Consider the following 72,089-nt stretch of genomic DNA (forward strand, 5'->3'; position numbering starts at 1 on the left):
TAAACTTTCATAAATAGCATTTAAATTGTTTTTTTTGTTATAAATATTAATAATTATGTGGATGTCCAAATTTTTTATTTATTACTATTAATTGTAATCAACATTCATTTTTTCTTAGTTTTCCTTTTTCTTAGTTTCTTAATATTTGACTCTTGTATTTGTATAAATAGGGGTCACCCCATTGGAATAAACAACTGAGAAATTCTCATTCACTTTCTCTTTCTCTCTTCATCTTCTTCTTCTTTCTTCTCATCTATTCTATATTATTTTATAACACGTTATCAGCACGAGTCTCTGCCCAAGCTTCAAGCACGAGTCTCTGCCCAAACCCCAATGTAAGTATTTTGTTAAAGTTCTTGAATTGTTTCAAAGTCATGATACACTAAATATATATTTATATATATCAGGGCTGGCCCTGAAATTTAGTTGGCCATAAGGAAAAAAAATATTTTTGGGCCCTCATTTAGAAAAAAATATGGTATTTTTCAAAATTGATAAAAAAAAAGTGTAATTTTAAAAGGGAACAAATTTTTTTTGGGCCCCTGAGCTAGGTGGGCCCTAGGTACAAGCCTAGCCTGCCTATGCTCGGGGTTGCTCCTGATATATATACTCATCTGACTGAAACAATTTCAAGAATCCTTTGTTTTCCTTTTTCTTTTTATCTATATATTATATATGTATGTATATGTTTTTATATGTTTATTATTGATTTCATATATATATATATATTATGTTCTTATCATTTAAAATATTTACAATATATGTGTGTCTATGATATAGTAGAGAAAATCTATATGAATTATACATATATCCTGAAGATTATGTATCCTCGATAAAATATTGCATATATCCTGATGATTATACATCCTCGGTAAAATCTTGCATATATCCTGAAGATTATGCGTCCTCAATAAAATCTTGCATATATCCTGAAGATTATGCAAACGTAATATTCATCATATAGTTGACGGATATATAATGAAAGAGATGAATACATATTTATGTATACGTTCTTGTATCATTTGAGGACAATGAAAAGTAATCTAATATCGATATAGATTTTGACAAACATTTTCTGAAGTAAATGTGTTATATTTGTCAAAAGAACTATATTGTATTTATGTGAATACAACTAAAGAATCATTAAAAAAAGATTATTGTTGATGCAATTTTATAGTGGGTTTTGAATATCCAAAAAGAATGTTAAGAAAATTGCATAAACATTAAAGTATAAGAATAACAATGAGTATGACTAATGTTATTTAAATACATGAGGCATGTATTTATTGTTCATCATTCCCTGCAGAGAATGATACGAATTGAAGTCAATTACTTTCAAAGATTGTTCGTATTTGTCATATTATTATACATTGTTATTATTTACAATATTTATATTGAAAATTATTGCATGTGACATATATTAAAGATCAAATTTTACATATATCTTGGAGACTATGCAAAAAAATGTATTCATATATTCTTTGAAATATCGCAAAAGAAATTGCTGAATAATTTCTTATATTTTTATGGATGAACAAGTAATAAATTTTTAAGAAATTTATAATAATGTTCTACTTGTTAATGTCATTCTCTGAACTGAATGCAATAATTTTAAATAATCGATGGCATTATTTACTACTCAAATATTTCAAGAAGAAAGTGGAAACAACCAAAAGATGAGATATCACACACAATCAAAGTGTATGAAATCTATATATCATGTGTGGGATTGAATAATAGTAGTCTAGTACCTGTAGTACGGACACACTTATAATCAAGATAAAAGTATATTTGATTATTGAATAGAATGTGAATTGTACAAATTTATTGTACATTTAGAATATTTAAATATCATTCCCTGAAGAGAATGAATAGACATGAAATTCTATTTCAAAGAATATAGATTTCACATATATTGGTAATGCCAGAAGCAAATTAATATATACATATTTTATTATTTCTTGTAATTAATAGTTTCAAACTATTGTTGGTACAAGATATGTATATATATACAGTTACTATTTAATTCAGTTTGCATATTCCCAAAAGTGGATATATAATTTACTAATATTTGTTAGTAGGGCTGTACAAAAAAATTTGTAAACCGCCCAAACCGAATAACCCGCCCAAACCGAACCGAAAAAACTGATAAAAATTACAAACCGAAATAACCCAAAAAAATTACAAACCGCCCAATCTGTTAACTGGGCGGGTTGAAAATAGGTCCAACCCGCCCAATTAACCCGACCAACCCGATTTTGCACCTTTAATTTTTTTTTTTAACTTTTTAGTTTTTATTATATATAACATAAATGATTAAATATATAATAATATAAAGTTATATACTTAATTATTAGTTTTAAAGTCATATATATGGTATTGTACTTTGGTGGAATGTGATATTTTTAATTTATCTTTTTAATTTTTATTGATTTTGACTTTAAAACTAAAATAAAATGTTTGGCCGGTTTGGGCGGGTTAACCCGACCAAACCGCCCAAACCGTTGGTCGGTTTATAGATTTTTTTTTAAATTGGGCGGGTTGCACTTAAATTTTAGCAACCCGAACTTTAGATTGGGTTAGAAAATATATAGGATAAACTGCCCAAACCGATCGATGTACAACCCTATTTGTTAGGGATCCAATATAATCAAAGTGATAAAAAATCACAAAATGATTATTTGAAAAGCTTCCTGAAGAAGTCTTACATACAATTATTACTTGGAGTAGTAAAATATCTTTGTATGTACCTAGATGTATAACTTTTATCTAGTTATGAAAGTGATAAGAAATAACTCATTATATGTACTGGTTGTACATTTAAATATACAATATATCAAGTCATAATAATAAGACTGATGAATAGTCTATTAATAAATTAGACGACTTGTTAAAAAGATACCAGGAAAAATGAATATTATATTATGGTTATATCTATTTGACCATTACAACAACATGATGAAGTTGTCATGTACATTTTATATTATACACATCATTGAATTGATGTTAGTGATTCCTGAAGAAATATAAAGTTTGATAAACATAATAGTGACTCCTAAAGAGTGTATATGTTTTGGAGAATAATATAATTATATTATTCGTGTATATAAAAATGAAACTTGTAATGATTACTTATATGTTGTAGTAATTTTACATTACCTTATGAAAGTTTCATTGAAATACAAATTATAGTGAACCTGAAGTTCATGAATTGAATTATTTTGACATGATCAATCATATGCAATAAATTGTCAAAACATTTGACTAAATTTTGTTGAAGAACCAGAAAATTCTTCTCATTGTTAATTTATAAGGCTCAAAAGAAGAATGTGTGTATATTTGCACATAGAAAATATTTAAATTATATTTCTTTAACAATCTTAAGCCATTGTTGGATTTTTATTGCATAGTTTCTTATCGATGTGATAAGATTATATGATCATGCATTTACAAAATTTGTAAATTTATGTATTTCTAATTATACACGTATGACTCATTCTTAGAAATGAATTAAGTTCATAAGTATTGAACTTGAACCTGAAGTTTATTGAACCTGAAGTTCAATGTCATATAGTATGCATGGGTTTAAATAAATATTGATTCATTGTGATATATTGAAATCTCTACAGGTGTACTAATATTATTAAATATCACAATTTTTAAAAATTCTCTCGATTAGGGGGAGAGAAGCAGTTGGGATCGATGATAATTTTTGAAAAATGATCCTTGCACAAAGTATATAAGAACGATATAGTTCACAATGATATATACCAACTGCAAATTAATATTATTCAAAGTTGAGATAGAATGAGTTGAAAATGCCTGAAGCGTAAATGAACAATGTATAAATTATTAGTAAATGTTCATTTGATTTGTCCTGAAGTTGTTAAATCTAGAGGTACTCGTGGAGATACCTTAATGTTATAAAGTATTGATGATTTAAAAATAATAACCATGATTAAAACGGTACTCTAGAAGAGACTCCCAAGAGAAGTTAGACATAACACATTTGATCATAATTGAATCCCTGAAGTGATTTTATATAGGTACCTATAAATGGTAAACATATTTGAAAAATATGTAATTTAAAGAGATATCTATAAGTTATGTCAATATGGGAGGAAATTATCATATAATGAAATTTTTCTCGACAATAGATGTTAAATGTTTGCATATGCAATAAACTAACATGAGATAGCAAGGATCATGGTATTAGATTTGTCGAGAATTATCGACATACATTTTATTTTTGGCCAAAATATTATGACGCAGTCCAGGCAAGTTTACTCGCATAAAGTGAAGTAAGACCTGTAGGGTGTGCAAATAATAATATCTAATGAGAAATTTGGATATATGTACTTGTACATAATGAATTGTTGTACAAAGTATGCATAGACATGAGATTGATTAAAGTAAGGCTTAAATATTGAGAAAATATAATCATGATTTGATTATAGCCTGGAATATATTTTATGAGAGTTTATAAGCGTCACATAAATGTTGCAACAAAAGGTTATTTATTTGAAGTTCCTAATATAGTGAGAATTTAAAATAAGCCTTATCTAAAAATTCTAGAAGAATTTAATAAATGTCTTAAGTGATATAGATTCAAAGTCGCACGCACTATATGACAAAGATCTTTGTATGAAATAAAGACATGTAAGTAAATTATTGTTTGAAAAATACGTATGGTTGTCTATGCAGTATAAATTCGTAAATTATACGTTGCGATAGACTCTTGAAGAGTTTTTGATTAATTGAAGAACAAACTTTTATTTCTTTTGTATATCGAGAAATATTAAATGTATAAAGTTTGTTCATTAGTATTGAAGTCCTGAAGTACTTCATATGCATCAAGAATTATAGATATGTGATCATTTGGTATGGAAATTAAGATCATACAACAAGATGGAACAAATATATGGTCTTAGAGTACCATCATTGTCGCAAATGAAAATTTATATTATCATTAATGTGTTATGTTCATATCTACTTGAAATTTTAAATTTTAGTATGAACAAAGTTGTATACACACATGAATGATACAATTAGTTGGATAAAGATTAATGTTCCACGAACCCCTCATCTATAATTTAGAAGTCCAACATACTCTGGAAGAGTTATAGAAAATATATGATCATAGATAGTATATGGTGATATTTTAAAAGTGATAACAATAATCTTATGAGATATATTATCACCAAAAGAATTATGGATCATATTCATGTTGCACTCTTTTTCCCTTAGTTCAGGTTTTGTCCCACTGGGTTTTTCTGACAAAGTTTTTAACGAGGCAACTTACAAATAGTTATGAATATGAAATATATATTGTACTTTTTTTTTCCTTAGCTCAGATTTTGTCCCACTGGATTTTTCTGACAAGGTTTTTAACGAGACAACTATAAATCATGTTAACATACTTGCATTTTATGAAGCAAGTAGAGAATGTGTGGGAGTGAGATCATTGACATAGCATATTCGGAAAACATATGGATTACACTCAATAAAGAAGTATCAACCCAAGCAATTCTCTATGGATAATACTGCTTGCATCGCTCAACTAAAAGGAGGGTACATTGAAGGAAATAGAATTAGAACACATTTCACCAAATTCTTCTTTATACGTTTCAAGAAAATACATATTGGTGTTCAACAAATTCAATCAAGTGTCAATCTTGCAAACTTATTCACAAAGTTATTACCAATATCAACATTTGAGAAGACGGCAGACAAGATCGAAATTCGTCGATTAGAATATTTCCACGAATGCCTAAATGAGGGGGAGTTAGTTTACAATATACTCTTTTTCTTTTGATTAAGTTTTTCAGCAAATTTTTTAATGAGACAGTTATTATGGACATCCAAGGGGAAGTGTTATAAATATTAATAATTATGTGGATGTCCAAAACTTTTATTTATTACTATTAATTGTAATCAACATTCCTTTTTTCTTAGTTTCTTAATATTTGACTCTTGTATTTGTATAAATAGGGGTTCACCCCATTGAAATAAAAAACTGAGAAATTCTCATTCACTTTCTCTTTCTCTCTTCATCTTCTTCTTCTTTCTTCTCGTCTATTCTATATTATTTTATAACATTTTTGTATTTTTTTTTTTAATTTTGGTTGAGTAGTTCTCCTTTTCATCAATTTTATTTTTTAAAAAAAATTCTAAAACTCTAAACTATTGTTTTTTTTTTTCATAATTCAAATATCATAATACTATATTTTATAGGGGCTTTTTCATTTTTATACTTCAAAATAGTTTTTTTTTTTTTTTATTTTTACGAAATTTTACATAGAAACTTTTATTGCAACTAGAGCTGCAACTTAAATTGCAATAAAAAAAATCGTATTGAAACCCCTATTGCAACCACTTTAGAAACCCCAACTGCAAATTTAAAAAAAAAAAACAAGTTAAAAAAATAATATATTGAGTAATTTCCCTATTTTACATTATATTCCTCTATCAATAAACTAAAAAAAAAATTATAAATATTGAGAAACACCGCACAAATCTTAGGGGGTGTTTGGAATGGCTTAATGCTAACAAGGGAATGGTAATGTGAAACATTACCTTGTTTGTTTTGAGTCTTTAGCCTTGGAATGTTATTCCCTTAGTATTATAACTACCCTTGAGGAGGGTAATGTTGATACTTTAAAAAAGGGTAGGATTGAATCATTACCTTTTATTATATTAATTTGAATAGAATTTTTGAATTAATAAATAAATTTAAATACCAATAATATTATCATTTATTACAAATAAAATATAACGGTATATATTTAGTTTGTGAGATCGGTTTTTTTTAACTAAATTATTTTTATATTATCAGCAATAATAAATGTATATTCATTATCCATAAATTTTATGCGGATGGTGTACACATAAATGACATAGCAAACAAAAATAAATAATATAGTGATAAAATATATAGAAATATTCATTTTAATTAATAAAAAATACAATAAAATTTAATAGGGGTTTTTTTTTTATTTTTACACTTCAAAATAGTTTTTTTTTTACATTTTTACGAAATTCTACATAAAAACCTCTATTGCAACTAACGCTGCAACCTAAATTGCAACAAAAAATCGTATAAAACCCATATTGCAACTAGCGCTGCAACCACTTTAAAAACCCAAACCGTAAATTTGAAAAAAAAAAAGGTTAAAAAAAAAGTATATGGAGTAAATCCCTAATTTAATATTTACTAATTAATAAATAAATTTCCTTAATAAATAATTATTTTATTTTTATATATAATTAACATTCAATAAATATATATATAAAAAATATTTTTATTTTTATTTTTTAAAATAATATATAAGATTCCTGTACTCAACCAAACAGTTTAATTAAATTAACAAGAATATGATTACATATTACCCTACACAACCAAACACAGTTTACACATTTCCCTATAATCATATTCTCCTTCATAATATTTCCTATAATCAAATTATTTTGAACACCTCCTACCAAACGGCCCCTTAGTTCTTTAGTTTGTAATAAAGTGATGCGCAACGGTAGCGTATCCGTATCGGAGCCAAATCACCTGTCCCTAGTTCCTGTCACACTCTCTGTCCCAACCAGTAATATTTTGCCACCTCAATTAAAATTTCACCCATACATTTAACCGTCCTCTCTAAAAGCTAACTCCGTTTGTTTGGTTTTTTTATATAATATTATTTTTAGTTTAAAAAAAATATCATCACTACTCCGTCTCTCTTATGATCATCTAACTTTCATTGCCATTATTCTTACCATGCTCTGTATTGGGCTCTCTTCCTAGAAGATATAGAGAATTGTCAAATTGCTCTTATTCTAACGTCAACAACTCCCTCGGCCCTATGGATCCCACCGGAATCAGTGGTATCTTTGAAGACACTATTCAGTTATCCTCGGAGGATATAACGTTCAGCCTGAATCCAGGAGAAGTAGATGAACCACAAGAATCAAATAAAGTCCTCCTAGGCAAGATTATTAGCAGGTACAAACTGGGCAAAGCTGCCATTCAAGGTTCCCTTAAATTGTCATGGAATGCCATTAAGGGATGGAGATAGAAGGAAATAGATGGTGGCATTATACAATTCACGTTTGCCAGGCGGGAAGATGCATTGAACGTACTTGCACGGCGACCTTGGTTCGTTTGTGGCGCGCTGATGGTCTTAATGCCATGGCCTGCATGGCTTACCCCATCAGAGATACGATTCGACAAAACTCCTATTTGGGTCTCTGTTGACAGTATTCCTCCATTCTATTGGAACTTATCCAATCTGAAGGAGATTGCTGCTAAGGCATCACCCGTTTATGAACTTCCGAATGGAGTGGAAGACGCTGTTGGAATGAGCACTCTAAGATTTAGAGCAACCATTGATCTAAACAAGCCATTATTTTCTGGTTTCTTTCTCAGAAGACAAAAACTAAAGGATTTGTGGTTGCAATACCGATACGACAAACTTCCCAAGCTCTGTTTCAAGTGTGGCATTCTTACCCATGATCAAAGCACATGTTTTAAACCACCTACTGTGGTCAAGGATAGTGTGGGGAATTTCTACCCTCTATACGGGACTTGGCTAAAGAATGATTCTCAGCATAAGTCCACGTTCTCTACCCCCCTTGCCAAATGGTTTCAAGACTGGGTGCTCCAAAAACAAATAGGAAAAGACCCAAAGCTACGCAATCAACTACGGGTCGAGAAAGCTATTAGAAATGGTGAAAACGATGAGATGAGGGAAAGCAGAATTCAGCTTCCTACTAAACGCAGAATCGTCTCCGACGAAGAAGAGGAAGCTCACGACGGAGGGGAACCGGCGCAGGTTATTACCCAACTACCACTGGTTTATCTACCGGGTATTGGAGAATTTGCCCCTTATGGTAATAACAACAAAAAGGTAGTCATACAGGACTTAATTGATGCAGCCCAACCGTCCAATTCCAAGGACACCAGCACACGGAGCAACTCCACAGTCTGTAACGCCCAAGGTTCACAGCATAACGGCCACAAGATTCAAAATGAAGCAAAAAAAGTTACCTCTTCAGGAGAAACCACGAAATACAAAGGGAAAAAGCCTCTGCATAACCCCCCTCAAGAAGACCTGCCTGCGCCTGGGGAGGTTTCAAACCATAACACTCCAGAAACGAAGAGTCACTATCGCACCAGCAAGGATAAGTCCCAGGTTGACTCATATGAAGGAAGTTATTCAAGTCCTTCATATAGGGCCTCTCCTTTGGGCTCCCAAACACAATATATCAATTGGCCTTCTAAAGAGTGCTGGGCCCAACCAAAGGCCCGTGAATTGTTTATGGGCTCTCTTACTGTGGACAAGTTCCATAGGGAACCAACTCTTTTTAACCCACTACATACCATTGAGGATTTTAGAGTGGATGAACATTTAAATGGCCCACGTAAGAGAAAGGCTTCTGATGGTTTCATGTTCAGCCCAACTCCAAAATCCAAAATGCAAATGAATTATGAGTTTGCAAAGATAGAACCCAATTCAGGTGGGCCTCCTTGTTCTATCCAAGGTATTGAAACTCCAAATTCTGTAACTGATGTGCCACCATATGCGAATGAAACACGGCATGCTCCTCCTCCTGTCCCGTTTGTTACTGGGCACGACATTGAAGGAGCCACTCCCAAACGCAGAGGAAGACCGAAAAAGAATATTCAGGCTAGCACTGATAATGCACAACCTTTGAAACGAAGAGGAAGACCACCCAAAAATCACTCAGGTTTATCGGCAAATTCGAAGCAGTTCAAATGGACAAACCCGTCTAAAACGAAAAATAGCTACACTTCTACAATCAAACACCACTGGGAGGGCAAAACCATTGATCTGAAAATTGACCTTGACAACCACTTTGTGGTAGTTGAGAAAACCCATTCAGTACCAACCGCCTGCCGAATACAAGAACTAGAGGAAGATGACGATCGAACGAATGCACTACCAACTCAGAACTATGGTGTGGATTTTTGCTTTGGGGCCTCGGAGACTTGCCCAAAAATGTCTCCACAGTCGCCATGAAAGTCTTAGCTTGGAACTGTCGTGGTCTCGGGAGCGCCACGACAGTTCGACAGTTGGCGGCTTTAATCCGTCGCCATAAACCCGAGATGCTACTGTTATCTGAAGCAAGAATACCATTACAAAAGTTTGAAGCAATCTGCAGAAGACTTCATTTCGAGGAAGTCATCTACGTCCCTCATGTTGGTTTGTCGGGTGGGTTGGGACTCTGTTGGATGAAAGGCGTCAAATGCAACATCAATTTTAATAATAAGTATGGAATCATGGGTAGTATATCTTCGGACCCCCCAGGAGTGAGTTGGCATTTAATTGGGATATATGGCCCTCTGCATGAGAAGGATAAGGAGAATTTTTGGAAAGAAATTGGCGACTTGGCCTTATCCTCCTCCAACCCACTACTCCTCATTGGGGATATGAATGGCACACTCCTTGATTCAGAATGCATAAACTACACCAAACAAGGTAATTCAGCAAGATATGCCTTCGATTTCCGGCGTATGGTGGACAGAGCTGGACTTATTGATCTGGGTTTCATAGGCCCTCCGTTCACTTGGTCAGAGAGCAACAAACAAGCCAGTGTAGGTCTGAGACAGAAAAGGGCCAGACTAGATCGTAGCTTGGCTTCTATGGAGTGGAGAATTTTATTTCCTGATGCGATTCTTAATCATCTGTCGGCATCCACATCAGATCGCCGTCCTATTCTCCTCGATACCAGTGGAGGATACAAAGGTAAGCACCATCCATTTCGATATGAGAATATGTGGGCAAGAGACCAAAGGTGCTACTGGGTGGTTAAGGAAGCTTGGGCTAAGAGACTCCACAACAACCCAATGATTAACTTCCACCAAAAAGTGAAGAATACTCGTCAAAAACTCAGCCATTGGAACAAGAACCGATTTCGGAAGATTAATGTTCAAATTCAGGAGGCAACTTCTTATTTGCAAGACGTTGAGCAATCTAATCCGGACGATCTGAATACAATTGAAGGGGCACAACAACAATTAAGTGAAGCTCTGCTTCGAGAAGAAATCCACTGGAGGCAGAAGTCGAGGATTCAATGGCTGAAGGAGGGAGATAGATGTTCAAAATTTTTCATGACTTCTACAATAATCAGACGCAGGAAAAACTTCATACAATGCATCAAGGATGCTGAAAAAGGAAATTGGATTCGAGATCAGAAGGAAATTGCTGAATGTTTTTTAAAAAACTTTCAGGATCTTTTTAAGAAAGATCCAAACTGTTGTACCCCACACCTTATCGATCTTTTCCCCACTGCCATTACCCCTGAGGAGAATTTGATGCTAAATGCTATTCGAAACCCAGAGGAAGTGATGGTGGCGATAGCTGAAATGGGGAAGGACAAAGCGCCAGGCCCGGATGGACTCCCGGCAAGCTTTTATGCTCATCATTGGGATACAATCAGCAGTGACCTCCACGAAATGGTAATTCACTTCTTCACCCACTCTGAGCTTCCTCATTTCATAAACGATACCGCAATTGTCCTCATTCCGAAGAACGACACCCCTGTTTATACAAAAGACTACCGGCCGATCGCTCTATGCAATGTGGCCTATAAAATAATATCAAAGATCATTGCTACAAGGATGAGGGGAATTCTTCCAAAACTGATATCGCCAACACAAACTGCTTTTGTCAAAGGAAGATGCATAACCGAGAACACTTTGATCGCTAGAGAGGTGGTTCACTCAATGAAGAGGAAAAAAGGAAAGAGGGGCTTCATGATGATTAAGATAGATATGGAGAAGGCTTATGACAATCTTGATTGGGATTTCATTATTGTCGTTCTTTATCAAATGGGGTTCTCCAATTGCTTTACAAGTTGGATAAGGGCTTGTATATCCACCAAGGAAATCAAGTTACTTCTCAATGGCTCAATTGAAGGGAAAGTCAAACCTGAATGGGGTTTACGGCAAGGCGACCCTTTATCCCCCACGTTATTCATCATAGCTGCGGAGACGCTTTCAAGACTCATATTCAGCAAGGAAAAATCGGGTGCACTCAAAGGTTTCAAGATGGGAAGAAATGGAACTGCAGTGAACCATTTAATGTTCGCAGATGACATTATTTTATTCGGCCAAGCTACACTCAAGGAGGCAAGAGTGTTTAAGGAGTGTCTTACCAAATACTGTCTATGGTCCGGCCAATCCATAAATGCTCAGAAGTCTTCCATCCACTTCTCGAAAGGGGTTTGCCGAGGAAAAATTCAAGCGATAACCCAGCTCTTAGGCATGAAAAGAATGTCTCCTGATGCAAACTATTTGGGACTCCCCTTATTCAAGAACGCAAGAAGATCAGAAGAGTATTCTCCACTTGTTGAGAAAGTTCTGGGACGAGTCAAAGGTTGGAAGACAAAACTTCTTTCCAATGCGGACAGAGCATGCTTAATCAAATCCGTTGGATCCTCCTTGGCAAACTACCTAGCTTCATCTGATGCTATCCCCGTCTCTACTGCTAACAAAATAGACAAAACCTTAAGGGACTTCTGGTGGGGAGATACAGAAGACAAGAGGGTGATGCATACAATTACTTGGGAAAGACTATGCAAGCCAAAGATCCATGGAGGCTTGGGCTTTAGGACTACCAAAGACACCAATATGGCGTTTTTAATGAAGTGGGCTTGGAAGCTGATGGTGGAGGACAACAGTCTCTGGGTTAAGATTGTGAATGCCAAATATTTGAGAAACAAAGATTTCTTGGATATTGAAGCACAACCTGCAGACTCAAGAATGTGGGAAGAAATTCTCAATGCAAGACAGTTTATCCACAAAGGAATCTGTAGAAGGATCGGAAATGGGGAGGAAACTTCAATTTGGTTCCACCCTTGGGTTCCAGGAGGAGATTTACAATCTGAACCTATGAAAGATGCAACGGAAGGAATTAGCATGGTCAGAAACTTCATTAGAGATAATGGTTGGAATGAAGATTTGATAAGACAATGGTTTAAGCAGGAAGACGCCATTAGAATCCTTAACATCACTTTGCCAAATATCCCTGAGAAGGATTCGTGGCTTTGGCTGCCTGAAGCGAATGGGCAATTCAGCGTCAAGTCTGCCTATAGGATTACCAAGAATATCGAGGCAAATTCAATCGACAATGAGAAGTGGCTTCTGATCTGGGGTGCCAAAATGCATAACAGAGCAAAAATGATGTGGTGGAGAGTGCTTGCTGACTGTCTTCTCACAAGAAACAAAATTCTCAAAGCCTTTGGTATCTCGGATCCATTCTGCCCCCTTTGCTCAACGGCAATAGAAGACTCCTTTCACCTGCTTTGGGAGTGTTCAGTGACCAGAGCCGTTTGGTTTGGAAGCAACTGGAATATCAGAACTAATCTGATCCATGTCACGGACTGGGACCAATGGATTAGATGGTTCAAGAAGAAGGATAATAGACCTCAGGCTATCAATTTTGACACTATCCTGGAAGGGGCGGCTATAATCATGGAAAGATTATGGAATTTAAGAAATTCTGTTGTGCATATGAATACCACAATACCGCTCAACATCGTTGTACACAACATCAATCGCAGACTAGCTGAGTTGGATGGAAAACAGGATGCTCAACATTCTCTGCAAACGGAATGGTTGCCCCCACCTTCCAATTGGAGAATGCGCAACACTGATGTGGCTATCGGCATCCGAGTCTCAGCAGGGGCTGCTGTGTTCCGTGATGATCAGGGTACTATAACTAATGTTTTTACGACGAAACTCTTTTATAGGGATTCATTGGCCAGAGAAATATCCTCTCTATGTTCGGGTGCAGAAGCTGCGGTTCAACTTGGGCTCAAAATGGTGATCTTCCAGAGTGATTCTGTTGGGGCGATAGAGGCAGTTAAGAGCAACAGTCAAAGCATATCAACACTGAACCATAATGTTCAGCAGCTCGTTGCCAAATTCCAAGGTCTAACTTCTAAGCTTGATTTATGGGAGATCAATTGGATTCCTAGAAAACTAAATGGTGTGGCCCATGATGTGGCGCAATGAGTAATCCGAACTTCAATCTGTGGTAGAGTTGGATTGCCCAATTTTGACAGTTTCCTGTCGAATGTGAGGACGGATGGCTGTTTGTAGTTTTTTTTTTCAGTTTGTTTTAGCTTCGGTTGTTTGTTTTTTTTAGTCTTTTGTAGTGTTCTGTTTAGTTCTTTTGAACTCTGTTTGTTTTCTTTGTGCTGGTTTGGGCACGTTTAATAAAAAAAAAAACTTTCATTGCCATTTTTTCTGAAATATATATTGATAAATGGAATACATTTTCTAACTTAATTAATACGATTAGGAATATGAAGTGAGGTTTAAAGTAATTTATCTACTACTCAAAGTTTAATAAATCAAAAAAAATCAATTGGAAGAATATCTTTCTAGAGAAAAATTTAAACTTATCTAAAAAATTTGAACACAAACTAAACCCACAAAAAACTAGGGCTGAACATCGGGCGGGTTTACCGGGTTTCGGGTTGGCGGGTTTCGGGTTCACGGGTTTCGGATTCAAAAAATTGAAACTGAACCCGGACCCGAATAGGGCACGGGTTGGCGGGTTGGCGGGTTTCGGTTGGTCGGATTTAGCGGGTTGACCCGGTCAACTCAGCCAACTCGGTCAATTCTTTAAAAAAATTAATTTTTTATTCAAATAATTATTTTTTTTTATTTTTTTATTTATTAAATTAAGCATATATAATATAACAACTTGTTCATAGTATCTACTATTGAAGAAAAAATACATTAATCAATCCAACCAACAAACAAACAACCTATTTATCAAAGATTCAAATCAAACTTCATATTCATGTTCATGAATCATGATAAAAGTGAAAACTAAAATATTTCAAAATACATCCATATCCAATATCCATAGTCCATAAAAATCTAAAGTCCATATTATATGTATAAAAACCGTAATAAAAAAAAATATGTATATAATATATTTATAAACCGGGTTGGCGGGCGGGTTCGCGGGTTCAACCCGAAATCCGGTACCCCTAAAATCTCAACCCGCCAACCCACCCGAAGGGTACCAGGTTGAACCCAACCTGTCCGAAACTTTTTTTAAAAAAAAATTTTGCAGGTTAACCAGTTCGGGTTCGGGCAGGTTGTTCGGGTTCGGGTCAAACCCGCTCAAAATGTTCAGCCCTACAAAAAAACATACTTTCTCATAATAATTAAAGGGTACATATAATAGAACTTTTCATGGGCTGCCTTTCCAAAGAACTGGTCATACAGAAGGTGGATTGTTTGATCGATAATCACCGAGTCACCATCGGTCCTCAAATCCTTGTAAAACTTTCACTGTCGAAGAAGCTTTCTGAGACGGCTCCATTTCTCTGTTCGATATATCCTCAGAGAAAATGTAGATGAATAGATTTTCATTGATCGTTCATGCCTTTTGCAAACCATTTTTGTATGTTTTTTGTTTTTTTTTTCCTCTTATAATTTGTTCCCATTGTTGAAAAAAAAGAAAGGAAATGTATTGATAGCAGAGAAAGAGAGATAAAGTCGTGATATTTTTTTTAGAGTAATTTGCGGCAAAACCCCCTTAACTATCAATTTACTTGCAAAAAACCATCCAACCTCATATTTTGGTGGGAAAACCCTCCAAAGTACTATTCTGTTTACATTTTAAGATGTCGTCTGTCCAGCTCATAATTTTGCCCACGTGGCAATGACAAGTCACTAAAAAATTATCCTATGTGGCCATATTTTACAAAATAAAAATAAAACTTTAAGAGTAATTTGCGGCAAAACTCCCCCAACTATCAATTTACTTGCAAAAAACCATCTAAGAAACTTTAAGGTTGGATGGTTTTTTGCAAGTAAATTGATAGTTGAGGGAGTTTTGCCGCAAATTACTCTTAAATTTTTTGTTTTTATTTTAATTTTTATTTTGTAAAATATGGCCACGTAGGATAATTTTTTATTGACTGTCGTCATTGCCACGTGGGCAAAATTAAGACTTAACGAGGCTGAATAGACGACACCTTAAAAATGTAAACGAAACAGTACTTTGGAGGGTTTTCCCACCAAAATATGAGGTTGGATGGTTTTTTGCAAGTAAATTGATAGTTGAGGGGGTTTTGCCGCAAATTACTCTTTTTTTTATTAAAAAAAAATTATTAAATTAAAAACAAGGAAACTCAGTTAGTTTTTAGAGAGATTTGTTAAATGTGTAGGTGTAATTTAGTTGAGGTGGCAAAATATTACTGGTTGGGACAGGAGTGGGACAAGAACTGGGGAGAGGTAATTTTGCTCCATCCGTATCTTGATATTCGAAGCAGTCGAGGTTTCCAGCTTTTCTATCCATTTATTTATACGTATTTTTATTTCCTCAATTCAAACAAATCTTTTCTATATTTTAAAATTAATTCTAATCCTTATCCAACCATTTATAAACCGAAATTCAAAGCTACAAATCCTTTATTCACGGGATATTTTTAATTTTAATTATTTTTTTATTTATATATACTTAAGAACATTCCAATTGACAAGTGAAATTAGTTCAGTTTCTATTGGCAGAGATTAGCGTGATTATTATCAAGCTTTGGTATTGATCAATCCAATGGCGGATTTCTCTCTCCCCAATGACTCTTACTTTCTGGGATTTGATAGCTCCACTCAGTAAGTTTGAATTTTTCCTCTTTTTTGATTAATAGCCCAGTTCAATTCATGTAGTTTTGCCATGATTTTTCCAATGAGGGTTTGAAATATGTGATCTTCATATTAGGATTAAAAATTTCCAATATGGGTTTGTAGTCAATACAGTGATCTGAATTAATTAATTGAAAAAATTGTATAATTTGATCAGGTCTTTGAAGGCAACCGTGCTAGATTCCAATCTTAATATAGTGGCTTCAGAGCTGGTACATTTTGATTCTGATTTGACCCATTACAAAACTAAAGATGGTGTTTATAGAGACTCATCCATCAATGGAAGAATCGTTTCACCCACTTTGATGTGGGTGGAAGCTCTTGATATCATACTCAATAAACTTTCGAAATCGAGTTTAGATCTTAAGAAAATTGTTGCTGTCTCTGGAAGTGGGCAGCAACATGGTAGTGTGTATTGGAAGAATGGAAGCTCTTCAATTTTATCATCATTGGATCCAACGAAGCCATTGGTGGAACAGCTTGGTGATGCATTTTCTATTAAGGAATCACCTATATGGATGGACAGCAGTACCACAGTACAATGTAGAAATATAGAGAAAGCTGTTGGAGGAGCTTTGGAGCTATCTCAACTTACCGGTTCGCGGGCATATGAGAGATTTACTGGCCCCCAGATTAGGAAGATATTTGAGACTCAGCCAGAAATTTATCACAACACTGAAAGGATCTCCCTTGTTAGCTCTTTCATGGCATCTCTTCTCATTGGAGAATATGCTTGTATTGATGAAACTGATGGTGCAGGGATGAACCTGATGGATTTAAAACAAAGGAAGTGGTCTTCCATAGCTTTGGAGGTTTGTTTTGTTTTGTTTTCTCGTCTTTTCATTTATCTATATGTTTTATAATGGATCCTCTCCTTCTCTATTTTAACTCCTTTTTGGTGGTGTAATTACAGGCCACTGCTCCTGGTTTGGAGCAAAAACTTGGAAAGCTGGCCCCTGCCCATGCAACAGCTGGTAACATTGCTCCCTATTTTGTAGAGAGGTACTTAGTTATTTCACTTATCTTTTTAGATGGAAGGTCTAGAACTTCCTTTGTTTTGCTTAATTTTCAATTTTCTAGTTGTCTTTTCTCTTCATTTGCTATTTTGGATTTCTGATTGGCTCAACAGACAGTATATGAAGTTCTCTAATTACTCTGATATTGGGGAATTACATGATTTGGGATGCATTAAAACCTCGAATTGTAGGTCATCGTTCATATGTTCTATGTAAATGTTTGTTTATATATGTAAATATCAAATTTTTATATTACATATGACAGGAAGGATGTACTATCTATCTTAATAAAGGATTCTCCCCTAGCAGACCACTTATACTCTGCTTTTATATGAGCCATGCTCCCTTTACTTGCCTGCTATTAACTTTATACTCTGCTCTTATATGAGCATACTCCCTCTATCTTGTCAGCTATTAACTTTATACTCTGCTCTTATATGATATCCTGAATTAAAATGATCTGTTTTCAGGTTCTCCTTCAACAAGAATTGCCTGGTCATTCAGTGGTCAGGAGACAACCCTAACAGCCTTGCTGGTGCATGATGTTTCTTCTTCATATCCCACCTGCTTTTATACATTATTTTTTTTAGTCATGTCATTGTATGACATGATAGTATGCATTGAATTCATTTCTTAAATGCATTTTAACCATGCAGGTTTGACCATAAATACTCCAGGGGATCTGGCAATCAGTCTTGGCACAAGTGACACTGTAAGTTAAAATGGAAAGACTTCTTTCTGTATGTGTATTCTAATTCGACATTAGAATTTTGGTTGAAATATGTGTCATCTCTCAGAGCATAGTTCATAATAAATAAAAGACCTTTATATGGAGTTTTGCTCAGTAGTGTCGAGTGTAGTTGCAACTTGAGTTAGTAGAAATCAGACATTGTGAACTTTGTCATCTTTGATTTTCAGGTCTTTGGGATTACGGATGATCCTCAACCTAGATTAGAAGGCCACGTGTTCCCTAATCCCGTTGACACAAAAGGATACATGGTAATGTTGGTCTACAAGAATGGATCTTTAACTCGTGAAGGTATTGCTTCAGTATCAATTGATCCCTCCTGCATATTCCAATTGGTTCTTGGGTTTTGTTTAGTGACACTCTGCTTTGATCCATATCTTAATTTTAGATGTTCGAAATTGCTATGCGGAAAAATCTTGGGATACTTTCAATTCATTCCTGCAGCAGACACCACCACTGAATGGTTTGTGAAAAGCAATCTTTTAATGCAAGTTAAAACTATTAAAATTTGTACTTTTTCTGATTAGTGGTTTTATGCATCCAGGTGGAAAGATTGGTTTCTACTATAAGGAGCATGAAATCCTTCCACCACTCCCAGGTTTGTTTTGGTTTGGTTTAATGCATTCATTCCAAATAAAAGTGCAAGGCACTGAATATATCATTATGAAACAGCTTCCACTCAATTGTAATTGGAGAAGGAAAATGGTTTAAGTGTATTGTTCTCTTTTATACAATGTAATATGATCATGCATATGTTACATTTCTTTTTCTCTAAAGTGATGTATGTATCTCAATTGTTTGCCATTTTTTATTATCCTTCAGTTGGCTTTCATCGATACATACTTGAAAACTTCAATGGTGACACTCTGGAAGGTTTGGTTGAACGCGAAGTTGAGGAATTTGATCCTCCTTCCGAGGTTCCTAATTTTATTCTTAAAGAACTAATCGTCATTTAACTAAACACAGATTAAGACCCGAGTTCTATGTGAAACATTCAACATATTTTCAGGTGAGGGCATTAATTGAGGGTCAGTTCCTGTCAATGCGTGCTCATGCAGAAAGATTCGGTATGCCTTCTCCTAAACGAATAATAGCAACTGGGGGTGCATCGGCAAATCATAGCATCCTCAACTCAATTGCTTCCATTTTTGGTTGTGATGTCCACACAGTTCAAAGACCAGGTTAGCAAAACATATATAGTTTTCATATTGAATTACTTGTGATTAGCAAGTAATGCATCAAGTGTCCAAATTATTTTGGTTATTGAGTCATTTGTTTTACTTGAACAGATTCAGCTTCATTAGGAGCTGCATTAAGAGCCGCTCATGGTTGGCTATGCAACAATAAAGGTACTTTTGTGCCCATCACACTCATGTACAAAGACAAGTCGGAAAATACATCTCTCAGCTGCAAACTTTCTGCTACTGCTGGAGACCAACAACTGGCTTCCAAGTATGCCTCGTTCATGAAGAAGAGAATTGAAATAGAGAACCGCTTAGTCGAAAAGCTAGGCCGTTTCTAAGAATGAAAGAGGGATGGCTGAAAATTCTTTTATCCAAATAAAAATAATCTACCATTGTCTGCATATAGTTATCTATTTGGTTTCGTAAACAAATAATTAAATTATCATCTTTGTTGATAAATGAAGATGGAGTTTTTAGGTCCTGGATTAAAATGTATGGACAATTTCTTTGTGAATATTTCATGTTATGCTAGATCTCTTCTTTAAATAAAGCATTTTTTTTATCCAGTATAAAAGAGGGAGCAAAACAAAGATGAAGAAAAGAATTCTCACGGTTTGTACAATCCAAAATTACATAAAAAATAGAGTAATGAAAACTAGTGTTGTAAATATGGGTCGGGTTTTTTAACATGACACGAAATCGGCTAGAGTCCGGAAGGTACGAGCATGATTAGGTACAAAAAAAAAATACGGGCTTGGGTACGACACGACACGATACGATGTTATAAATTGGTACGACACAGCACAAAAAATATGTGTCCTTAAGCACGATACGACATGAGAAATACGAAAGACACAATACGTAAGCATGAATAGATTGGCTCGAAAAACATAACACGACATATTAAAAAATTTTATAATTTATTATTAATAATAATAAGATATGAATTTATCAATTATAAATAAATTAAGATAATAATAAAACGTAAATATAATACTGTATATTATAATTCTACAATTAAAATTATTAAAACATAAAAAATTAAAAGGGGAATTACTTCATATACTGATTTTTTTAACTTTTTTTCAAATTTACGGTTTGAGTTTCTAAAGTGGTTGCAGCGCTAGTTGCAATAGGGGTTTTTGTACGATTTTTTGTTGCAATTTAGGTTGTAGCGCTAGTTTAATAGGGATTTCTATGTAGAATTCCGTAAAAATACAAAAAAAAAAAAAAAAAAAAAAAAAAAAACGATTTTGAAGTGTAAAAATAAAAAAGCCCCAAATTAAAATTATATATTAATTTATTTATAGTGTGATATAAAAATTGATTATTTATAAGGAAATATTTATATTCTAATAATGTTAATAGTTTTTTTATATGATTATCTATAAAATATTGTTCAAAAGTTATATAAATATAACTAAAGCTTTGAAATATACATATAATTTAGTAATTGTTAAAAATATATAAGAAGGTAAAAAGCACAAATTTAAGCCAAGATATGAAAATGAACTGTCCTGTTTAAGAAATAGGGGCCAGCACGAGTGAAGCACGACATGAAAATATTAGGCTTATGAGCCGTGCTAGGCTTACCCTTTAAAAATGTTAGCACAACACGACAAGACTCATACTTTCTTGTGGCACGACTCATTTTTTAAAAAGCAAGAATAAATACGGGTCGGGCCAATACGTTATGCACGAACTTACACTAAAACTAATGTATGAGCTACATTATCTACATTCCAAGATAAGTGTTGTTCTAGGTGAACATTTAATAAGAGGAACAGAATAATACAAAATATAGGAGCTTAATCCACATAAATTTAAATTTATAATATGTACAAAGAAAAAATAAACAAATTTAAGTAGCAATAAGTTGAATAAGTTGATCAAGATTAAATAATACCCCTCTTGTGTAAAAAATGTAAAAAATAAATAACCTTGGGCTTATATGATGGCCTCGATTAAATTAGTGTGCAAGTGTGTATTTGATTTTGATGAACAAAACCTGGTATATTATGTGGTGTCACTATATAGGGTTAGACAAATTGAAGAACAGTAAGTAGGATGCATCTGTAGAAGACCAATAAGTAAGATGAATCTGTAGAACTTTTTAAAAAAAGATGAATATGCAGAAGATCAATAACTAGAAGGCATAACTTTGATGACTTTGCTGGGACGAGAGCTTCCATCTCCATTTTCATCAACAATGAGAAGCAAAGATCAACATGACTCATTGTACTACTTTACATCTCAAAAGAAACCATTTGTTTCAACCAACTTCATTTATCCTACTACTTTATTATTGAGACAAAAGTTTATTATTAGTTTTTATATTATTATAATTACCAAAATTTTCAATTGAGGATTCCAGCAAAGGAAAAAAAAAATCAATTGCGGAAAATTTAATAAAATGAAAAGTTGTGTGAAAGAAAAGAGAATGGGGTGAGAGAGGCTCGAACTCTCGACCTCAGGATCACTCAGTAGCTATGAGACCTACGCGCTAGCCAACTGCGCCACCACCCCTTTGTGTTACATTCTCTGTACATATTATTTAATACTAATGTCTTTTTAAATTTTTTAATTAAAATTATTTTTAAAAATTTATTTTTTAATTTTAAATATTTATTTACGTGGATTAATATTACTGTGTATATGTGAATGATCCAGTTAATACGTAAAAATGGATAGAAAATTAGAAATGGAAAATTACTAACATATCACAGATTTTAAAAGTTTTACAACTATAAAAATAAACTTTGAGAGTTAATTACTAGGGTTATATCACAATTTACTCATCTATATAAAAACTACTAGAGGATATAATCGATCATAATAAGTTTGAAATCTTTATATGTTTTTGGCATAGTCATTAGTCAATTTTAAGGGAGGAGGTGTAAACTTCCATAGCCAATTTGATTTGAAATTATTATGTAAAAATGCAATTATGGATAGGGTAAAGAACTATATTGCATCTCTTCTTTTATAGATGTAAGATCTTGCAAGATGCAAGTAAGCAGCAAATCCAAACGCACTGAGAATAGAGAGCAGCCAATAAAAGTAATCGAGATGAGCGCGGTTTAGGTTATTAGAAAACCAGCTATCTCGGCCATCTCCACCAGTTGAATTCTCAATGATAGAGACAAGAAAGCTGCTTAAGAAATTACCAACACCAACTACACTAAGGTACAGAGCAAGCCCTATGCTTCTTAGCTCTGTTGGGACTTGATCGTAGAAGAACTCTTGCATACCGATCAAAGCAAAACAATCGGCTATTCCAGACAAGAGGTACTGAGGAACCAACCACCAAACACTCATTGGAATCGTCACATTTGGCTTGTCAAGTAGATCATATTTGAGAGCAATGTTGAGTCTTTGAATCTCCACAAGAGCTGCAACTACCATGGAGGTAGCAGAAAAGAAAATTCCAGTACCTATTCTTTGTAGGACTGTGATGCCTGCTGGTTTTCTTGTGAAAGCTCTTGCAATTGGAACAAAAGTGGTATCGTAAATGGGAATGATGATTACTGTGGTAAGGCTTATCAAGCATTGGAGTGAAGCAGCTGGTATCTTGAAGCCCGAGACAACTGTTCTATCCATGGTGGCCCCTTGCTTGGTAAAGAAAGTTGGAGACTGAGCAAGTACAATACCATATACCAAGCATGGCACCCATATTGGAAAGAGAGCAAGTACGGCCTTGGCTTCTTCAACCTCATTTAAGCTACAGACACTATCATTGTTCTTCAAATGTTTTGGCGCAAACAAAGCTTTGTTGAGAAATCTGCAAGATTACAGGTTACAAAAAGTAGAAATTAGAAGAGAAAAGGCTCATTGGACATGCAGTACTCAACCATAAATAACAATTAACAATGATTTTACTTAATTTCAGGTAAGAGTTACTGGTGTGAGATTCTTTAGTAACTAGATATTACAAGATACAATAGCATCTACTATAGAGTTTTATTATACGTGGAAGTGAATATAAACATGGCGACCAACATAACATTCTGCCGGCCCAGAGATTTTTGAGCTTAAAGGGAAAAGTTAATTATGTTCCAAGGATGTGGTATTTTTAAAAATTACCATAAATTTTTGTAAAAATTACATGAAATATGGGATTTTGTAAAAAAGTTACAAAAATATGGCATTTATAGGTTTGCCACTCTTCTATGGCATTTTTTCATATTTAAGACTTTTTATGGTATTTGATATGCCATATTTTTGTAAACCTTTTATCCAAACCCATATTTTATGTTTTTGTTTCTAACTTAAATAGTTTTATTTTTTTTAGTTTATTTTACATTTACATTTTAGAGTTTCTTTCTATTTGAAAAATTTACACCAAATACTAATTTTTTTTTTCAAACATTACTTTTATAATTTGACAAAGATATTTTTACATTTATACTTTTCTTTATTTTTTTTTCTATTTTATTGTTTTTTACTTATTTAAATTTTAAAAAGTTTTTTTTTGTCTTTTTTATATATTTTTTAGTCAATTTTGGCTCTTTTTTTCTTTTCATTTTTAAGTCAGTTGTTGACTTTTTTTTTTTTTCCATTCTTTCTTTCTCTTCTCTCTCTCTAATTTTCTCTTTTATTTTATTTTTTCTAATTTCTCTTTGTGTCTCTCTCTTTTTTTTTTTCTCAAACTATTTTTTTTCTCTGTATATATATAAATATATATCATTAGTATACATTTTTGTATCTCATTTTTTTATAGAAATTAAACTTGTTTTTTTTTCTATTTAAACTACTATTTATTTTTGTTTTTTTGTTAACAACTAATTATTTTATTAAAAAAAAAAATCAGTTTAATCAACATCATCATGAAAAAAAACAATATAAAAAATTATAATCTAAAAAGAATGCAAACTTTAAAAACTACTTTTATCAACATTGAAAATAACTACTAATTTCATTAAAAGATTAAAAAAAAATAGTTTCATCAACAAGATAATGAAAAAAAAAATTACAATCTAAAAACGATACTAACTTTAAAAACCAGTTTCATCAATATTAAAAAAAACTAATTACTTCATTAAAAGAGGCAAAAAAAAAAAAAATAGTTTCATCAATAACATACTTGAAAAATACACAATGCCTAATAACTAAACTTTTACAAACGATACTAAATTTAAAAACCAGTTTTGAATATATAAATTTTATATCAATACCTAATAACCAAACTTCTAACTTCATTCTTTATTTTGGCATTTAATTTTTATTTGCTTGCTCAAAAAATAGAATTGATTTAAACATACGTTATGTAGCGAATATAGCAAAGAGAAACAGAAATTAAAATCAAAGAGAAAAAAAGAAATAAAGAAAATTAAAGAGACAAAATGCAATAAAAACCATAAAAGAATAACTAAAACAAAACAGTGGAATGTAAGAAACCAGTTAGTAAAACAACAAAAATAAAAACAAACAAATAAAAACCAGTTTCTTGAAATAATCAAATAAAAAATTGAAACTTAAAACTCAATTATGAACAACAATAAAAAAACCAGTTATGAAAACTAGTTACTTAGAAAAAAAACCAGTTATGAAAATAATAAAATAATATGTGTGTCAGAAACTGATTATTTAAAATAAAATAAAAATTGTTGTTCAAATATCATACAATAATAAAACTGGTTTTATACAAACTAAAAAAAATACAATAATATTATAAAAATGGAGCAACCCCATTACAGAACAGTTAAAACATGTGAAACCAGTTTCGACCTATGAAACCAGTTTTGACGCTATAAAAATTCATAACAAAATACAAATATTAGTTATAAAGTTAACTGAAACTAGTTTCATCAGACAATCAAATAAAAAAAAATACACACACAAAAATACAAAAAAGAAAAAAAATACTAATCACAAATATAATCAAAATAACACACAATGCATGCAAATATTAAAAAAAAAAATATAAGTGTAAAACAACCATAAAAACCATAAAAAAAAAACCATAAAACTCAAATAAAAACCATAAAAGAATAAGAAAAAAAAAATAGTGGAACGTGAGAAACCAGTTAGTAAAACAACCAAAATAAAAACAAACAAATAAAAACCAGTTTCTTGAAATAATCAAATAAAAAATTGAAACTTAAAACTCAATTATGAACAACAATAAAAAAAACTAGTTATGAAAACTAGTTATGAAAACTAGTTACTTAAAAAAAACCAGTTATGAAAATAATAAAATAATATGTGTGTCAGAAACTGATTATTTAAAATAAAATAAAAATTGTTGTTCAAATATAATACAATAATAAAACTGGTTTTATACAAACTAAAAAAAATACAATAATATCATAAAAATGGAGCAACCCCATTACAGAACAGTTAAAACATGTGAAACCAGTTTCAACCTATGAAACCAGTTTTGACGCTATAAAAAATCATAACAAAATATAAATATTAATTATAAAGTTAACTGAAACTAGTTTCATCAGACAATCAAATAAAAAAAAAAATACACATACAAATATAAAAAAAAAAAATATTAATCACAAATATAATCAAAACAACACACCATGCATACAAATATTAAAAACAAAATATAAGTGTAAGTTTCCAACCTAGAAACAAAATAATAAAAAAGTAACTTAAAATAAAAAATTTGTAATAACATAATGAAACTATTTTTTTATTCTTTTAATGAAATTATTAGTTTCTTTCAATGTTGATGAAACTGGTTTTTTTTTTTCAGGATGATGTTGATGAAACTGGTTTTTTTTTTTTTTTGCTGCTTTTAATGAAATAATTAGTTTTTAACAAAAAAAAACACAGTAGTTTAAATAAAAAAAAAATAACTTTAATTTCTGTAAAAAAAAAAAACAACATCTACAGTTGAGATCATTTTTTCTTTATTTTAGTGTTTTATTTTTTTTTTTTAAAAAAAAAAAACACAAATTTAAAGTTTTTTATGGCATTTCTCATTACTTTTTCCCATATTTGTAAGTTTTTTTAAAAAAATGTCATATTTAGGGTAATTAAGTTTTGATGCCATATATATCAAAACATATAGTGAAAATTACATGAAATATGGGATTTCATAACAAAGTTAGAAAAATATGGCATTTTTAGGTTTGCCACTCTTCTATGGCATTTTTTCACATTTAAGATTTTTTATGGTATTTGATATGCCATATTTTTAAAAACTTATTATCCAATCCCATATTTTATGTTTTTATTTTTAGCTTAATTAGTTTTATTTATTTTTTAATTTATTTTACGCTTACATTTTAGGGTTTCTTTTTATTTGGAAAATTTACACCAAATACTACATTTTTTTTCAAACATTACATTTTTAATTTGACAAGAACATTTTACTTTTATACTTTTATTAATTTTTTTTTTTTTACTTATTGAAGCTTCAAAAAGTTTTTTTTTTTTTTTTGTCTTTTTTATATATTTTTTAGTCAATTTTAGCTCTCTTTTTTCTTTTCAACTTTTAAGTCGATTCTACTTTTTTTCTTTCTTTCTCTTATCTCTCTCTATTTTTTTTTTCTAATTTCTCTTTGTGTCTCTTTTTTTTTTTTTTAATTTTTTTTCTCAACCTAATTTTTTTCTCTTAATATATATAATAAGTGTACATTTTTATATTTCATTTTTTTTTTACAAAAATTAAATTTGTTTTTTTTATTTAAACTACTATTTTTTTTTTTTGTTAAAAACTAATTATTCCATTAAAAACAACAGAAAAAAAAACCAGTTTCATCAACATCATCCTGAAAAAAAAAAACAATATAAAAAATCATAATCTAAAAAGAATCCAAACTTTAAAAACTAGTTTCATCAACATTGAAAGAAACTAATAATTTCATTTAAAGAATACAAAAAATAGTTTCATCAACAAGATAATGAAAAAAATTACAATCTAAAGACGATACTAACTTTAAAAACAAGTTTCATCAATATTAAAAGAAACAAATTATTTCATTAAAAGAGGCAAAAAAAACAAAATAATAATTTCATCAATAACATAATAAAAAATACACAATGTCTAATAACTAAACTTTTACAAATTAACGATACTAAATTTAAAAACCAGTTTCGAACATATAAATTTTATATCAATACCTAATAATCAAACTTCTAACTTCATTCTTTATTTTGGCATTTAATTTTTTATTTGCTTGCTCAAAAATTAGAGTTAATTTAAACATACAATATGCAGCAAATATAACAAAGAGAATCATAAATTAAAATCAAAGAGAAAAAAAAGAAACAAAGAAAATTAAAGAGACAAAAGTGCAATAAAAACCATAAAAGAATAACAAAAAAAAAAAACAGTGGAATGTGAGAAACCAGTTAGTAAAACAACCAAAATAAAAACAAACAAATAAAAACCAGTTTCTTGAAATAAACTAATAAAAAATTGAATAAAACTCAATTATGAACAACAATAAAAAAAATTAGTTATAAAAACTAGTTACTTAAAAAAACCAGTTATGAAAATAATAAAATAATATGTGTGTCAGAAACTGATTAATTAAAATAAAATAAAAATTGTTGTTCAAATATCATACAATAATAAAACTGGTTTTATACAAACTAAAAAATATACAATAATATCATAAAAATTGAGCAACCCCATTACAGAACAGTTAAAACCTGTGAAACCAGTTTCGACATGTGAAACCAGTTTTGACGTTATAAAAAATCATAACAAAATACAAATGTTAATAATAAAGTTAATTGAAACCAGTTTCATCAGACAATCAAATAAAAACATACACACACAAATATACAAAAAAAAAAAAAATACTAATCACAAATATAATCAAAACAACACATAATGCATACCAATAATTTAATAACAAAATATAAGTGTAAGTTTCCAACCTAGAAACAAAATAATAAAAAAGTAACTTGAAAAAATTTCTAATAACATAATGAAACTATTTTTTTATTCTTTTAATGAAATTAATAGTTTCTTTCATTGTTGATGAAACTGATTTTTAAAGTTTATATTATCTTTAGATTATAATTTTTTATATTGTTTTTTCTTCAGGATGATGTTGATGAAACTGGTTTTTTTTTTTTTTTTTCTGCTGCTTTTAATGAAATAATTAGTTTTTAACAAAAAAAACAAAGAAAAAAAATAGTAGTTTAAATAAAAAAAAAAAACAAGTTTAATTTCTGTAAAAAAAAAATAATATCTATAGTTGAGATTATTTTTTATTTATTTTAGTATTTTATTTTTTTTTTAAAAAAAAAGAAAAAATAAATAAAAAGAAACACAAATTTAAAGTTTTTTATGGCATTCCTCAAGACTTTTTCCCATATTTGTAAGTTTTTTAAAAAAATGCCATATTTAGTGTAATTAAGTTTTTATGCCATATATATCAAAACTTATCTTTATTTTCCCATATTTTTGTAAATAGCCCTAAATTTTTGTATATTTTTTTAAAGGATTTTTTTGGGGCTAGGCTGAGTGGGCCTTAAGCTCAAGCTTGACCCATCTAAAGCCCAAGGAATTTGTTTAGACTCAGGCTTGACCGTCTAAAGCCCATGGCCAGCCCTCGTAACAAATAAAACATGGGAAATTATAGTAAATGACCCCAAATCATAAGTGTATGTTAGTTTATGTCCTCATTTCAAAAAAAATATAATAAATGGTCCTAAATCATAAGACTATGTTAGTAAATGTACTCATTTCAAATTTTTTTTTATTTTTTTTATTTTTTTAGAATTAGAAGCAAATTATTTAAACATTATAGTATATCTATATTAGTTTTGTTAAAATCTTTTTTATTTTAAAGTTATGTCAATTTTTTTAATTTTTTATGAGTTGTTTTGGGTTGTTGGTATATAGATTTTGTTGTACGGTATATTTCTATTTTGTTGTATGATATATTATTATTCTTAGATGATATTTATTTTTTATTATGATATGTATAATAGTGGTATATAATTTTATTAGCATAATAAAAATATTTAATGTATGTATATAATTTTATTGCCATGCTACATATATTTAATTATTATTTTTATATTTTTTGATTGTATGATTATTTATTTTAAATAATATTTAATTAGTTTTTATTTTATTATATACAATGATCATGGTATATATATTTTAATTGTGGTATATAATTTAGTTAGTATAGTATACATATATATATGTATTAGTAATCTATATTTTTATTATTATTATTTTTTGTATGTATGTTTTGGTGTATGATATATGTATTTTTTGTTATACGGTATATAATTTTTTTAAAAAATATTTAACTTTTATTTTCTATTGTACTTTTGTTGACATGATATATAATTTTATTAGCATCCTATATATTTTTATTTTTATTTGTTATTATTATTATATATATTTTTATTGTAAGGTATATATTTTATGTTATATGGTATATAAGTTTTATTGTATAGTATATCATTTTATTTTAGATAATACATGTTTAGTTTTTATTTTAGTATACATAAAGGTGATATATAATTTTGTTAATATGATATATATAATTTTTTTTAATAATATTATATTATTTTGTTTTATTTTTTATTGTAGGTATATACGTTTTATTGTATAGTATATGATTTTTGTTGTCTATAATATATTATTTATTTAATATGATATTTAGTTTCTATTTTCTTATATATAAATTTTTTGGTATGTATTCATATTTTAATGGTGGTAGATATAATTTTGTTAGCATGATATATATATTTTTTGAGTATTAATTTAGTATTGTTATAATTTCTTTGTGCATGGTATATAATTTTATTACTACGGTATATTAATTTTCTGTACTACGATATATCTAATACTGCTGTATATATTTAAATGATCTAATATATTTATTTATTTTTGTTACAATATAATAATATGCAATACTAAAAAAAATTATATAACTTAATTTTGTTATTATATATATTTTTTTTAAAAAATATGTGATAAATTTATTTTTATAATTTTTATTAGCTAATTTATTAGATTTGGCAATTTTCTTAATTTTTTTAAAAAATTGACATTTACTAACTTAGTTACAAATTGAGGGCCATTTTGCATCTTAACCCATAAAACATAGCAACTAAGCTCACTAATATAGCAAGAGCTTCAGTTTGTGCAATTTGTATATATGTATAATGTACACAAATATTAAAAGAAAGAAACAAAATCAAGTTACTTACTTGAATTGTTCAGATCTTTGGTGAGGCAGAAATTCATGAGATTCAACTTCAGTTGATGATATAGTTGGTGGAGAAGTTCCCCAGTTCTTAAATGCAGCAACAAACACACTACCAATCCTAACAAATGGACCTTTCTCATTCAGTGTAATGCAATAATACCTATAAGTCCTTGTTCCAATCAAGAAAACAACCAAAGCAATGACCATAGCAATACAAGGAATTCCAAATCCAAGTGCCCAACTCAAATTATCTTGCACATAACTCACAACAAAAATTGCTACTGTACCACCCACACATACACCAAAATACCACCAATTAAAGAATGAACTTCTACCTTTACATTCCTCAAGATCATACCCATCAAATTGATCAGCTCCAAAAGCTTGTGTGCAAGGTTTGTGACCCCCTTGAGCAGCTCCTACTAAATACAAGGAAAAGAAGAACAACATTACTTGGATCTGAGGAGGAGAACATGAAATTGGATCATCTGTTTGGCAGTTGAAACCAATCAGAGTTGGCAAAATAGCTGACAGAGTCAATAAACCCAATCCCTATTACAAATTGAAACAAACAAGCATAAGAATTAAGAATCGCCCAATTAGTGTTTTGTTTTTCATTGATTTGATTTGATTGATACCAAAATGTAAAGCACAGAAGCGAGAATAATGGTGCGGAAGCGGCCGAGATAAGAATCGGCAACGGAAGCTCCCAATAGAGGTAGCAACGACGCCGTTCCGGTCCAGGCATTGACGTTGGCTGCGGCCGCGGCCGTTGACTGGCGGAGCGGTCCGGTTAGATAAGTTACCAGGTTAGAACTGATGCCGTAGTAGGCAAACCTCTCCGCAACCTCAACACCTGTGGAATTATTTTCATTTCAATCGCTGTAATGTACACGTTCTCCATTGATGACATCAAATATATATATATATATATATATATATGTGTGTGTTTACCTATGATGAAAGCTGCTGATCTCCAACCGCCAGAGTTGGTTTTCGAAACAGGACGGCCTTTGAAGTCAACGGCACCGTCGGCGACGGCGTTGACTAGCATAGGAGTTTCGACTTCCTCCGCCATCGACGACAGCTCTTTTTCTTTTTAATTATATGGAAAAATGTAAATGATGGGAAATTTTGTTTACACTTGACAAAATTTGGGTTAATTAGGATTTTTGTTTCTTGAATTTTGACATGTAGAAAATTATTTTACTTTAATTTCTAAGGATTAAAGAAATTTTATCTAATTTCATTCAATTTTACTAATTATTTATGTACTAAACCATGATCCGCAGACTTTGATATCTACCTCACTCGAACTTTGACATGTAATAAATTATGACCCTTGAATTTTCATCTATGTTAGACATTTTTACTAAAATTGAAAAAAAGTCTTCAAATCTAACAATCTCAATAGTTCAAGAGACATTTTTAACGACCTTAAAAGTTCAGGAGGCATGATTTGGTACATGTTAAAGTTCAATGGGAGAAAATCCTAATTAGCCCAAAATTTATAAAACACTTTTAATTTAATAATTTTTATTTTATATAAAATTTAGGAAAATTCTGCAATAAACACCTCTAAAATAGATGTATCAGTATAGCCAATATCTAAGATTATAATTGGTGACAGGTAATAAATAAAGGCGGGTTATTATGGGCTCTACTGAAGTGACTAAAAACTTTGTTAAAATTGGGTGTATCCATGGAACCTCTAAATTATTATAAGATTCGTCCACGTAATTTAAGCTAAGGAAATTCTACAATGCACCCCCTTAAAATGGATATATTGATGCACTCTCATTTGTTTTAGCACCCGAAATAATTTTTTAGTCAAATTTTTTTCATGGTCGTGTACGTTATAATTATTTAAGACATCCTGCAAAATTTTAAGAAATTTAAAAAGTTTAACATGCCGAAAAATACGTTCAAACAGTGTGTTGCACGCGTGACTATTTTATTTTATACGCGTGTAAAATAGACAGTTTGAACATTATTTTCTATATTGTAAATTATTTTGAACTTCTCAATATGAAAAAAAATTAGACTAAATAATTCTTCTGGATGCCGAAACAAGTCAAGGGTGCATCAGTACATCCCTTTTAAGGGGTGCATTGTAGAATCACCCTTTAAGCTATATTTAAAAAAAAAAAAAAAAAAATCTCTATTTCTCTTTCTCTCTGTCTTCCTCACTCTTTCCCCCTAGCGACTCTTTCTTCCTCGGCCTTAGCCACAACCCCACGGAAGGCTCCATCCCAGCCTCTCAATATCTCTCTTTATGACTCAGTCTCTACATCTCCCTCTCCTTTAGTATCCCTAGCCACCGACAACCCACCCAAGACCCTTACAAATATTTAACTAGAATTAGAATTGTCTAATATTAAAAATGCTAGCTACTGTAGTGGCCTAATAATTAACCAAAATCTCATGTGGTTAAGCACACTACTGAATGATATGGAAGAAATTTTTGTTTCAAACATTAATGTAACCATTGAATTTTTGCCTTCAAGTAATTAAACATTTGTACCATTATTGAAAAGTATAAAGATGCCAATTTTCCATTAATTGATAAAAAATCTAGAAAATATAAAACGTAAAGAAAGAGAAGAAAAAAATCCCAAAATATCAATCTTACAAATCTTATGATTCAATTCTACACAAATAATCATAAAATCAATCAAATAGATTATCTAACAAATTCGCAGAAAAGAAAAAATCAAAATAGAACCTAGAATTGAAGGATAAAAGAAAATGACTTTTAGATGGTGGTGTGATATCGACGACGGAAATTATGCCACTGAAACGATGCCATTCTACAAATCTAGTTTAAAATGGCAACCTCGCGATCGAGTAAAGTGACGACACTGAGGAGCAGGAATGGGTACCAGGTATCGTGGAGAGGAAGGGCAGTTCAGTCAACAAGATAGAACGCGGAGCCGGAGATAGGAAGGTATGGTTAATATTGGGTTGGTTTGTTTTTAACATGTTAATAAAAGTAAGAATTATGTGTGCTAAGGCATAGCAACATACCATGGGCTACACATGCTCCAACTAGAAGGCTCCTAAAATTTATATATTTAATTATACTAAATTTTTTAATTTTTTTTTTCAATTTATATTCTTAAAAAATATACTTATTAAATAAAAATAAATTATATTTTAAATATTATATATAAAAAAATTACATCAATTTTTTTTAAAGAAAATAAAAAAATACACATAATTTAAAAATATATATAAATAAAATTAAAATAAATATTAAAATTAACATAAAATAATTCGTAAAAATAAAATTAAACAAAATATTAAGAGTAATTTTTAAAATTTATTTAAATTTATTTTTTTTAATAATAGAATGTACTTATTATTTTATGGGTGTAAATAAAACTTCCCTTCAATGATTTATACTTTTAACTAAGGAACTAAACCGCACGATTTTACCAAATATTTGTAATCTTTATATAACAGGGCTTTTTTAAATTTTAACCAAAAAAGGTAACAATATTACAAAAAATCTTTCAGTCGGCCAAATAAACAAATATACAGCTAAAAAAAAATTATTCAAATACTTATTACACACACCTTCAACCCACGATCCACGCTTCCTAGAATTGAAACATTCGTGTGATGCAACTTTTGATCGACCAACCCAGCAACCCAACACAACTAAAACTCCCTCTTCTGGAAGGAACGATGGAGATTTCAACCCAACTGGTGAACAGATCCCAGAAAGACGAAGCGAAGACGCTTATGATCCAACCTGATATGTTCCACTAGTGGAACTAGAAAATAGGTAACTTTGACATCTGGCTGAGTCGAATGGGAAGAATGTCGAGTTAGAATGAGCAGCAGCGGCAGTCTGGGCTACACAGGGAGGGACTCCTCAAACTCAACCTGATCCATCTGTAAGGCGACCACAGGGAAGGCCCCGAGATTCTAGGACTAGGAGACACAAAAACAATCAAGGGAACACCCCAAACACTCGAGAAGAACAACCTGGAAATGTGAGGGATATCCCAATGGATAGAGAAAACCCATAAAATACTAAAAATACAAGAAATCAAGAGGCTTGACGTGATAGTCCAGGAACTTCTCATGGATTTGCAAACCAACAGAATGAACAACCTGATATAGTAGAGTCATCTCGCATGAATGTGAATGCCAGACCGGCGTGACCTGGAAACCAGGAAATTTCGCAACATGATAAGAGAAATGCTGGAAATCGACCCCCAAGGCATCCGCAAAGCCCTACTCGCAACGAAAGAGAAAATGCACACACCTATCTAAGTAAGGGGCCGTGTGTCAAATCTCTTCCGAAGGAGGAGGCTGATGCGAGAAGGGTCACATGAATTTGGTTCAAGTACAAATGAAGGTGGGTCAAGATCAAGGACACGCGAGCACAATAAATTAACCAAAACTCATTCCCATGATAGGTGAATGCAAGACGGAGGAGGATCAGAACGTTATTATAGCGACCAAGAAAGTATATGTAACTCTCACAGTTACCAATCTGAAAGTTACTCAAGAACAAGATCTGTGAGTAATTATGATCAAAGACGTCGCAACCTTGATCTTTGCGAATAGTTAAACCAAAGACAAGCTGACCTACGTGAGCATTTAAACCGTAATGCACCAGATTTACGTAAGCAACTAAATCAAAATGCTGGCATACAACCCATGGAGCAACAATCTGTGGATCCAATACAATTGCGAGTAATACAGTTGGAAGATAAGTTCAAGAAATACCAAGATAGAAAATATGGGAAATTACCCATATATGACTCAGACAAAGAGACAAAATCATTCCATCCTAATATTTTGAATTCGCAATTTCCTCAAGGATTCAAAAATCCTTATGTCGCACAATATGATGGTACAAGTGATCCTGTAGTGAACCTGAACAATTTCAATACCATAATGCAAGTAAGAAATATTTCAAACAACTTGCGATGCATATTATTTCCAACTTCATTAATAGGAGCTCCAAGTAGTTGGTTTAAAAAAATTACCAACCATTCCATAACTTCTTGGGAACAACTATCAAAGGATTTCAAAAAGCAATTCCAAGCTGCGAAAGATCGAAGACCAGAAGCATCTTCGCTAACCAATGTCAAAGAGCAACCAGGAGAGTCCCTAAAGGCATACTTAAGTTGTTTTAGTACGGCCACAGCCAAAGTCAGGAATCTGAATGACAATATTCAGTTAACAGTCCTTCAAGCTGGAATTACAATCGATTTGTCAACTGTAGGGGAGAATTATGGCATGACTTACAAGGTTGTCCTGTTAAAAACATTAACGAGTTCAATGAAAGAGCACACATTTTTTCGTGCAGAAGGAAGATGTGCGAAATGAAATTAAGTTGTTAAAGTCCAGCTTGGGAGATAAACCCAGCACAAATATCGCAACAGCGAGCACTGTGACCACCAAAGTAGGAAATTCAAATCCTACTAGCTCGAATACCAAGAAAAATGATGAGTCGAGAGACTCATCCAAAGACAAAAAGAAACAAAAGAAGCATGAGAACTATGTTTCCATTTACTTAGTATATACTGAATTGAATGAAACTCGTGAAAATATCTATCTCGCCAATGAAAATGGTGTCACATTTCCCAAAACCGATCCAATGAGACATGCGAGAAACAAGCAAGATCCTAACAAATATTATCGTTTCCATAGAGATATCAGGCATACCACTGAAGAATACCGTCAGCTGAAATATGAAATTGAAAATATAATCTCGAGAGGTTATTTGAGGCAATATGTGAGACCACAAGGAAACAAACAAAATCTGCCCAATAACCTGAATAACCCAAGGTTACAACCTCCCCCTGTTGAGGGCAAGGATATCCTGGTTATTTGAGGGCCACACCTCACAAGAAATATCATTAATGCATAGAAGAGGTATATAAATGAAGTTAAAAACGAGACATTAGCTTTCGCTCCAGAGCCTATAAAAAGAGCAAATTTGATGAACCTCCCATTGTCTTTACTGATTAAGATGTGTCGCACGTACTGTACCCTCACACATATCCTCTAGTAATAACGATGTAACTCACTAATAAGAGGGTAAAAAGGGTTCTTATGGATAACGGGAGTTTCGTCAATATTATTTACAAGTAAACCTTAAGGAATATGGGATTAGGGGAAGCAAGATTGAAACCATGTATGAAGCAACAAAAGGTTACAAATCAGAGAAACTCGCAGAAAGAGAATATAACCTCTTTCAAGCGTGCAAATTTTTCTTCCCATTCAAGCTTCTCTATGTGGGATTTATGAACTAAAAACTGCTCAGCCACCAATCTATTCTAAGTTTCAACAAGAAGCTTGCTCTTTGAGCCATGAGCATTTTGAACATCTAATAGTTCTTTTGAAAAAAAAAAATTATCTCTCATCTTCTTCCCAAGCAAAGAATTCTCTAACTCTTTTATAGCCCATTCTTTCTTTTGAATTGTGCCCTCTGCAAAATGGAGATGATTGTCCTTCTCCTTTAATTTGCTTTCAGTAGTCAGAATCTTCTCATTCTTTTCTTGGTTACTCAAATTGAGATCATCAACCAATTTTTGGGCCTCGTCATGACACATTAGGGATTCCTTTGGTCATGGTTGTCATCACGACCTCTATTCTTGTCATCTTTCCAAGCAAGATCTCGTTGAACTGATCTTGATGAGATAGCCTGCTTTTAGTTAACTAGAAATTTTTGGCCATGACAACAACAGAATATGACTCGTCGAGAGTGTCCTTTTCTCCAACATCGCCTTCAGTAGGTTTGCCTTGATGATCGTCCTTCGACGTGTCTTGAGGATCATCTTTTGAGGTCTCTTGAAGATCGTCATTAGCATCTTCGAAATTGTTCTTTTCTGAATCATCATCTCCGAATACAAGAGCATCTAAGTTCATATCTTTGCCAACCTGGTCTTTATGACGCCTAGTCGCCTCGTTCTAATCTTCTCCATCTCTTGTCTTGGCAATAGGATCAGTGAAGTGAAGACCAGATTTGTTACGGGTGAGTACCATGATTACTGAACACAACCTCTAGATGGTATCACTGCTTCCTTCAGCTCTCAATGAAAGCACCAAAATGTTTATAGAGAATTTTAGAAAACCAACTATAAATAATTAGATTTGAAGAAAGAGTAAGAACAACACAAACAATTTTTACGTAGTTGGGGCGTTAACGAGCCCTAGTCCATGAGTCAATGTTATTATGTAACTTTAAGCTAGAAAAGTCTTTAGGAATACAATGAGCATAAGTTCTCAAGTTTGCATGGTAAATATTGAAAGAGAATTCAACCCTTAGTCCGAATGATTCATTAGGTATTTATATTGTTAATAGAATTGTATTTAGTTTCTCTTTTCCCTCTATTGAGGAATTTACATTGAATTACATAACTTGGGCTGTCTCATGAAGTCCAGCCCATGAAGGAGATGATCTACTGACCAGGAAGATTAGATTTAGCTGAATTGGTCAAAATCGTGTCCTATAATTGTGGGCAATTAATCATGAATTAATTGCTTGATCTTTATTTAGGAAGTTTCCTCTTTTATCTTGATACGATTTTCTATCGAGATCTGAGGAGCATTTATTTCCTTATTTGAGCGCAGGAATAAAAAAGGAAACTAGATTGATTTTCTAGGCACATGCTGTGTGACTCTTTACGCATCATGATACTGGAGTTGCTTTCAGATATGAACTCATTGGCGAAAGAGCATATGATCACGAAGCTAAGGTACGTTCCTAGAAGGTCCTATACAACTTGGGCTTAATCCAAATTGTCTTCGTTGGGCCTTACTGGGGGACCTTTGATGCCGACCTGGATTCTACGCATCCCTTGCTAGAAATATGGATAACATGATTGTGGTGGATTTGACTCACTTTCTCCCTGCCACATCAGCTAACTACCTATCCTAGTGGCAACCTGACAGTTATTTCGGTTGGAGCTTAAATCAGTTACGACAAGCTTCTACAACCATATGAAAGGCAGCCACTCCTACATGATTAGAACAAGGCTTTCCTAGTTCAGATTGTACATAGATTCATACAATAGAGAGTTTCATTTTTGAGTTATTGGAGGGATGTTAAAGTTACCCTCATGTATTTGATTGAGGGGGCTCAAGTGAGGATGAATTGTAATGTGTTCTTCTACTGAATTCTACACTGATGTACCTATGTTTTTCGAGCTATACTCCATGTACAACAAATGATCATTAAGGAATAAAGTGGGTGTGAGTTATTTGCCTTTTCTTTCTAAGTGTTCATTTAAGTTTTATGTTCATTGTTCATTGTTTCTCTTGTTCTATCTCCATCTTTTCTGGTTTATGTTTCTTGTCATTGGTGTTGCTGGTTTGAATTCAATCTTGCCACTGTTAGTTGATCAACAGTGAGAAAGAAGGGTGAGTTTGTTTCACCAAAATGATCATTTTATGAATTTCATATTTTAGGATGTTAGATTATTTATGTGATAATCAAACATACATAATAGTTAATTAAGATCCTGGTAAAACAAGTTCTAATAAAAATTTATTCACATGTAATGATCCAATTAAAGGGACATAATTGTAATTAGCATATTTTTGGGCTCGATTAATCTGACCCATTATACAAGGTTGCATATAAGTAAAGTCATTTTCTCACGTACTGTTGAAATTTATAGAGAAACTCTATTGTTGTATACAAACAACTTTAATACAGTAACTCATAGACTAAGACTATTTTACAACCCAACTTATTAGAAATATTCTAGTGCTAATGTGTGGAAATTTATAATATTATATATAAGATTCATGAGCTATTTCTCTATAGCCAATTAATTTTGAGATGAAACTCCATGCACATTGTCATACACTCATTTTCATCTTAAATTTTAACATGCATGGCATCAGAAGAATTAAAAAAAAAGACTTTGAGTGTCCCTTTCTTTGACCTCCATTAATTTGAGATCTTTTGGCTAATATGTGTTAGTTTTTAGTGTTGGGATCTTTGACATGTTTTAAATAATTTATAAATTTATTGATGTGTACACCTACAAATTTCCTGATTTAGACTTGTGAGATTCTTTTAAATGTTACGTTTTATCATGTGATCTCTTAAAAGTCGTTCATTATAACCACATTATTTAAACCTAAACATAAATAGAGTATTAAAAATAGTCTACATTGTTAATGCGTAGAAAAAATACATGAATTATTCCTCTCATAAATTTTGCCATACATTCACTTTCATCCTTAATTCTAACACAATTACATAGAAATTGAGTCTTTATAATGGTTTTTTACTCTCTTCAATCTCTCTAATCAATCTTTTATTTTTAGTTGTCAAAATTATCTATTAACAGCGTTTTTTTTTTATGTTGTAGTCAGCTTAACTGCCGACTAATTTGGAAAAATTTGCTTATATATTCATTTTGAACTTAATTCCACAATGGTTTTTATTATTATTATTATTATTATTATTATTATTATTATTATTATTATTATTATTATTTTTGTAAGGAAAGTTCGTTTAAGTTACTGCATTGACCTTCGCAAAAAAAAATTTTAATAATTAGATTATAAAATAACACATACAGCTCCCAAAAGTGGTAATATATGCATAATGATGAATCACTGGTTCCAATATTGGCGTATTTGACAAGCTTGAAATTAATTAATAAAAATTTTCTTTTATGGAATTGGAACTAAGTTTCTTAGTTTATTATTATTATTGTTTTTGTTTTTGTTTGTGGATAGTTATTTTTCTATATGCATTAATTGTCATATATTATTTTTTATTTTTTAAAATTGTACAAATAAGATTCTAAACTAATTTTTTATCAAAAAAAAATTTAATAATAATATGATCTAGTGATATTATGATAAAACTGGTTACATTTTTTTATATCTGTTCGTGTTAGAAATTATTTTAAAATAAGTTATATTAAAAAATAAAATTATTGAAAATTAAGCTCATGGTACTATTTTTATTATTTTGAAAAATATAAGATCCATTTTGTCATTTAATAAAACAGAGTGTCCAATTAATAACTTTTACAAAACACAAAATCTAAAATAATATTTATCCTATTTTTAAGTTGCATTATATGTTATTTTAATTCTAGTCAAGCCCTATGAATTTTCAATAACACTATAGTGGGATATTTATTATGTAAGTTAGATTCAGAGAGAAAGTAATATTAGAAAGTGCTGAGATTAAAGGATATATAATTACCATCAATTAATTTAAGAATAAATACTCATTTGTATCCTATATTTTATCAAAATGTAAACTTTATATTTTTAATAACGATCCATTGGTATCTTTTATTTACAAATATTACATATAGGAATGGACACACCTTTTCAATAGTTGTGGGCTGTAGCCCCCGCTAAAAAAATTATATTTAAAAAAAAAAATATTTTTTTTTTGTAATTTGATAATTATACTACAAATTAGTAAAAAAATATTACAAATAATTATAGTTCTATATTTAAAGTGGACATAATTTTTTTTATATAATAATTAAGCCTCCTCAAGAAAATCCTAGATCCGTCACTTATACTCTTTTTAAATTTAGTAGGTCTATATTTCTAGTATGACTAATTTATCCCTGTTTTAATATTTTATTTTGATTTTTAATTATTTTGAATATCATATAATTTATAAATTGAAAAATAAAATAAAAAACCTCTAAGATTCAACTTCCCTTCTAATTATCTGCTCAATTATATTCTCTAATCTCTATGCCTAAATTAACGAAGGTTAATCTCTTCTTCTTCATTTTTCTTTTTCTCTATTTTTAATTTTGTGTATTATGTTTGTATGATATATACGATAGCCAATATATTAGTATCTTTATCAGGCGAGTTAGATTTGGAGGAAGCAATATTAGAAAGTGATTAGGTTAAAGGAATATGAGATTCAAGTGTTAAAGAGGAAATAACCATTACCATCAATTAATTTAACAAATGAGACTCAATTAAAAACACAAATTCCTTGGTAATAAAATTTAGTTTACTAAACATGGATTGAGTTTAGTTATATATATTCACACTTAAATATTATTTAAAAAAAATTAATTTTGTAGTCAAATCAAATTAAATAAGAAAGGGCAGCACATTCGTACCTGAAAACTCACCCACTTGGCAAAAAACCTAGCTACCCGACCTGAAATTTGGAAAACCAAAAAAAAAAAGGTGAAAATTATGGGCGGGTTCGGATTACATCCATTTACCGATACCCAAAAATCGAGAGTCAAACCCATTCCACTTGAAAAACCCGTTTTTTTTTCTTCTTTTTTTTTTTTTATGTATACAACTAGACCCTAGATCCCCTTTTAAAAAAAAATACTCTAATAATTGAAAATTTTAAAAGTTGTCCACCATATTTTTACAATTCACATTAAATTGATGATTTTTTAGGTAAAAAATATCTATTTTCTAATAAAAAAATTTTAAAAAAATATCAATATGACTATTGTGTATATTGAACAACATTTCACATAAAATTAATCATCAAAATTAAACCTATATATAGACAACCCCCCATTAGACGTGTACTCTCATATCTATATTATTACATGTGTGTATGTAAAACTTTCTTAATTATTAATTGTTTGTTACTCTTATATCTGTACTTATATTACACACATATATTTAACGTTTCATTTTAAATTTTTGCATTAAAGTATATTTAATTTAGTTCTTTTAGTAAGAAAAATAAAGCTTCTTGTTAATTTTTTTTTATTATTTATAACTTTCAATCAAATTCATTGATCCAATTACCAAAATATTATCATGAGATTTGTCAATTTTTTTAGTATTAATTATTTTTTTTAATATATACTTTTTTATGTTTTTTATTTACATTTTTACAATTTAATTTTTTTAAAAAAATTTTACAAATTTAATTTTTCAAAATTGCCATTAAAAAAAAAAGTAAATTATAATTTCTCCAACCTCCCACCATAAAAACTTCATCTATATAATATTATAAAACTTCCGCCAAACTCTATTATACATATGATATATATGATCTTAATATACACGAGTACAATCTATATTTGTGTGTAATAAAAAATTAGTCTAAAACAAAGAAAAATAATGTTAAGTAGTACAAGGAGATTGTTCGAGGCTTCATTGAATGGCGATGTTGGAGAATTACACCAACTGATTAAAGAAAACCCTTTGATTCTAGCCGATTACTCACTTGTGTCCCCCCATGAAAACCCACTTCACGTTGCCACAAAAGCTATGAAACTTAGTTATGTGAAAGAAATTGTGAAGCTTAAGCCTGAATTTGTTAAGGAGCTAAACAAAGATGGGTTTAGGCCACTTGACATAGCTTCGGCTTTGGGGCATGTAGAGATAGTAAAAGTGCTCATAAAAGGTACAACAACAACTAGTAATTTGTGTCGTTTGAAGGGGAGAGATGGAAGAACGGCTATTCACTATGCTGCCATGAGTGGGAAAATTGAGGTGATTGATGTATTGATCTCTTCTTGTAAAGAATGTGTTGAGGATTTAACTTGTGTTGGAGAAACTTCACTTCATTTGGCTGTCAAGTTTAATAAATTTCAGGCCTTTACAAACTTGGTTGAGTGGATTCAAAGGATTGGAGAAGAAGAAATTGTTAATTGGGGCGATAATGATGGCAACACCGTTTTGCACCTCGCCGTAGCTACAAAACAACATCAGGTAATATACATATATTAAATATATTCATGATATGGTGAGCAATATGATCATTCACCTACCTATTATATATTTGCCACTACTGCCCACTAGCATGTACAAATACGCACAAATGACATTTTTCATCATATATTACATTACATTACATTATATATTATATTCATCTCACTCGTTATTTATTATATGTGCATATATATATATATATGTTCTTATTATGAGTTTTGATTACTTATTATTACTAGAAAACATGAATTCTTTTTGCCCCGGACATATATGCATGTGCTCTCTTATTTTCTCTTCTCTCTCTCTCTCTCTCTCTCTCTCTCTCTTTTTATCCAATACGTGTTTGTTAATATATATTTAAGGTTTTGTTTGGTAGTTACAAGATTTTTTTATTTTTTGGGAATTTTTGGAGCAAGCTAGCTATAAGGTTGGGTTACTTTCTATATTCTTACGTGAAATAATATATATGTATATTACATTATTATGAAAATTACATATATATTATTAACTTAAAAATAACTTTCATATATAGTACCTAAGTTCGGAATACATATTTGTTGGTTAAGTTTGAATACATATTACATATATATAATATACATATGAAATTATGTACTTAATTAATTAATAACTCTAAATTTTGATGAAGAGCGTAGAGCTATTGCTCCGACGCAGTACCAAACTCGAATTAAACGCAAGAAACTCAAGAGGCTTAACAGCAATGGATATAATAGACATACAAACATTGGAGAATCCCATTGATGAATATCATTTTCAACTCAAAGAAACTCTCCAAAACGCCACCGTATTAACATCATCTCATCATAATCACAACTCCACCGTTTCAAGTAATATTAACAACCAATCACAAGATCATCATCAAGAAGCTGATAATAATAATGATCATCATAATCAAAAAGACTGGATCAAATACTTTCGCTATAACAAAACAAGAGATTCACCAAGCAACACAAGAAACGCTCTCCTCGTCGTCGCAACCCTCATCGCCACCGTCACTTTCCAAGCCGGAGTCAACCCACCAATCCATTTTTCAACCACAACAACAAAGTCAACGACTATACAAAGAAAAGTCAACGCTAACAATAATGATGATCATAATAATAAATATTCTAACTATGACACACTCCTACGTATCCCTGACGTCATCTCTCCGTCACCATTTGCACAACAGATGCCTTACATCCCAAGCGAGCCTTTGCCTTTCACGGTTGGGTTTGGAGTGGTTTTAGCCAACTTGGGAACCCTAGCAGCTTCCGAAATGTTCTTATTCGGAAACTCGCTAGGGCTCACTGCTTCGCTGAATGTGATAATTTATCTAACGGCGGGATTTCCTTTCCAAAGAGAGCTTCACATCTCAATATACTCGATGTTGTTCGCTTATGGTTGGTCGGTGCAGGGCTTGGAGAGTAGTGGTAAGGTTGGTTTGAGGAATGTTATTCTAGGGTTTGCTTTTCTTTTACCATTTGTATTGAGATGGTTTCCAAGGTGGGGAATTGGAAAGAGGATTCGGTTGTGGTGGATTAATAAGATGATTATGATAAGGAACACTAGGGTTCAACATTATCCAACTTTGTGGTGAGGAGTTTGTGTAGCATGTAATAATTTTATTATTATTAATTAATTACACATGCATATAATATATGATGTACAACATTATTAACTCGGCAAGCTTTTGCCTTTTTTTGAAAGGGTGTTCTTGAACACCCCCACTTCATCCAAAAAAAAATAACTTTCATTTTGTTGTTATATTTCAGGTAATAAAAGCCCCCGTTTTTTAAATGCCTATTTTCTTTTTGGGATTATTTCAAAAAGAAAAAAAAAAACAAAAATAACAAAATCAATCATAAAAAAATTACAAAAATATGGTTGTACGTAATTTTAAATATTTTTTATTTACATAAAATAAGACATTCTTATGTATTTCTGTATTGTACTTTTGTTACTTTGTTATTAATTTTTTGTTATATTATTTTTATGTTATTTTGATGTTGTTTTCCTGTTGTTTTTATGTAATTTTTTTTGTTGTTTTCTTGTGTTTTTATAGAACACTGTATATTTTTTTTTAAAAAAAAATCTTTAAACATAAAAGTGTAATTTTTTTTAAATAACAATTCATGTAATTCTCCTTTCTTTTTTAACTTCACTCTTTAGTTCAAATTTAGAGTTAAAAAAAGTTAAATAAATAAATAAATAAATATTAATGGATTATTAATAATAGTTGACTTTTTATACACTTTGTAATATATAGAGGATATATCGAATATTATGTCAACTAATTTTTATATCAAATTTGACATTATATATAGAATTACATTGAGATAATGGTAATAAACATTATGTGTTGACGCAGAAAATTAGCCAACCGTTTGTATGTATAGACGAGATAAATAAGAGATGAGTAGAGTAAATAGAGAGACACAAAATTTATGGTAGTTCACTTCCTATGTCGTGATGGTAATGGAGCTACATCTACTTCAAGTTTTTATTTCTTACAAGAATTATAAGAGAATTTACTAAGTGTGAAAGCTCTAAATTTCTAGAAAAAGAAACTAGAGAGACATGCTCTGATCTTATGGGCACTTTTTTGAATGTAAAAAATGAACTAGAGGAGCTCTCCTTTTATAAGCAAGGAGGTCCTATTGAAATAATAATAAAATATTAAAAAAAATGTGAAAAAAATACATTTAAGCTATTTTTGACTGTCGATGGTGATCTAGAGGTGAAATTAACGATCTAGAGGCCAATCGCCAACCTTTGGAGCTTGAATCGCGTCTACAGGACCTTTTTCAGATAAGTTGTAGTTGAAATTTATAACTCTCTCGAGGACAAAATTTGGACCTGATATCATGATGACTTGATAGAGCATTAAAATAGTTTCTAAATGCAAGTTGAATCACATCAATCAGATCAATATTGAATGACTTATGACTATTTTATTGAAGGATGCTCTAATACCAACGTCCAAGTTGACATCATATGTCAACCTGGATGATGGGTCAAGGGAAAAACGTGTTGAGCGGTGTATTTTTTGATGCCTTAGTAATATTTTGACATCACTTAGCCAATTTCTTTGTTTTGGTGAAGCCGCTCACCAGTTTTCGAAGATATTGCTGTTTCACAAAATCGAGAGACTCGAAACTACCTGATTGGCAACTAGTTCACTTTGCAGAAAAAGTGTATGTATGAAGTTGTGAATTTAACTTGTCTAAGTTCATAGCTCTCGTTTACTATAAAAAAACTAGACGAATACTTAAGACAGAATCAGAATCGGATAAGTCCAACCTAGCGTACCAGGCCATTCATTAACCTAGGCGCCGAGTGCCTTTTTTCGAAGCTTCCAGGATGTCATTTTTATAATTTTAAGGTCTTCAACATCAAGGATGAGGTATTCTGCCCCATTTTTGACCATTCCAAAGAGAATGCCCAGAGCGAAATTTGTATCTGAGTGATAGATATTAATGCACCAGGTTAATTGTCAACCTGGGCGCTGGGCTCAGTTCTCTACCCTTTGGGATTCTTGTTTTCTCCCCAAGTTTACTTGTATCTTTGTTATTTCTTATCAAAGCCTTGACCCAGCCAGAAGTGTGGTCGACGAGGGCATCGGACCCCGTAAGGGGGGGTGATTGTGACAGTCGGTAGTCTCGTGATCCGTAAGGGGAAATACCGGGTAAGTTGTACATTCCCACATCACTTGGGGAAGGTCAAGTGGGATGATTCTGAGACTGTGAAGGTATGGGACTACACAGTTGAAGATGGCTTAAATGGACTAATTGGTGCATCTTGTTTTTCAGTAGCCCATCACGAAAGAACTCCATAGTTAAGCGTGCTTGACCTGGAGTAATTTTAGGATGGGTGACCTCTTGGGAAGTTTTCCCAAGAAGCATGCGAGTGAGGACAAAGCACGCTAGAAACACTCGTGTTGGTTTGTAGGGTTAGTCATCGGTCCAGGAAGCAGCCAGACTGACATCCTCGTGTATAAGAGCTATTATTCCGTGGGTGTAAGGGCTCAATGGAGGCTTGAAGCGGGAATGTTACATTTCTGATGATGAAAATAGTGCTTGGAACACTTTTTTGGAAGAATGAATGGAAATAGCCCAAGCTGAAAAAATTCAACCTGGGTGTAACACCCTAACTAACATAGGCGTATTACGTGATTTTTAAACATACTGTGCAGCTCGTTGCTAATCAACGAGGTTTATGGAAAAACGTGATTAATTAAAATTTTTGCTTTTTAATTAAACTTATAACACAATATTACAAAAGACTCGGGATCCCGATTATAAAATCATTTACAAAAAGATTTAACTGTTTAACTGATACATAAAATATGTGTCGTCAAACGACCAGTTACAAAATCAGCCTCGCTGTCCCGATGATCGTACGCTCCAGGCCTAACCGCCCCGACATGTACAACCTTCATAAGCTCGCTCACGGTCCATCAGCTCTAGCCTTGCCTTTACCTACACATCAACGTAGAACTGTGAGTCGACAGACTCAGTAAGAAAAGCATAATAATACTCATACATAATTCTAACTGCCGTGTCCAACACGATACTGAGTCCCGCTACTGCCATGTCCAACATGGTACTGAGCCACTACTGCCATGTCCAACATGGTACTGAGTTCTGAACGTTCATAGGGACGGTACTATTGACACGTAACAACCTGATCGGTCGAACCGGTCATACTCCGGCTGCTGGTCATACTCCAGCCTGTACCGACGTGTTACTATATCCTCCTGATCGGTCGAACCGGTCATACTCCGGCTGCTGGTCATACTCCAGCCTGTACCGACGGGATACGTCAATAGTACGGAACCACCAACCAAGTGTCAGCCTGATCGGTCGAACCGGTCATACTCCGCCGCCGGTCATACTCCGGCCCCGTACTGCGACGTGACGGGGTTGGATGGTTCGAAGCCTATATACATAACTAATGTAATCTAACGGGCTTCCTACATGCACGCTAAACATGTAATCTACATATGCATACCGTTATACTAATCTTACTCGGATTACGAATTCGGTGTGTGCCGTCAACTCGGCCCAGGAACTGAAGCTGAGTGGCGGATTACTGGCTCCTAAACCATAAAAATCACAACGCTATAAGTGACACGCTAAATCACTTCCCGGGGACTTAAACTAGGAACTAAAAGTTTCCCTATCGATAAAAAGCATGGCAATACCCCTTAAAACATAAAAACGAGGAAAAACACGGGTTCTGAAAATTCCCCAACCGGTAGACCGGTTGCCCAACCGGAATTCCGGTTCTGGGAAATTCAGGACCCTCATCCGGAATTCCGGATGCACAACCGGAATTCCGGTTCCTCGCAGGCAGCAACATCAAATTTTCATATCTTGCTCAAATCAACCCCAAATCACCTCAAACTTTCCAGACCTGTTCTATACCTTCCCTAGAACATATCCAAGGCATCAAAACAACCCAGAAACCTCAAACACTAAAAATGCCATTGGAGCTCAAGCTTTGAGTTCTAAACTCAAACTTGAGCAAAACCACCTAATCATGCATTCCACTAGCTTAATTCAACTTAAACTAGCATAAAATCACCTCTGAAAACTATTAGAAACCACAGCAACAACACAGAAACAGAATCTAACCAATTCTCTTTGAAAACCATATTTTTAGCTAAAAAAATCCAAACTTGAGCAAAGCAATTAACATTCATTACTAACAACCTAAATAACCACAAATTAACATGCTTAAATCTCAGAAACAACAACAAGAATCACAGCAGCAACATATATCAAAATCATGCATGCATTTCATCACTTTTACTTAAAATTCAAGAAAACACAAAGGGAAGTTACAAGTGATCAAACCTTGACTAGAATTACACAAAGATGAGTTGAAAATTACAAGCTTTGAGCAGAAAAATCCCAGCCCTAGCAGCCCAAACTTTGGCCGAAAAGAGAGAGAGAGAGAGCTTTGAGTGTTTTTGAAAATTTCTTCTAATTTTGACTAAGTGTTGAAATGAAATGAAAAAAAATGAATTACAAGCCAAATATACCATTTTACTTCAGCCAATTAAACACATAAAATAAACATTTAATTCATTTTATAAACTCACATAAGACAAAACACTAATGGGGCAAAAAGACCATTTTGCCCCTCCACCATAAAATCACATAAATCATACTAAAGGGGTATTTTTGGGAAGTTCTAAATTCCCGGCCATTCCCGACATTCCCAATGTCTAAAACCCGTCCCCAAACTACTAACATACAAAGTTGTGATTTCTACTGAGCCAAACGCCGAGTTCCAAAATACCGGGCACCGGAAATGCAAAATATGAAAACTACTGAATAACATAACCATGCATTTCTGAATTCCATAAATAACAGTAATAAATTATTTAAATAGCTATAAATAATTTCATAATTAATCATAATTAACTGATAATTTCCAAATTAACTAAGCGGGCTTTACAACTATCCCCCCCTTAAAAGGATTTCGTCCCCGAAATCTAACCTGAATAACTCTGGATATTGAGCTCTCATATCTGTCTCTAGCTCCCAGGTGGCTTCCTCCACCTGGCTGTTTCTCCAGAGAACCTTGACCAATGCTATGGTCTTATTCCGAAGGACTTTATCCTTTCTATCCAGGATCTGCACTGGCTGTTCCTCATAAGTCATGTCTGGCTGAAGCTGAAGACTCTCATAACTGAGTATATGAGAGGGGTCTGAAACGTATTTTCTCAACATCGAGACATGGAATACGTTGTGAACTGCTGATAAAGCTGGAGGCAATGCTAACCGATATGCCACTTGACCTATCTTCTCGAGAATCTCGAAAGGTCCTGTAAATCTAAGGCATAACTTGCCTCTTTTCCCGAAACGTTTAATCCCCTTCATCGGAGATACCCGTAAAAACACATGTTCCCCTACTTGGAACTCAACATCTCTGCGTTTCGGATCTGCGTAACTCTTCTGTCTGCTCTGTGAGGCAAGCATTCTAGCTTTTATCTTCTCTATCGCCTCATTGGTCCGCTGTACTGACTCAGGACCTAGGTATTTCCTCTCCCCTGTCTCATCCCAGTGGATAGGGGATCTACACTTCCTACCGTACAACAGTTCATAGGGAGCCATCCCTATCGTACTCTGATAACTGTTGTTGTAAGAAAATTCTATCAACGGTAGATACTTATTCCATGAGCCTTCAAAGTCCATAACACAGGCTCTCAACATATCCTCCAATATCTGAACTGTCCTTTCAGACTGACCATCTGTCTGAGGATGGAATGCTGTACTGAATTTCAGCTTTGTACCCATTGCCCGTTGCAAACTTTGCCAAAATTTGGAGGTGAACTTCGGATCCCTGTCCGAAACTATAGACTTCGGTACCCCGTGAAGTCTCACTATCTCTCTGACATATAACTCTGCCAACTGATCCACTGTAAATGTTGTTCTAACCGGCAGAAAATGAGCAGATTTCGTAAATCGATCCACCACTACCCAGATGGAATCAAATAAACCCGTGGTCCTAGGTAACCCGACCACAAAATCCATCGTAATATCCTCCCATTTCCATTCTGGTAGGGTTAGAGGCTGCAACAACCCTGCTGGTCTCTGATGTTCAGCCTTAATCTGCTGACAAGTGAGGCATCTCGATACGAATTCTACCAAATTCTTCTTCATACCGCTCCACCAGAAGTACGGTTTCAAATCTTGGTACATCTTAGTGGTGCCGGGATGCAGAGAATACGGGGTAGAATGAGCCTCCTCAAAGATCTCATTTCTAAGTTCCACACTGTTCGGAACACAAACCCTGACTTTATACCAAAGCATCCCACTATCTGACACTGAAAAGTCCTTGGCTTGACCAGCCAACACCTCATCTCGGATTTTCACTAACTCCGGATCTGTCATCTGAGCGACTTTTATTCTTTCCAACAGATCAGATTGCAGCGTCAAGTTGTGAAGTTGACCTACCATAAACTCAATGCTGGATCTAACCATATCCTCTGCTAGCTGAGGAGAGATCTGAATCATACTAGCTACTTGCCCGGGATGGTCAGGGCATCGGCCACTACATTGGTTTTTCCGGGATGATAGAGGATCTCACAATCGTAATCCTTCACTAATTCCAACCAACGCCTTTGTCTCATGTTTAAATCTTTCTGAGTAAAGAAATACTTGAGACTTTTATGGTCGGTATAGATCTCACATTTCTCCCTGAAAAGGTAATGCCGCCAAATCTTCAGTGCGAAAACTACCGCGGCCAACTCTAGGTCATGAGTCAGGTATCGCTGTTCATAATCCTTTAACTGACGGGAGGCATAAGCGATGACCCGATCGGCTTGCATCAATACACACCCCAAACCCTGTTTGGATGCGTCGCAATATACTACGAACTTCTCCTTGTCCGAAGGCAAAGCTAGCACTGGAGCGGTAATCAACCTCTGTTTCAGCTCCTGAAAACTAGCTTCGCATTTATCTGACCAGATAAACCGCTGATTCTTCTTTGTAAGCTCGGTTAGGGGCATTGAAATTTTGGAGAACCCTTCGACGAACCTACGGTAGTAGCCAGCTAAACCCAAGAAGCTTCTGATCTCTGTCACAGTCTTCGGTCTCGGCCAATCCCTGACGGATTCAATCTTCTCGGGATCCACCTTGATCCCATCTTTACTCACAATGTGCCCTAGGAAGGACACCTGAGATAGCCAGAACTCACATTTCTTGAACTTGGCATAAAGCTTATGTTCTCGAAGCCGTTGCAGTACCATCTGAAGATGTAACTCATGCTCCTCTTCTGATTGAGAGTACACGAGGATGTCGTCGATAAACACAATCACACAGATATCGAGGAAATCCTTGAATACTCTATTCATCAGGTCCATGAATGCTGCAGGAGCATTGGTTAGTCCGAATGACATAACCAGAAACTCGTAATGTCCATACCTAGTGCGGAAAGCCGTCTTCGGAATGTCCTCCTCTCGGATTCTCAACTGATGATAACCCGAACGGAGATCAATCTTAGAAAAGACCGTCTTCCCCTGAAGCTGATCGAACAAATCATCGATCCTAGGTAATGGATATTTATTCTTCACCGTCAGCTTGTTCAATTCTCTGTAGTCGATGCACATCCTCATAGATCCATCCTTCTTCTTGACGAATAAAACCGGGGCTCCCCAGGGTGACACACTGGGCCGAATGAACCCTATGTCAAGCAATCCTTGGAGCTGAATCTTTAATTCCTTAAGTTCAGTTGGAGCCATTCTATACGGGGCTTTGGAAACCGGTTCCACCCCTGGTGCCAAGTCTATCACGAAATCAATCTCCCGCTGAGGTGGTAACCCTGGAAGTTCTTCGGGAAAAACATCCAAAAATTCCCGAACCACCCTGATGTCTTCTGGCCGAATGGTATCTGGCCGAGTGGTGTCCACCACCACGGCCAGAAACCCTAAGCAACCACCGTGCAACAATTCTCTCGCTGACATAGCCGAGATCACCGGGATCCGAGATCCCTGAACTGAACCAACAAATACAACGGTTCTTCACTTTCCGGTTGGAAGATCACCATCTTCCTTTTACAATCGATGCTCGTCGAATATTTAGATAGGAAATCCATTCCTAAAACAATATCGAATTCGACTAAACTCATCTCTAATAGATCAGCACTTAACTCTCTACCATCTATCCTGATTGGCATAGACCTAATCCACCTATTGGAGATAACCAATTCTCCGTCAGGTAAAAGGGTTCCAAACCCTCAGTCATATCTGTCATACGGTCTATCCAATTTACTAGAGATTCTAGCAGCCACACAAAAACAACCTTGACCCAAGCACTCACCCGGAGGATGCCTCTCACTAATGAGACACTCCAGTAGGAACAATGGGTCTCAACACTACCCTGACGATCGTCTTGATTCTGGTTCCCTCGGAACCTCTTGTTCTGCCTCGAGCCACCGGATGCAGTGGATGATTCCCCCTCCAGTCCATGGCCGAACCACTACCTCCCCTGCTGAAACCTGACGCATGAGGGGTAGGAGCCCCGCCACATTCCGGAGTCCTAACTGATTCCACATACATCTAACTGCGCCCTCAGCTCACCATGCTTTCTCCGCCATCTCAGCATAGATGGTCTTATCGTCGGTAGTTGATCATAAGGTCATACTTGATCTTCACATTAAGTCCATCGAGATATTTTCTTTCTTACTGAAATCGGTTGGTACAAATCCCGAGGCTAACCTCACCAACCGGTTGAACTGAGTAATATATTCCGTCATGCTCATATTCTCTCGCTGGGTCAGGTGGGCAAACTCTTTCCTCTTGCCGCGTCTGACCGCCTCGTTATAATATTAAGCGCTGAAGAGTTCCTAAAACCTTTCCCATGTCATAGTGATGACATCATGAATCTGAGACACCATGTCCCACCAGACCAGAGCGTACTCCTGAAACTAGAAAGTGGCACACACCACTCTGTCGTTACCGGTGACACCCATGAAGTTTAGAATCTTGGTGATCACCGTCAGCCACAGCTCGACTTTCATCACGTCCGGACCTCCCAGGAAAACCGGAGGTGCTTGCTTCCGGAACCGTTCGTACAGAGGTTCCAATCTATGGGCCGCCACCACTATCTCGGCCTGGGCAGCAGGGGCAGGTGCCACTGGAACTACGGGCACTGGAACTGCAGGAGCACCCTGCTGTCTCAACCTCTGAATTTCGAGGTCTTGTTCTTCGATCCGGGCTTGCATTTCCGGAAACCGCAACTCCCAGTTCTGGGCTTCCTGATTGACTTGGGCAGCCTGCGGCGAGTTAACATCACTCCAACCGCGAACCCTGCCCCTGGGACCTCTACCTCGGCCCAAAACACTTGAGGGGAACTGAGCTCCTCGACCTTGATCTGACCCGACTGAGATGCCCTGACTCCTAATATTTCGTCTGGCGTCCATCTAGTCTGAACCGCCTCGAAATCCCGAGTTGGCACTTCAGGTCACGATCATCGAGAGCTTACTAATGCCGCTTAATTTGGAAATTAAAAACGAAACATGCACCTATTCTACTATCAGGCTACTAACATGCTTCCTAACAGGCTTTTCTTTTTCATAACTGAATAAAATAAACTACTAAAGCAATAAAGGCTTACTGAACCGTGAAACGAGCTAACTGCTGATGATGATTGTACATGTCGTGACGATCTTCGGAAGACAACCTGGCGGCTCTGATACCAAATTGTAACACCCTAACTAACATAGGCGTATTGCGTGATTTTTAAACATACTGTGCAGCTCGTTGCTAATCAACGAGGTTTATGGAAAAACGTGATTAATTAAAATTTTTGCTTTTTAATTAAACTTATAAAACAATATTACAAAAGACTCGGGATCCCGATTATAAAATCATTTACAAAAAGATTTAACTGTTTAACTGATACATAAAATATGTGTCGTCAAACGACCAGTTACAAAATCAGCCTCGCTGTCCCGATGATCGTACGCTCCAGGCCTAACCGCCCCGACATGTACAACCTTCATAAGCTCGCTCACGGTCCATCAGCTCTAGCCTTGCCTTTACCTACACATCAACGTAGAACTGTGAGTCGACAGACTCAGTAAGAAAAGCATAATAATACTCATACATAATTCTAACTGCCGTGTCCAACACGATACTGAGTCCCGCTACTGCCATGTCCAACATGGTACTGAGCCACTACTGCCATGTCCAACATGGTACTGAGTTCTGAACGTTCATAGGGACGGTACTATTGACACGTAACAACCTGATCGGTCGAACCGGTCATACTCCGGCTACTGGTCATACTCCAGCCTGTACCGACGTGTTACTATATCCTCCTGATCGGTCGAACCGGTCATACTCCGGCTGCTGGTCATACTCCAGCCTGTACCGACGGGATACGTCAATAGTACGGAACCACCAACCAAGTGTCAGCCTGATCGGTCGAACCGGTCATACTCCGGCTGCTGGTCATACTCCAGCCTGTACCGACGTGACATGGTTGGATGGTTCGAAGCCTATATACATAACTAATGTAATCTAACAGGCTTCCTACATGCACGCTAAACATGTAATCTACATATGCATACTGTTATACTAATCTTACCTGGATTCCGAATTCAGGTGTGCCGGTCAACCTGACTGGAACTGAAGCTGAGTGGCGGATTACTGGCTCCTAAACCATAAAAATCACAACGCTATAAGTGACACGCTAAATCACTTCCCGGGGACTTAAACTAGGAACTAAAAGTTTCCCTATCGATAAAAAGCATGGCAATACCCCTTAAAACATAAAAACGAGGAAAAACACGGGTTCTGAAAATTCCCCAACCGGTAGACCGGTTGCCCAACCGGAATTCCGGTTCTGGGAAATTCAGGACCCTCATCCGGAATTCCGGATGCACAACCGGAATTCCGGTTCCTCGCAGGCAGCAACATCAAATTTTTATATCTTGCTCAAATCAACCCCAAATCACCTCAAACTTTCCAGACCTGTTCTATACCTTCCCTAGAACATATCCAAGGCATCAAAACAACCCAGAAACCTCAAACACTAAAAATGCCATTGGAGCTCAAGCTTTGAGTTCTAAACTCAAACTTGAGCAAAACCACCTAATCATGCATTCCACTAGCTTAATTCTACTTAAACTAGCATAAAATCACCTCTGAAAACTATTAGAAACCACAGCAACAACACAGAAACAGAATCTAACCAATTCTCTTTGAAAACCATATTTTTTTAGCTAAAAATTCCAAACTTGAGCAAAGCAATTAACATTCATTACTAACAACCTAAATAACCACAAATTAACATGCTTAAATCTCAGAAACAACAACAAGAATCACAGCAGCAACATATATCAAAATCATGCATGCATTTCATCACTTTTACTTAAAATTCAAGAAAACACAAAGGGAAGTTACAAGTGATCAAACCTTGACTAGAATTACACAAAGATGAGTTGAAAATTACAAGCTTTGAGCAGAAAAATCCCAGCCCTAGCAGCCCAAGCTTTGGCCGAAAAGAGAGAGAGAGAGAGAGCTTTGAGTGTTTTTGAAAATTTCTTCTAATTTTGACTAAGTGTTGGAATGAAATGAAAAATGAATTACAAGCCAAATATACCATTTTACTTCAGCCAATTAAACACATAAAATAAACATTTAATTCATTTTATAAACTCACATAAGACAAAACACTAATGGGGCAAAAAGACCATTTTGCCCCTCCACCATAAAATCACATAAATCATACTAAAGGGGTATTTTTGGGAAGTTCTAAATTCCCGGCCATTCCCGACATTCCCAATGTCTAACACCCGTCCCCAAACTACTAACATACTAAGTTGTGATTTCTACTGAGCCAAACGCCGAGTTCCAAAATACCGGGCACCGGAAATGCAAAATATGAAAACTACTGAATAACATAACCATGCATTTCTGAATTCCATAAATAACAGTAATAAATTATTTAAATAGCTATAAATAATTTCATAATTAATCATAATTAACTGATAATTTCCAAATTAACTAAGCGGGCTTTACACTGGGCGCTGGGCCCAGTGCCAAGTGTTAACCTGGGTGCTGGGTCTAGTTTTTGGCTACCAGATGACTCTGTTTAATTCTAAAAAATACTTTTATCTTAATATTTGATAAAAACGGAGAATATGCCCGGAAGACTTTGTTGGAATTACTGATGGAAGTTTCCCAGGTTGAAAAAATGTCAACCTAGGCGTTGAGTCCCCATTCTAACATCTAGGTTGATCTATTTCTCCCCCAAAAGCACTTTTTTCGTCGTTCTGGATGAAGACAAGGAAAATTCTTGAGATATTTCTTTATTATGGTGGTTGGAAGTGCCCCAGGTTGACAATATGTCAACCTGGACGTTGGGTGCTTGAGGCACTTGGTGCTCTGGGTGCTCAAAATTAAAAGTGCTCTGATCTAATTTTGACTCCTCAAATATGTTTGTGACAAATATAATTCATGTCCTAGTACAAATTTTGAGCCATTTTCACTAAGACAGATCCAAAAACTAAACCCTAGTTGGAATGTCAACACTGGGTCAAAACCCTAGGCACCCTGGTTGACTTCCAGGGTATTGTTTCGTGTATTTTCAACTTCCAGGCCTTGGACTTGGATTCTTCATGTATTCATGGTACATAATACTGAAAGATAGTGAATTAGAAACAACTTGGCGAGATCCAAACACCCATTCCGAAGTTTCCAAAGTCAACTTGGGTGCAAGGCTAGGGAACCCTCCTAGGTCGACTGCTATGACTCGGGACTACTCAACTTCGGGATATTTTCTTTCTTGCTACATGTCAAACATTGATGTCCATGTCACTAGGGATAGTTTTTAGGTTAATATTTTCCCTTCACTTCTTACTTGTGTGAGGTTGACTTGAGGACGTGAACTAAGCCTATTTAATATGAAACTGCGAGGTGGGCAACAATTTTGACAATCTTAGCAATTGTCTTATGATTGTCTTCTTGTGTGATTCCCTTTAATTTGAGATACTATGAAATCATGTCAACACAAGCTTTGATCTTTGGCTATCTTCTTAGTATTGGTTCTCTTGTTACACTGCTTGTTTAAGTAATTTAGATGTAGTGTTTGTTCCCTCCTAGGTTGCATTGTTAGAGGTCTTTAGCATTCTCTAGGCTGTACTTACAGTGAAGGTAGTCTTGATCATCTCCTCAGCTTCACAACAGAGGAGGCCTTCGTCAATTCCTTAGCTTTACAGCGTAGGAGGCCTTCGTCAACTCCTTAGCTTTATAGTATAGGAGGTCTTCATCATCTCCTCAACTTTACAATGGAGGAGGCCTTTAGCATCTCCTCGGCTTTATAGCAGAGGAGACTTTCTTCTTCTCCTCATCTTTACATTGGAGGAGGTCTTCTTCATGACTGCCAACAAAGTGTTGTAGCAGTCGTAACCTTGGACTAGGATTTTTCATGTCTTTACCAAGATCTAGATTTACTAACAAGTATGTTTCATTAACATCCTAATATGAATTTCCAAAACAATGAAATAAACACATATAAAGTTTAGGAAACCTTACATTGGGTGCAGCGGAATATAATGACTCCTTCCGTTCAGATCTCTAGCCCTTGATTCCTTTATGTAGCAGATCATTATCAAGAAAGGAACCTGGATCTCTTTCTCTCCTTCTTGAGCCTAATTCTCCTTCTTGTTGATTGGATTCTTCACAGTCTTCCACACTATGATTGAGATAATGTGTGTGGGCACTCACTCTATCACTCAAGGTTTGAAATTATGAAGAAGAAAAAGAAGAGAAGTGGTTTCGGCCTAGAAAGAAAGAAGGCTCAGGAAAAATTTCTGAAAGTGAAATTTCATCAATCTTTAAGTGTGAGCCATCACTATCTATTTATAGGCAACCACTAGGTTTAGGTTAGATTTATTTGGCATTAAAATAATGAAAAAAAAATTAAATGGTAAAACCTACACTAAGTGGCCGGCCATGGGTATTGGATTGGGCCCCACTTTGCAATTTTGCCATTTTGTCATTTTTCCATCTCATTTTTTCAAAAATGCCAATTTTCCAATTTAACCACTTAATGGCCAATTCCAATTATTTAATAACTAAAAATTAATTATTTAATAATATTTTCATTTAATATGTTTATTAATTAGACTTAATAAAGTATCTTAATTAATAAATAAAACCTAGAATCTCTTTTCTTCACAATTAAGCCCTTGCTTAGTGAAAATTCATAAACTAGACATAGTCTAATTTTAGAATTATAATTGATTAATTAAAATCAATTATCTGAGTCTTACAAGCAGTATGGTCTCAACTAGTATGGGGACCATGGGCCTATATAACCGAGCTTCCAATAAGCAGTCCCAGAACTTACCAGGGTAATTCACTGACTTATTAATTCCTTGTTGCATCCACACATAGAACTTGGAATTGCACTCTCAGTCATATAAAACACTCTATATGTTCCACGATATAGATACGCTATTAATTATCCATTGTTATAATCCCAATAATCAATGATCCTCTATAGATGATCTACATTGCATAGGGATAAGATTACCGTTACACCCTTTCAATGTATTTTATCCTTAAAACACTTGTCACCTATAAATGATATTTAAGTGAAATAAAATAATCACTAAAATGAGATCTCAATCATTTATCTGTATTTAGCAAGCTCGAAGGAAATCATCGTTTCACTTCTAAATACCTATAGAAGCTATAGATTCCATATCTATGTTTAGCGCTCCCACTCAATTTTACTATCGTGTTCCCAAAATGTACGTATCACCCCGACCAAAAAATAGGCCTAACTAACAAATCAAAGAACACAAATAACACTCTTGAGATCGAACCTAATCATATTAGGATTAAGATCATTTGATCTAGGATCAACTAGGTGATATTGAATTGAATAGATATTACGGTAAATTTATCATATCTAATCAAAGTTCAATATCGGTCCCTTCCAATGTATACTCCATACATCCGATATTGGTAAACTTTGCCAATGCCCTGGAAAAGACATAACACTTATCCAAGGTGTAAGTATACCTATCGCTGATTATCATGCTAGTCTAAATCCAGTGAACTGACAAATCAGGGAATTAAACTTTTGAACATATAATCATGATTATATTCTATTGTGCTGACAACACTATAATCATGAACAAATAAATATGTTCTGGACCTAATAGAATTTATAATCATGAAATAAATCATGTGAACCATGCATCATAAAATGTGATTTCTGATCTTTATTAATTAGTAAATCTGATTATATTGAAATGTGTTTTATTTAGGGCACAAAACCCAACAAACTCCCACTTGCACTAATATAAAACAAAAAGTGCATTTCAAATAATCTCAACACCATGATATACAAATTAAGTGTAGTTTGTAGTATACTCTCCGTAATAGGATCTGACAGGTTGTATTGAATACAACCTTTTCTCCACCATTACATTTCCTTAATCACAAAATTCTTGATATTGTGAAATTCCTCTCTATATGTCTACTCCTCTAGGGATACTGGATTCTTTACTTTTTGGCAACTACTTTTGCGTTAGTCAGGAAGTAACACTAGTAGTTAATTAAATGTTGGAGCAAATGCCAAAAATGTATAGAACTTTCCTTAGACTGAATAAGTATCTTTCCTGCAACTTTAACATTCAGTCTCTCTGGTAGACTTAAAGACTTCAGATAGGTTTTTACACTTCTCTAAAATCAATACTCCACCCCAGAGTAATCACCATCTCATCAGCAGACTTTCTAGCACTAAGGCAAGTTCAGAAATCTGATTTGGTGTAGTCTAAGAGTATTAAATACACCATTATTGACTAACATATAGTTCCTCTTCTTAATCTTAAGATTCACTTGATTGTTTTCCAATGTTCCTCTCCTGGATTAATCTGATACCTACTCATTACTCCCATTCAACTGCAGGTGTCTGGTCTAAGACATACTAAAGCATACCTGAGACCTCTCACTGTTGATCCAAGGAATTCCTTCATTGGCCTTTATCTTTTCTGGAATAGTTGAAACTTTTCCTTAAATAAATAAAATCTATGTCTAGAAGTCGAGAAGCTTCTATAGATTGCCATTAGAAAAATGCTCAAGCATCTTACTAAAGTAAGTTGCTAGCACTAGAGTAATTAATTAACCAGGTATACCACAAGCCATAGGTTTAGATAAACTCAAACCTATAATACTAGGAACAAGAAGTTTTGTTAAGTCCATTGAATAGACTTACTAATGAAAATTTCCTTTCTTGTCCTTGTAATAGAAAACTTTTGGTTACTGTTAGAATACTGTAAATCTATATATAGCCCTAATTAATTCATGAGAATCAAAAAATAAAATATAGATTAGCAGAAGCGTACGAGAATCCATAGAATCGATTTTGTAATGACCTTTGATTGGTATGATCTTCCAATTTGTATCAAAACCTTTCTCTGAAACTTTTTCTCTTGGTGATGGGGATACAAGAGTGAAAAGATACAATACAAATGGGGACCATTACCCGTTATATTACCAACAGACAAACCTGTGGGTAATATTTATTAACTATTTCTATTTGGCCCCTCATCAAAATAGAAATTGTCCTCATAGTATCCACATATTAAAATCATGACAAGCATGCCCTTAAGTCATAAACTTTATTCTGAAATAGACCACATAAATTTGACTTATTTATTTGATGACCCAACACACATTTTATATATACAATTGTGACTCCAATAAATTTCTAACAATCTCCCACTGGGTCACATATGTATACATATAAATATGTTAACCTTATTGAGCTCATAATTTTGTCATCATAACCATAGGCATGTGCAATCTCGTCCATTAACTATATCAACATAGGATCAAAGCGATTTTCGTTGTATCAATCACAACTAAACCGATCAATGGTCACATACATCAATATAGCCAAAATGACATAGACAATTCATGATAATGTGGTATGAAAATTACATGCATGGTAATCTATTCATGTCAATTTTCAATTGGTCCTACTTTACTTTATGGAGATCAAAACTTTAGCTTAAATGTACAAAGTGAAATAAACTGAATAACATAATTTCTTATCAGAAAAATATCCAAATACACTTGTTTCATGAAATAAATAAAACACACTAAAGACAAACTCCCACTGAATCTAGATATCCTCATAATCTAAAACACCCATACGAGCAGTGTGCTCATGAAAGACCTTGGGTGGCAAACCCTTAGTAAGGGGGTCTGCAATCATGGAGTTTGTACCTAAGTGTTCTATACAAATCTGTCTACTTAGTACCCTTTCTTTTGCAACAAGGAACTTGATGTCAATGTGTTTTGACTTCGTCGAGCTCCTGTTGTTATTGGAATAAAATATAGCTGACTTATTGTCACAATACAACTTAAGTGGTCTTTCAATTCCATCCACAATTTGCAGCCCAGCGACAAAGTTTCTCAGCTATATACCATGGTTGGATGCCTCATAACACACAACAAATTCTGCTGCCATGGTGGATGAAGCTATGAGTGTTTGTTTTGCACTACTCCATGATATAGCTGTTGGGTTTTATGCCCTAAATAAAACTCCATTTCAATGTAATCCATTTTATTCAACATCAGTAAAGAAACAGAAGTATTTTTCATTCATTTGTGTATGTTTTGGTTCATCTTATCAATTGTTTGTCTATTTGATTTATAAATTCATTTGAAACCCTTTTCACATACTTGATCCTGTTTATTGTGTTGTCAACACATTGGAAAGTAAACATGACTATGTGAATAAAGATTCCTAGATTTATCAGACACAGGATTTTACTGATATGATAATCTACAACAGAGTTTACTTGCATTTGGAGAAATGCTATGTTCTTTCCAGAGCATTGGTTAAAGTAAAGCTCAGGTTGGATGCATGGAGTATGCATCGGAAGGGACCGATATTGAACTTTGACTTAGATTTATTAAACTTACCGTAAAATCTATTCAAGTCAATATAGCCTAGTTGATCCTAGATCAAATGATCTTAATCCTGTTATGATTAGGCTCAATCTCAAGAGGTTATTCGTGTTCTTTGATTGGTTAGTTAAGCCTACTTTTGGGTCAGGGTGATACGTACATTTTGGGAACACGGTAGTGCATTTTAGTGGGAGCGCTAACATAAACATGGAATCTATAGCTTCTATCTGGCGAATAGTAAGTAAAGGATGATCTCCTTCGAGCTTGACCAAACGAAAATAAATGGTGGAGTACTCATTTCACATAAGTTGAAATATCATTTATACGGGGTTAAGTGTTTTAAGGATAAAATACATTGTAGGGTGTAACGGTAATCTAATCCCTTTACAGTGTAGATCATTCATATAGAGGATCATTGATCAAATAAGGATTATAACAATGGATAACTAATGATGTGTCTATATGGTGGAACATATAGAGCATTCTATATACTGAGAGTGCAATTCTAAGTTCTATGCGTAGATTCAACGAAGAATTAATAAGTCAGTGAATTTAGGTAATAAATTCTTGATCTGCTTATTGGAAGCTCGGTTATATAGACCCATGGTCCCCCCACTAGTTGAGATAATATTGCTTGTAAGACGCATATAATTGGTTTTGATTAATCAATTGTAAAGAAAGAGTTTTAAGGGCATATTTGTTAATTATGATACTTTGGATGGTTCAATTAATAAATATGATAAATGACAATATTATTTAATAATTATTTATAGTTATTAAATAGTTAGAATTGTCATTTCAATGGTTGAATTTAAAAATTGGCGTTTTTGAGAAAACGAGATACAGAAATGATAAAACTGCAAAATTGCGAAAAGTGAGGTCCAAATCCACATTGCCTAGGCCGGCCACTTTTATAGTTTTTTTTCATCTGATATTTTCATTATTTTAATGCCAAATAATTCAAACCTAACCCTAGTGGAATGCTATAAATAGATAGTGAAGGCTTCAAGAAATTTACACTTAACTTTCACACTTTTACTTCTGAATTCCTTCAGAGAAAAACCTGAGCCTTCTCTCTCTATTCCTAGCCGCCACCTTCTCCTCTTTCTTCTTCCTTGAAATTTCGAAATACTTAGTGTTAGAGTAGTGCCCACACACAGCAAGTGATACCTCAATCATAGTGAGGAAGATCGTGAAGAAAGACATTCAACAAGAAGGAGTTTCAGTAGTAAAGAAGGAGAGAAAGAAATTCAGGTTCAGATATTGATAATGCTCTGCTACAGAAAGGAATCAAGGGCTAGATATCTGAACGAAAGGAGTCATTATATTGCGCTGCACCCAATGTAAGGTTTCTCATACTTTATATGTGTTTATTTCATAATCGTTTTAGAAGTTCATATTTAGGGTGTTAATCAACATACTTGTGAGTAGATCTAAGATCCTGGTAAAATAATTTCCAACAACTGGCCTCAGAGCCATGGTAATTGATTTTCTTGCAAGAAATGTGGACTTAAAACGATTTGTTTGATGTTTTGGATGGTATCATGTTGTTTTGAGTGTTGTTTGATGATTCATTGATGTTTGTGAATTTTCTTGAAAAATAATTGAATATCTATTTCTGAAATTATTTTTATTGGATAGTATGGAAAAAATTAAGCAATTTACTTTTTTACAGAACTCAATTTCGATTTAATTTGAATTAGTTATGATTTTTTGAAGTTTCGAAAAATATCAGGGGTCGTGCATCTACCCACGCGCGCGCACGAGGGCTTGTCTCTCGGACAACACGCCCACATACAAGATTTTGTCTAAAAACCGAGCCTCGCGCTCGGAGAGGCTGCATGCAGCCTCCTGCGCTGAGGATTCTCGCAATTTTTTCGTTTTTCTTCAATTTTTCATGCTATTTCATGGAATTAACTTCCGATTTTTTGGGTAGTTTTGTATTTTGATTTTTACTTTTCAATTTTCAAATCTAATATCAGAAATAAATTAATTTGAATTTTTTTAAATTTAATTTTAGATAGTAGTGTAATTTGAATTTGAAAACAAGTAAATATCTATCTTTTTGCTTGATTTTATATCTTATTTTTAAATTTGATTATTTTATCTTATTTTTTAAATTTAAAGGTCAGATATTAAATATTTTTTAAATTAATTTTTTTTAAATTATTTGACCTTATTTAAATTTAAAATAAGATTATTATAATCATGTAATTTTAAATAGAAGTAAGATATTTTGCTAATTTTTTAAATTTTTGTTATTTTATTTAAATTAAATTATAAAATCTGAAAAATATTTTTTTTTATTTTATATTTAATTTATAAAATAATTTTTTTAAAAAATTTAAAAGGTAGTTAGCAATTATTTTTGAAATGATATTTAGGTTAGTTGAAACCTAATTTTTCAAAAATTGTAGGTTTAATTTTAATTTTTTTTAATTATTATTTTATTTTTTAAAAAAACCGAAATATTTTTTTTTATTTAAATATTTTCGAAAAATAATTATTTAAAATTAAATAAATCCTACATCCAACTATCCAATTCGTCTTGTTGCAGGAGTATGTGTTTTAGCTTGTATGTAAGTTTTATAAAACCTATTATTGCTTGATTGCAAATAGCCATGGTTAACTTGTTGACAGATCCAATGATCTGATTTTAACCCATGGTTCAATTGGTCAAGTAAATAATTTGTAACAGGTAAATTTTACAATCTTCTTTCATCTGTGTATGACCTAGCAACATGATAGGATCCATCCAAATGTGTGCCTGTGTGAGCCTATATGTTTAATTTTGTTATAGATGCATATAGGTTGTTGTTGCTAAATAAAATATCATAGTTTTTGATAGATTTTATTTAGGCCCATTTAGTTTTTGGGCCTATTCAATTAATAACAGTTGTTCATTTTAAGGTTAAATTCCTCTCTTTTGGGCCTTGTGTAAGAGTTAGGAGCCATAGTAGTGGGTACGACATACTGAACCCAGCCCATCTCACATGAACTACCCCAATTGTGAAGGCCCATTTGCCTGATTTGAATAACTGTACTAGGTTAATTAAATTAGTTTAACCTAATAAAATTGATTAGCAACATAATTAATTTCATTTATTTTGAAATTAATTTAAGAAAACCATAGTTTAAAGAATTTTATTCTAAGCTAAACTATATGTATTTTCTTGTATTTAATTAAATATAGAATTATAACCAACTAGATTCTTTCTGAAGCTTAATTTAAATTTTTCATTAAATATTCCTATTTAAGTTGAAATCTAGTTATCTCTAACTAATCAACTTAAATCTGAATATCTTTTGAATTTCAAATTTCAAATTAAGTTGAGGAATTTTAGGAATTGGTTATTAAGATTATTTAGATATTTTTTAAGTTGATATTTTTTCAAATATTAACTTAAAATGGAATATTTTGAAATTAAGTGGTTATTACTTAATTTTAAATTTAATTAAATCTAATTTGAAAGATATTTAAGTTGATTTTTTAGATTCTTCTAAACAACTTAAATAAGATATTTTCAAATTTGTTCCATTAATTTCAAATTTATTTTTCGAATTTAAATAATATTTGAAATTTAATTAAAGTTGATTTTTTATTTAAACCAACTTTAATTTGTAATTTATCATTATTAAAATATGAAACTGATGATTAAATAAAATACATATATTTTTTAAATAATGAGCTTTAATCAAATGATATTCGATCTCCATTGTTGGTCTTATAATTGTTAAATTTTTTCAATATAACCTCAAGACGCTAGACTTCGTCCCCCTTATGGATGGTTATTTGTTGAAAACTTTTAACACCGTAAGATCTCATTTGATAAGTGTTTTGTGAGTTTTTGTCTCTATTAGACTCTCCCCTACGGTGACTACTTAGAGATAAACTCATAAAACATGAAACAATGGTGGAAGCTCATAAAATAAGAATAACCTTGACTCTCGCCTACCGGGACAACGTTGGATTCTCATTTCGATCGAATAAAAGGTTGCTAAAATGGTTTTATTTTAGATGAGCTGACTACTCTATTCAACTAAGGTTATCTTTGACTCTCGCCTACCGGGACACTGTATTTCATTATGTTGGAAACCTTGGAAAATAAACTATGTTAGATTTAGTATTTTTATAACATATGTGATTATTTGTTATTTTCTGAACTTGTGTATGAATTTGAACCAAAATCTTACTTCTGTTTTATTGATGTGTTGTAGTGCCAATAACCCTCATCCCATTCCACTCCTAGTTAATATCTTAGCAAAAGAACTTGAAGTTATAAACTCCTTGTCAGAGTAATACTTCACATATGCTCATGATGAACATAAAATTCCAGAAAGCAGGTAAGCTGGGAATTGTTCACTCTGAAGAGCAAATAGTTCATAACTCCATAAATCCTACTATTTCAAGCTTAGTTGAGAAGATAAGAGAAAGTGATTCCACTTCCTCAAGTTATACTTCACAACAAAATGAACCAGCAAGAACAACAAACCACAAACGAATAAGCAATGATGCTTTAGTCTTCGAATCATGTGTTTTAGAGAAAGATAAATCCATTTGGATTCTTGATTCTGGGTCTACAAACCATGTAAGTTGTTCATTGCAATTGCTTGAGAATTGGAATTATTTGAAATCCGGAGAGTTGAAACTTAAGGTTGGTAATGGCGAAATGGTTTTAGAGCTAGAGGAAAAGCCAAACTCAAGTTTAAAAACAGAATTTGTGAATTAGACAATGTCTTATACATTCCGAATTTCAATAGAAATTTGGTTTCTGTTTCATGCTTACAATTGCAACAATACAAATTAGATTTTTCGCATTCTGGTTCTACCATTTCTCGAAATGACATTCATATTTGTGTTGCATCCATGGAATAGGGGCTTTATGTTCTTAGACCAGAAACACCATTTGCCCTACATAACGAACTTTTTAAAGTAGCTAAACCTAGAAACCACAAAAAGCAAAAGATCAATGATGATAATGAAACATATCTATGGCATTTACGTTTGGGTCACATAGGCTATGACAGACTAAATAGGCTAACCAAAGACGGTCCATTGAAAAATGTCGTCTTAGGTGAATTACCTGTTTGCGAGTCTTGCCTAGAAGGAAAGATGACCAAACGTTCTTTCTCTGCAAAGGGAGAGCGTGCCAAACAACCCCTAGGGTTAGTGCATTCAGATGTTTGTGGACCTTTGAATGTAAAAGCCCGAGGTGGTTATGAGTACTGTCACTTTCATTGACGATTACTCCAGATATGGACATATTTACCTTATGCATAAGAAATCTGAAACATTTGAAAAGTTTCAGGAATTTCACGCATTGGCTCAAAACCAATTAGGTAAAACATTAAAGATTTTGAGAACTGATAGGGGTGGAGAATATATGGATATGCAGTTCAAAGATCATTTAATTGAACTTGGAATTGAATCCCAATTAACCGCCCCTAGCACTCCACAGCAAAATGGAGTTGCAGAAAGACAGAATCGCACGCTTTTGGAAATGGTTAGGTCCATGCTTAGTTACTCAACTCTACCTACGTCCTTCTGGGGATATGCAATTCAGATGGCAACCGACATTTTAAATGTTGTTCCATCTAAATCAATCCCTAAGACACCTTTAGAACTATGGAATGGCCGTACACCTAGTTTACGCCATTACAGAATCTGGGGGGTGCCCTGCTCATGTCTTAAGAAAGAAAGACGGCAAACTTGAATCACGAACTGAAGTTTGCATGTTTGTCGGAAATTCTAAAGAGACTAGGGGTGGACTATTTTATAGTCGCAAGGATGATAAAGTGTTTGTTTCCACAAATGCCACTTTCCTTGAAGATGACTATATTAAGAATTTCAAACCACAAAGTAAAGTAGTGTTGGAGGAAATGCTTTCAGATATAAGTCCTTCCAATGTTCTGTCCTCTTCCACTCGAGAAGAGGACAATCCCACTCCCTCAGTCGAACCTACTGAGAAAACTACTACCAAAGTTCCTGTTCAGAAGATCATCGCTCCTCGTCGTAGTGGGAGGGTTTCAACAAAACCAGCTCGTTATGGCTTGGATGGTGAAATCAATATGGTCGTTGGTGACAGTATTGAAGACGACCCATTAACCTATAAACAGGCAATGGCTAGTCCGCAACGGAAACGATGGTCAGCCGGCATGGATTCAGAAATGGATTCCATGAAAAAGAACAAAGTCTGGGAATATGTAGACGCACCTGATGACTATCATCCAATCGGATGTAAGTGGGTTTACAAGAAGAAAAGAGGAGCTGGAGGCGAAGTCGAAACTTTTAAAGCTAGACTTGTAGCCAAGGGTTATACCCAAAGAGAAGGTGTGGACTATGAGGAAACTTTCAGTCCTGTTGCCATGCTCAAATCTATCCGAATTCTTCTCTCCATAGCTGCTGCTTTCGATTATGAAATCTGGCAAATAGATGTCAAGACTGCCTTCCTTAATGGGGTACTTGAAGAAACCATCTATATGGAGCAACCAAAAGGCTATGTTCTTCCAGGGCAGGAAAAGAAAGTTTGCAAATTAAATAGGTCTATCTATGGACTTAAGCAAGCTTCTCGCTCATGGAATAAAAAGTTTGATGAAATCATCAAGACCTACGGCTTTCTTCAGAATGAAGATGAACCTTGTGTTTACCAACTCAAGGAAGACCAAGTAGTAGTATTCATGGTCCTTTATGTTGACGACATTTTGATTATTGGAAACAATATCAAGAAAATGACTCACATCAAGGAATGGCTTAACACTCAATTCGATATGAAAGATTTGGGTGAAGCAGCCTATGTTCTTGGTATTCAGATTATCAGAAACCGGAAGAACAGATCTCTTGCTCTCTCTCAAACAACCTACATTGACAAAGTTTTAGAGAGATTCTCCATGAACAATACCAATGGGGCAAATATGCCTTCTAGATATGGTATTCGTCTATCTAAGGAACAGTCTCCTACTGATCCTCAAGAGATAGAGGACATGGCGAAAATTCCTTATGCCTCTGCAGTTGGAAGTCTAATGTATGCAATGTTATGCACTAGACCTGACATCTGCTATGCAGTTGGAATCGTGAGCAGGTATCAGTCAAATCCAGGACAACAACATTGGAATGCAGTTAAGTATATTCTGAAATACTTAAAGAGTACAAGGAATCTTGTGTTAGTCTACAAGGGTGGTGCTTTAAATCCCATAGGCTATACTGATTCAGATTTCCAGGCATGTCTTGAAGACAGGAAATCTACATCTGGGATGGTATTTACTCTTGGGGGTGGAGCAGTGGTTTGGAGAAGTGCAAAACAAATCGCGATATTGGACTCGACGATGGAAGCCGAATACATAGCTGCAGCGGAAGCAGCTAAAGAGCTTGTCTGGCTAAGAAAGTTCTTCACCAGTATCGGTGTCGTGCCTGGAATGGAAAAGCCTCTGGTCCTACTTTGTGATAATAATGGAGCAATAGCCAATAGTAAGGAACCTCGAAGCCACAAGAGAAGCAAACACATAGAAAGGAAGTATCACATCATCAGAGAATATGTGGCAAGAGGGGATGTACTAGTTGAGAAAGTGGACACAGAAGACAACTTAGCTGATCCATTCACCAAAGTCTTGGCCGTGACTACATTTGAAAAGCACCGTCAGAATTTAGGATTAATTAATATGTACTGATTAGTTTTATATTAGTGCAAGTGGGAGTTTTTTGGGTCAATGTAATCCATTTTATTCAACATCAATAAAGAAACAAAAGTATTTTTCATTCATTTGTGTATGTTTTGGTTCATCTTATCAATTGCTTGTCTATTTGATTTATAAATTCATCTGAAACCCTTTTCACATACTTGATCCTGTTTATTGTGTTGTCAACACATTGGAAAGTAAACATGACTATGTGAATAAAGTTTCCTAGATTTATCAGACACAGGGTTTTACTGAAATGATAATCTACAACAGAGTTTACTTGCATTTGGAGAAATGCTATGTTCTTTCCAGAGCATTGGTTAAAGCAAAGCTCAGGTTGGATGCATGGAGTATGCATCGGAAGGGACCGATATTGAACTTTGACTTAGATTTATTAAACTTACCGTAATATCTATTCAAGTCAATATCGCCTAGTTGATCCTAGATCAAATGATCTTAATCCTGTTATGATTAGGCTCAATCTCAAGAGGTTATTCGTGTTCTTTGATTTGTTAGTTAAGCCTACTTTTGGGTCAGGGTGATACGTACATTTTGGGAACACGGTAGTGCAATTGAGTGGGAGCGCTAACATAAACATGGAATCTATAGCTTCTATCTGGCGAATAGTAAGTAAAGGATGATCTCCTTCGAGCTTGACCAAACGAAAAATAAATGGTGGAGTACTCATTTCACATAAGCTGAAATATCATTTATACGGGGTTAAGTGTTTTAAGGATAAAATACATTGTAGGGTGTAACGGTAATCTAATCCATTTACAGTGTAGATCATTCATATAGAGGATCATTGATCAAATTAGGATTATAACAATGGATAACTAATGATGTGTCTATATGGTGGAACATATAGAGCATTCTATATACTGAGAGTGCAATTCTAAGTTCTATGCGTGGATTCAACGAAGAATTAATAAGTCAGTGAATTTAGGTTATAAATTCTTGATCTGCTTATTGGAAGCTCGGTTATATAGACCCATGGTCCCCCCACTAGCTGAGATAATATTGCTTGTAAGACTCATATAATTGGTTTTGATTAACCAATTATAATTCTCAAATTAGACTATGTCTATTTGTGAATTTTTCACTAAGTAAGGGCGAAATTGTAAAGAAAGAGTTTTTAGGGCATATTTGTTAATTATGATACTTTGTATGGTTCAATTAATAAATATGATAAATGACAATATTATTTAATAATTATTTATAGTTATTAAATAGTTAGAATTGGCATTTAAATGGTTGAATTTGAAAATTGGCGTTTTTGAAAAAATGAGATGCAGAAATGATAAAACTGCAAAATTGCAAAAAGTGAGGCCCAAATCCACATTGCTTAGGCCGGCCACTTTTATAGTTTTTTTTCATCTGATATTTTCATTATTTTAATGCCAAATAATTCAAACCTAACCCTAGTGGAATGCTATAAATAGATAGTGAAGGCTTCAGGAAATTTACACTTAACTTTCACACTTTTACTTCTGAATTCCTTCAGAGAAAAACCTGAGCCTTCTCTC

General features: G+C 33.5%; 4 protein-coding genes and 1 non-coding gene across 9 annotated transcripts; 3 read left to right on the forward strand and 2 right to left on the reverse strand.

The window, feature by feature from the left end:
• The first annotated feature begins 16,145 nt into the window (after positions 1 to 16,145).
• On the forward strand, positions 16,146 to 20,203 carry LOC115709914 (xylulose kinase 2). Of its 5 annotated transcripts, none has more exons than XM_030638188.2 (12): positions 16,146 to 16,273; positions 16,550 to 16,651; positions 16,839 to 17,493; positions 17,595 to 17,683; positions 18,168 to 18,232; positions 18,354 to 18,409; positions 18,616 to 18,736; positions 18,834 to 18,908; positions 18,990 to 19,043; positions 19,268 to 19,362; positions 19,455 to 19,626; positions 19,735 to 20,203. In XM_030638188.2, exons 2-12 carry the CDS (start codon positions 16,593 to 16,595, stop codon positions 19,965 to 19,967), a joined length of 1,674 nt encoding a protein of 557 aa, XP_030494048.1. In that variant the 5' UTR covers positions 16,146 to 16,273; positions 16,550 to 16,592; the 3' UTR covers positions 19,968 to 20,203. The 5 variants fall into 5 exon arrangements, with proteins under 5 accessions (XP_030494048.1, XP_030494041.1, XP_060962985.1 ...); XM_030638181.2 differs by having other exon boundaries at positions 16,191 to 16,316; XM_061107002.1 differs by having other exon boundaries at positions 16,208 to 16,316; positions 16,537 to 16,651.
• A 1,867-nt stretch (positions 20,204 to 22,070) lies between these two features.
• TRNAM-CAU (transfer RNA methionine (anticodon CAU)) lies at positions 22,071 to 22,155 on the reverse strand. The gene is given in 2 exon segments: positions 22,071 to 22,106; positions 22,118 to 22,155. It is a non-coding gene; the product is annotated as a tRNA-Met (tRNA).
• Positions 22,156 to 22,455: 300 nt separating this feature from the next.
• LOC115709905 (protein NRT1/ PTR FAMILY 5.10) lies at positions 22,456 to 31,929 on the reverse strand. The gene is made up of 4 exons (XM_030638161.2): positions 31,728 to 31,929; positions 31,412 to 31,629; positions 30,775 to 31,325; positions 22,456 to 23,410 (listed from the first exon to the last, which is right to left on the reverse strand). Exons 1-4 carry the CDS (start codon positions 31,849 to 31,851, stop codon positions 22,594 to 22,596), a joined length of 1,710 nt encoding a protein of 569 aa, XP_030494021.2. The 5' UTR covers positions 31,852 to 31,929; the 3' UTR covers positions 22,456 to 22,593.
• Positions 31,930 to 35,447: 3,518 nt separating this feature from the next.
• On the forward strand, positions 35,448 to 36,630 carry LOC133032143 (uncharacterized). Its single transcript, XM_061105991.1, has 2 exons — positions 35,448 to 36,044; positions 36,103 to 36,630. Exons 1-2 carry the CDS (start codon positions 35,448 to 35,450, stop codon positions 36,628 to 36,630), a joined length of 1,125 nt encoding a protein of 374 aa, XP_060961974.1.
• Positions 36,631 to 42,793: 6,163 nt separating this feature from the next.
• LOC115719828 (ankyrin repeat-containing protein BDA1-like) lies at positions 42,794 to 45,071 on the forward strand. The gene is made up of 2 exons (XM_061105992.1): positions 42,794 to 43,452; positions 44,075 to 45,071. Exons 1-2 carry the CDS (start codon positions 42,846 to 42,848, stop codon positions 45,034 to 45,036), a joined length of 1,569 nt encoding a protein of 522 aa, XP_060961975.1. The 5' UTR covers positions 42,794 to 42,845; the 3' UTR covers positions 45,037 to 45,071.
• The last annotated feature ends 27,018 nt before the right edge of the window (positions 45,072 to 72,089 follow it).

Source organism: Cannabis sativa, chromosome X, assembly GCF_029168945.1.
Source record: "Cannabis sativa cultivar Pink pepper isolate KNU-18-1 chromosome X, ASM2916894v1, whole genome shotgun sequence".
Taxonomy (NCBI): domain Eukaryota; kingdom Viridiplantae; phylum Streptophyta; class Magnoliopsida; order Rosales; family Cannabaceae; genus Cannabis; species Cannabis sativa.

What these genes read in the sequence shown, in the direction of transcription:
- LOC115709914 (XM_030638188.2), top strand. Translation starts at nt 16,593, where the DNA reads ATGGCGGATTTCTCTCTCCCCAATGACTCTTACTTTCTGGGATTTGAT. An exon ending in GGATTTGATAGCTCCACTCA is followed by an intron (nt 16,652 to 16,838) that starts GTAAGTTTGAAT and finishes TAATTTGATCAG; the next exon opens with GTCTTTGAAGGCAACCGTGC. An exon ending in AATCCTTCCACCACTCCCAG is followed by an intron (nt 19,044 to 19,267) that starts GTTTGTTTTGGT and finishes ATTATCCTTCAG; the next exon opens with TTGGCTTTCATCGATACATA.
- LOC115709905 (XM_030638161.2), bottom strand. Translation starts at nt 31,851, where the DNA reads ATGGCGGAGGAAGTCGAAACTCCTATGCTAGTCAACGCCGTCGCCGAC. An exon ending in ATCAGCAGCTTTCATCATAG is followed by an intron (nt 31,630 to 31,727) that starts GTAAACACACAC and finishes ATAATTCCACAG; the next exon opens with GTGTTGAGGTTGCGGAGAGG. An exon ending in CTTCTGTGCTTTACATTTTG is followed by an intron (nt 31,326 to 31,411) that starts GTATCAATCAAA and finishes AATTTGTAATAG; the next exon opens with GGATTGGGTTTATTGACTCT.
- LOC133032143 (XM_061105991.1), top strand. Translation starts at nt 35,448, where the DNA reads ATGGAGCAACAATCTGTGGATCCAATACAATTGCGAGTAATACAGTTG. An exon ending in ATTATGGCATGACTTACAAG is followed by an intron (nt 36,045 to 36,102) that starts GTTGTCCTGTTA and finishes TTTTTCGTGCAG; the next exon opens with AAGGAAGATGTGCGAAATGA.
- LOC115719828 (XM_061105992.1), top strand. Translation starts at nt 42,846, where the DNA reads ATGTTAAGTAGTACAAGGAGATTGTTCGAGGCTTCATTGAATGGCGAT. An exon ending in ACATCAGGTAATATACATAT is followed by an intron (nt 43,453 to 44,074) that starts ATTAAATATATT and finishes AATAACTCTAAA; the next exon opens with TTTTGATGAAGAGCGTAGAG.